The sequence below is a fragment of the Centrocercus urophasianus genome, unplaced genomic scaffold (assembly GCF_019232065.1).
Source record: "Centrocercus urophasianus isolate 14NV4802_14NV808 unplaced genomic scaffold, USGS_Curo_1.0 seq_26, whole genome shotgun sequence".
NCBI lineage: Eukaryota > Metazoa > Chordata > Aves > Galliformes > Phasianidae > Centrocercus > Centrocercus urophasianus.
The window spans coordinates 12324910-12396998 of record NW_024884822.1 but is presented as its reverse complement, the minus strand read 5'-3'; the positions used below and the strand labels follow the sequence as shown (position 1 = coordinate 12396998).

Sequence of the window (72089 nt, the reverse complement as noted above, 5' to 3'; positions counted from 1 at the left end):
CAGCTCTTCCCATACCCATCTCAGATGCATCTTTATTAGCAGCCTCTAAGACAGCCATTAATGACAGACCCACCCAAGGTCAGGCCAGCAGCTACGCAAGCATGGTTTAAAAAGCAAGAACAACAGAAAAAAAGCCCTTCCTGAGTGAACAAATTGCAGAGATAATGAAATGGGGCAGACAAGGCATCCCAAGGGAAAAAAAAGATGAAATTAAACTTGCCATCAGCTGATCAGCATGAAGTTTTCTTTGCAGCTAAAACCATCAAAAGAGATTTGATTGCAGAGCACCACTTGGACAACTGGGCTTCATTAAGAGCTTTAGCACTGCTTTCCTGCCTACTCCAGCACTCAGCCTCAGCACCACACTCTTACAGATGCAGGAGGAAGGGCTGCAGCCGACCCACCCTGCTGGGACAGCTTCGGTCTGGGAAAGAGCAATCAAACGGTTCTGCATTTAGGCTGCGTTGTCCTGCCATTAATTACAGAGATTTCCAAGAAGTGCTACACAGGAAGCTCTGCACACCTCACCTTCTTGTACGTACAATCCTTTTTTTTTTTTCCCCCCAAATTCCTCATGTCCTCCCTATAGGCAGCTTGTCTCAACTGCTACAAATCTCTCATATAATGCACATAACAGGTAGTGACACATTTACAGCACTTTTCATCTTTACAAGTCTGTGTGCTGGTCAGTTTCTATTACACTTGCCAGACAAAGTGCCTCCCTCATTGTCCACCAGGAAAGATTTTTTCCCAAGCAAGCTTTTAGCCCGGTAAGATGTAACTGCACGATAAAGACATAGACACACACTCCCATGTTACAACAACAGAGAGAAAAATTCAGATCTAAGCACAGTACATTTCCACCTCTGTTCCCAAACCTCTGCTCTTTTTCATGGCGCCTGAGGACACAGTGTCACCCAGTCCCAATGCTCTCCCTTGGGGGCTCACACCAAAGCTCCAAAGGATGATAGAACCAACTTAGAGGGGCTGAGCTGCTGCAGGTTTGGCCTCCGGGGGCACAGAAAGTAAATTTCTGGTTTGCAGCACTTGCTTATTCCTAAAGTTATTAAGCGCTCCGATAGAGTATTTATAGCTGGGCTGCCTGCCTTCCTTTCCCCCAAGCAAAACTGCCACTATTTTAATGCTATAATAAGAAGCTGATTTAGTAGTGTGCAACTTCAAAGAGAAACTTGCTTCTTCTGCTTGATGAAATATTAATGGGAAATAACACGTTGCACAGAAGCCCAGGACACAGCTCTTCTGGGGCCAGGAAGCAGCACACCCCCCAGCCAATGCCTTTGGATCCTGCCAGGCTGCCAAGGAAGCTGCAGCAGAAAGCTCTCCTGCTTGTTTCACAAGCCATGCTGCACCACGTTTCCTCTACAACCCAAGAAGGTCATGCTGGCAGAACCAGCTGGAGCACTATGGCATGTCATGCTCTGCTCATCTGCACCGAAACCAAAAGCCCCAAGAGGAGTGCAGTGCTTCGTGAAGACCATAAGGGACAAGTGCTGTCCATTTCCACTTCTTCTAGGTTATTCCACCAACAAATCAAGCACTCCAGGCAAGACTGAGACCCAAAGAGGTACCTCAGCTCTCTTTGGTCTTCTAACAGGCAACAAAGCATCTGAAAGAAAAACCTATTGCCCAAATACATACTACAATGAGTTTCCCTTGCCTGCATTATTGTGGTTATTCATCACAAATCATTCCATCAGTTTCATTTTTGTGCTGGTTTTTGTGCTGGTTTTTGGAGAGGCTGCCATAGACAGCCTCTGGGCTTCGCACACACAGCACCAAGTGGTCCAGGCACATACAGCCAAAACAGAGTCACATAGCAGTGGTGGTCTCCACTGGTTATGGGGATCCTTTCAGATCTTTCACAACACAGCTGGCGTTAACAGCAGTCACAGTCCCCAAATACCCAGGATCTCAGTTATTTGCCACTCAGATTTGCCGAAATCTCAAGGGTACCATAGGAAAAATAGATCTCACACCATCAGGGATATCCTGCAGGTTTAATTTATTTCTGGTTAACCTCAAGCATCACAGGGCCTCAAGTCATTGCTCACTGTGGGAACGTTGACTTCTGGCCTCTGTGAGAGCCCCAAAATGCCCATTGGCAGCTCCAGAATCCAACTTTCCTCTTTGGGATCCAGACACCAGCACCTCCGCAACAGCACACAGAGGAAGAGTCATTAGTGCTTACTGATATACAACGAACACACTACATTAGTCACAATCCTCTACATAAACACGTTTCTCATCCATGCTACATTAATCTCCATCCTATAAACAAACAGAGCAGAGTCGTAGTTTGTGCAGCTCCTCCCCTGCAGAAGGAGAACCATCACGTCAGAGAGCACCACGGCACGAGGCTGCAGCACCCACAGCTGATGAAGGGACAGTGCCCTTAGTTATTGCTTTACAATGGCAAGCTTAAAGAGAAATGCTACCACATGGGGGAAGGTTTACGTACCACAGCACTGATTCTTAGTACTGTTTTTAAGTATTTGTACTATTTCCCACCACCTCGGATAAGAGCTTGGCAATAAAATCCAGCATCCTATAAGCAGCATCCTCAATGCCTGGATCATGCCCTGAGACCTACCCTTCCAAGGCAAGCAGCACAAGGCATCACCAAACATTCACACACAGAGCATCACCTCTGTGAAGGAACTCAGTATGCTTAAAAGACACAAAAGGCACTTTTGTCACTGCTTAATGGGAAGGTGGCAGCTGCTCAGGTGCAGGCAGGCTTGGGGTGGGGAAGACACTGCTCCCAAATAAAAATGATAAAGAAGTGAAAGGAGGCCAAGCAGTCACCTAAAGTGAGACTTGAAGCAAGCATCAGTGGATATTAATGCCTATGTATGAGCCGTAAAATTGGTTTGTAACAATCCACTTTAGCCATCAATCAGGTAAGAAATGCCTGCAAAGGGAAAGAAAGAAAAGCAGCATTAAGATGACTGAAAGGTACAGGAAAAAAATATAGCAAGATCAAGCCCTTTTAACATCAAACAGGTGAGCCTGGAAACTTGGAGACAATTAGACACAGTGAAAAAGAAAGGAAGGAAAAAGGGTTAGTGTTTAATCTGAGGCAGTTTCATTAGCTGAGCGTTGCTCTGTAGTACAGCACTGGATTAGACCCCGGGCACTGTGGCCTTCACAACAAACAACGTTTGCACTGTAGCACGTGATGAACCTCAGCACATCCCAACCCCACATGTGCTGCGTCCCCACAGCCCCCATCCCAGCAGCACAGCCAGGAACGTGGGTCAGAGCACAGGGAGCACAGAGCACCACTCAGATGATTGGGAATATGATGCATTGGCCATTTTAATTAACTTCCCCACTGAGGGTTGACTGTTTATATTCAGTGCAATAAAACATGCCCAGCATTTTTAATTTCTCAGGCCTTGCAGACAACAAGACAAAATTAGAACAAGTTACCAAGGCTGTCCTCTCAGAGCAGGGCTGCGTGCTGCCATTTCCCAAGCAGCACCAGGAGCACAGCAAAGCAGAGGGAGCAGGAATGACACTGGATCCCTTCAGTACATGGAATAAGCAGGCAAACTCCTAACATTCCCATTCACATGGTTGTAGTGATTTTTTTTTTTTTAACTGAATCTTTCCCTAGTGAAAGCACTCCAGCAATCAGAAGTAAGGCTGACTATTAATAAGTGACTCTATTTCTCCTTTTTAGGAGGGTGCAATCAAGGGAAATTTAACTGTTCATGAAAGACAACATCTGCATCACGTACCCTACACACACCTACCTGGAAAGGTGCCCAGTGAGACTGCTCTGGTTGCTGTGCGTTACCTCTGTACTCATCATTAATGATGCTGATGCATTATTAGCAGCCTGGAAGCAGTGATGTGCACATCCAGAGCATCTGCACACCTTTATTATAGGAGATGCACTTCATCAGAAGTGGACACAGATGAATACACCAGTGGGGCAAGGTGCATCGACTTTTTATTTTATTTAGCAGCAATGAAATGTAACAAGTGCACCAGAAGGAAACAATTTCCCAAGTAGATGGGTGAAGAATTTTGACTTGCTATAAGAGCCTTGTAACTGCTGAGCAGGCTGAAAAGTACTGTGGTGCTGAGGACCCTTTTGACAAAGTGCATTCCCCTTGCAAATATATCACATAGCAGCCTCTTGTTGGCTTTTACATCCAACACAGGATTTGCCCCAAAGCCCAATGCGTGAAATCCCGCAGATCTCCTCCTGCGTGGGGTGGGTGAGCACAGGGAGAGCAGAGGCTCCCACTAAACCAGTCATCCCACTGAATACAGTGTTCTTACAGCAAGTTGTATTGAAGCATCTCACACTTGCTGCTTCAAATGCTCTAAAGTCGTGTACACAACCAAGGAGAGGTTGGAACCAGCCGTCACCCAGAGGCAGGAACCAACCCAAGTCCTTCCTGCTTGCACTGCACAGAAATGCAGATGTGCCCTTTCCATACCTTAAACTGCAGAAATGTTTCTTTTTATGGAACGTGAGACTTAGCTGTAAATTCACTCTGGGCCACATCTTGAACCAGCGCTGAGGTCTCCTAGAGCTGCTGAGGCTGTTCCACACCCAAGCTGCTAGAGCCTTAAGAGGAAAAAAGCTTCAGACCCCTGAATATATCCTAAGTACAATATCAAATGATACCTACAATGAAAGTATCAGTAACTGAGTACAAGGAGCAATAAAAAGAGTAAACCCAGCTTCCAACACGCAGTGCATACTAGTACCCTGCCATTAACCATAACCCTTAACAACACACTGTCCTCCTCACCTTCACAGCACACAAAACACAGGTTTGACTTGCTTGGATGTTCTCAATACACCAACCTGCTGCTTTACAGAGTCTGAGGCTTTTGCCTTCAGGATTTCATAATCAAGCCACTCCTCTTGGTTACTTGTGTTCCTTTATGAGACAATTCATCCAAGGCAGCTATAGATGAATACTGCACTGCACATGGTGGGCTTTTGGGGCTTTTTTTTTTTTTTTTTTTTTAATTCTGACAAAACCTAACAAGCCAACTTGTGAGCTGCATGCTTATAGCCAGTCAACCAGATGGGTGCAAAAAATCTGATTTGCTATAAAAAGCTTATAGCTGCTGAAAACCTTAAGGATTTACTGGAAGGACTCAGCTGTAACAAATCATGCCAGGGTTCTGAAAAGACTGATCCAGCTTTGTCCAACTGTTGTCTCAGCCTTTGCTTTCCTACAGCTGTATCAAGGCCGTACCTAACGCACCTCCCAGGGCAAACAAGTGCCTAACGAGCAGATTCACAATCAGCATAGAGCATCTATTAACCAACACCAGGCAGCACTCAGCCCTCTGCACCGCAATGTCCCCCAGCAAGGCTCCAGCTCTACTGCCCCTAAAGGAGGAGAGGCTCCTGCCAGAAGATCCTGGTGGCTTGCAGGGACTGGTTTGCTTTCTAATTATTGCTAGCATGCTCTGCAAAGCACAATTCCAAGTAATCTTTTCTCTAGGCTGTAGCATTACCCCTCCATAATGCATAAGCAGAGCATGCAGCACACAAGTCTTTTAGCCTCCATTTGCAGAAAAAAAATAAAAGCTATCCCCAGCCCTCTGCATCTGAAACAAGATTTACAGAGATTCAGAAGCTGCTGTGCAAAAGCTGCCCTGGGCTGCTCATCCAGCTGAACCAGGAGCTCAGCAAGGCCCACAGGCCTTGGGAAATGCTGTGCTTCTCCATCTGTGCCCTCCTGCTTTGGGCATTGCAAAATGCATCTCAACAGTGCAGAATTGTTATTAACTTTAGAATTTGTGTTTTCTTCAGAGGCAATTTTTGTGTTTTGGGCTTTTCCTGGCTCTGGTAGAAGTCTGGCTCACAAAAAGGTCAAGGGTCCCCTGCCACTTCAGGTTGCAGGGCAGATGCTGCGATAGGAATTAAGCAGTGAAAACAAGGCATACCCACAAAGAAACAGCGACATAATCAGCTATGCACAATCACAGTGGAATTTAACAGTCCAGCCTGATGGATTTCCTTAAAGCATTCCAGGAGCAGCTGCTCCATCCCCACTCCACACTGCAGAGGGAGCTCAGCCCCTTTGCCCATCACTCCCGCACCCATCCCTAAATCCTCCTAAGGCCAGGAAGAGGGCCTTACCAAAAACATACCCTGCTGCTTTAGAATCCAGCCGTGATGATTGCAATCTATAAATCAGGTTGATGGTGCTGGTTTTGTGTAGGGTTTTATTTTTTTTTCTTACACCTATGGGACTGCTCCAAGCATAATGAAGTTTTGGGTTTGCAAAAAAAAAAAAAAAAAAAAACAGCAGCATCTGTTGCCTTTTCTGTGCATGCTGGCTGTCTGAGGGGACTGCTCCAGGCTCAATACAGCTTTTGTTCTCACACACAGAGAAAAGTTTGCAGAGCAGGGCTGCTGGCCAAGGGATGCTCTGGTTGTCTGGAACTTGCAGAAGAGGAAGGAAGAAAGGAAGATATTGAACAGAGGGCTTCAGCCTACAGCTGAATTTAATTTGATGAGTCTGTTTGACTTGAGGGGAAAACTCCCAACAACTGTTACTGCCAACAGACCCATTATAAGATAAATTTGGCTTAAAGTAATCACCAACATATGCCCATCTCTCATTTTAAAGCCAGTTCCAGGAATTCAAGACTGATCAAGCCCCTTGCTGATCAGCAAGGAAACATTCTCAATTGATGGAAAAGCTTTCCTTACCATCCGCCAACGGAGAATGGCAGCAATGTCCCTGCAAATCCATGCACAGGCAGAGCAGGACCCCTTCATTCTCAATCCCTAAACTGGGCAGAGCTTCACTACCAAAAGCTCTGGGACATTACCTGCCATGAGAAAGCACCCAATGAACCCCCACAGCCAAAACCAGCCCCGGCAGAGCTTTGTGGGGACCCAGCTCCATTCATCACCTGTGCTATCCTCACATGTTGCTGTTGCTGGTAGGAAGCCTTACACAGCAGAGCCATGGGCTGGGAGCCTTAAAAGGACTGCAGTTTCTTTTCACAGCTAGCAGAGCTAAGAACTGGTTTCAAACTTGAATTTCTGCCCATTTGGGTTCCATACCCTCTTCCAAGCATCCAAGCCTCCTTTTCCCTCAAATTTCATATATGACCAGAAAATGTGAGGTGAGCACAGAACCCAGGCTTGATAATACTTTCTTCTCTAAGTTCAGAAATACCTCCAGGAAACCCTCCAGCTGCACTGGAAGCACCAACTCACTTCCCCAGTGCAGGAGATTCACTCACAGACCCCCTGCAAATCCTGCACAGAGGGATGAACCCATGGTGTTATGAGGCACTAAGTAGCATTGATTCTAACCCAGGGGACCACATTCAGCCAGCTCAAACCTGAATGCATTTTTAAGAATGCATTATGTACGAGGGTATAGCTGTACAAGTAGAGCTGAAGAAAAAAAGCCAAATTACTTTCTGCTCCACACCACACTCAATCCAAATACAGGAACATTATGAAGTTAATACAAACAACATATTTCATGGTACAGTGGATGGGCAGGTGGCAGTGTAGGCTCTATGCTGTCAGACAAGAGGCACATTTTGAGGCCATTCCATCGCCAGCTGCTTATCCAGCAAGGACATACAGCTGCACACAGGGTCAGGAGCACAAGCATCACCCTCTGCCTTTGCCAGAGCCACCGGTAGACTTGCATTAAAACCCAAGTGACATGGGACAAGGTTTGTGCAACTACTGCCCAAAAAGCAGAGCAGCTCTGCTGGGAAAAAAAAAAAAAAAAAAAAAGCAAACACTTCCCCCAAACTGCACATAAACAGGCACTGCATTGCCATGAATGCAAATGCACGAAGCTGCTGGAGGCGGTGCTGTCATACACCAGGCTCTGGAGTTCTGTAGGCTTTCTGTCAGAGACACCAAAGCTTTGATGCCAGAAGAAAAACCAAGCTTGCAATTACATTGTTTGTCTTTTTATTTCCTTATTGCCTGTTCTAAAAAAATAAAAAAAATAAAAAAATTCTTTAAATTGATAAGAAATGGCCTCAAACCAAGAAGGGCGAAAATCCATAAAGTGGGCGCAAATAGGGAAAATTATACAGAGACACTCTACCTCTACATGATTAAGTTCAGATGTGAACTTCAGGCTACGAAAGGAAAGTAGAACTGAAGGCAAAACAACAGGACTATTTCCAGCACGTTTCACACCGAAGGCAGGGAACACAAACTGCGAGCTGCCAACACGTTTCTGAGATCAGAAGAGAAAAGCAACCTCCTGGGGTACTTAAAAAATGAAAATAAATACCCCTGCCTGCTGGAAAGAGGGGAACAGGCACCAGAAGTGAACATTTCTCAAACAAGTTCCTGCACAGTGATACCCAGAACACAGAGTCCAATGCTGTCACAGGCAGTGATGGTGAGCCAGGCTCAGGAGCCCTCCAGCTCCAACACCAATTGACTTCAGCAGGTTTCCATGTGGGAAGTACATGCAAGATCAAGCACAATGGTCATTGCTATAACACTACTGACGGAGGAACTTCATGCTTCAGAACTGACCCCACAGCTGCAGGAGGAACAGAGTGCACACATTATGGCACTGCTGAAGGAGGCTCAGTGTGGCTTTACGCACTGCTCAGTTTGCTGGTGAGGTTAGGTGGGATTGCTGGGGTATTCACTCTCTCATGCTTCTATCTACAAGTAGCAAAGACAAAGCCCACTGCTTCTTCTAAGAAGAAAACAAAGCATCAATTCCAAATCCTATGAAACACAGGACACAGTTGAAAAAAATAATCCCTTGGCAGGTCCAAGTTGTAAAACACAGCAAAGGAGAACCTCTGAAAAGCACTTGATATATCTCAGAACAATTTGCCATTGTCTCATGATGCTGTGAGCTATGTTCACCAGCATGACATTTTGATAACCTGTGCTTTTAAAGCCAAACCAGCAAAAAAGGCAGAGAGAAATCATTGAGAGAACCAAGAACCAGGGTTTTCCCCTGCACTTCATATAGGAGTTTGGCCACGTTGTGATATTACATAGATCCTCTTCATCTCCTTGGGGAATATTCCCTAGATTTAGGGCACCAAACTGGATTTTACAGCTTTTGAACACCTCCTCCACCCCCAGAAATTCACACCTCTGACACCTCTAAGGGAGAAGACCAAGGAGTACCTACATACTGTGCCATCACTAGAAGTAATAAATACAGAAGGGTTTGAGTTAGCATGATGTGGGCAAGCCAGCGACGATGGACAGAGATCAGTGTGGCACCATGAGTATTTGAGTGGCTTTTGCACTTCAAATAAACTTCACAAGGCCACACAGAGATCAAAGGAAGCCCTGGAAAAGAGTGAAAATAGATTTTTATGCACGTGCAAAGCACAGAGCATCGAAATGAGGACTTGCACCCAACAAAGACTGCAGTGAAGACCTCAGGCAACACACCAGAAGAATGTCAGACAAGGGCAAATTGTTGTTGGCTCCCAGTTAACAACAAATAGCCTTTATGAGACCTATGGCTGAAGTGAAACCCACTCAGATCTCACATGCCCATACACCAGAAAAACATCTGCAAGCAAAACTGTGCTCACATCACCAGCTGCAGTGGCTCATCTGATGAGCAGCAATTCCATTTGACACATCAGAAATAAGCTCTTTGATAACATAATTCCATATCAGACATGCATGTGACAAACACTCGTTTCATACTCGTCTGCTATTAATTTGGAAGCACTGTTTTTATTTTTAGCCCACTCTGGTCCCTGGGCTGAGCTCCTTTTGCAGCCTCGCCTTCCTTCCCTGCATAATCAATGCCATCTCGTGGCAGAAAAACTCCACCTGCTGATGGCTCTGCAAAGAAGAATAATCCCTGAGCATCTCAGAGCTGCCAGCAGCTCAGCACCATGCACCTCCACCCGCCCTCCCTGCTCACCCAGAAGTGTGAAATCAGCTGAAGTGGGAGCTGTTAGAAACTGGAACCACTGCAGATTTCTCCTTCATTCAGAGCCAAGGCGCCGAACCCACACCCACAGTGCACACCTTCTCAGTTACTCCCAGCACCAACATCTTCTCTGCTAAATGATAACATTCATTCCCTGCTGCTGAGCGGCTCTCTTGTGAGCCACTGCTTCCAGGCATCCCCATTCCTGCTTTCCTTTTGGCTCCTTCCAGAAAAATCCAACGTGGCACACACTGCTCTATGGTGTCCTTTCTGTCACCTGGCAGTGTTCTGTGTGCCCCCAGCTGCTGTATTTTTCCAGCTTTGCTCTCAGTGTTCTGGCCTCACCCCATTGACACGAGCCATGAGTTACATGCAGATAAAATGGCTTCATTTCCACATCACTTCTTAATAAAGCTCTCAGACACGGGTTGAGAACAGGAGGGCATCACAGTCCTTCTCACCAGTGAGCTGGAGTTGAGACACCACCAGCAGATCCTTCCTGGCTTCACTAAACCCACCTTGGACAAAGACTGGGAGCCCAACCACTGCAGCACCAAAAGGGAGGATACAGCTCACCAAGATTTTGCATTGATCAGACCCTCTCTCTCCAGCAGCCTCCAGCAAGTTTTGTTTCTGGCTTTTTCCTGAGCTGATACAACTAAAAATCCACCTGCTTTGTTGAACGGATTCCTCCCTCCCCCTATATTTTCCTCTCTAACTTAATTTGCTGTCGCTTTATTAAGGATTGAATTTTGGTTTATATAAAGGTAAACAATGTTATCACACAAATCTTAATCTTATAATTGCAGCCTCACTTGAATTACTTGATGATTAGCCTCTAGGCATAACATTCATCTCATTCAGTTATACCTTCATTATCATCAGATTCATTAATTTCATCCTCTGTGTGCAAAACATCCCACAGTTAAAGACAACATTCAGCAATACCCAGAGCCCTGGAAGAGGTTTCCCAGTCCCTGAGGAAGCAGTGCTGCAACACGAGGACCGAGGAGCTCATTTTTCCTTTAAATCCTCAATGTGTGAAAGAAGGAAACTCCATTGGAAGGAGGCTGGGAGATGGCCCAGTCACAGCAGTGAGGGGTGGAAATCAGCCACTGAGGTTATGAGCTGGAGAGAAATCATCGCTGATTGACAAAGTCTGTGCCTACAGACACAGCAAAGCCATCAAACCACGCCTGGTGCAGCCCCTCCAAGACACAACACACACTGGTTGAGCTGTCATTCATTAGAGCTACAGCAGAGGAAAATGGGTGCACTGTGATTCTCGTCTTTAAAACATGTTTTAACACCTGCTTGCAGAGTGAGGTTCTGACAGCTTTAGCACGACTTCCCACAGCAAGGTGAAGCCTTCTGACACAAAGCATCCCTCCAGGGACTGTAAGGAATAGGCATGCAGAAATGAAGTCTGGTAGAGGCTTTCACACAGCTCCTATGTGATCATAACACCATCAAACAAGCTCGCATCACTACAGGACACGCTTGGCTACTAAGAAGCACACACACAAAATGTGGAGAAGCAGCTGGCTGTGATGCAGCACAAGGTTCAGTTACCAGTGCAGAGAAGGTAACAGCAACAGGATTGCTACATGAATAAACTTGAGGTTATAAGCAGTCTTTCAGCTTTTTCCTGAACCAACCTTTCTGGCAGCATCAATGCAGAATTGATGCAATGCCTGCTGCAGGTGAGAAGCAGTGCAGCCAACCTGCACACACCTAAACCATAGCAACACCCCCCTGACATACAGGATTTAATAGCTGGAAAGGAAGGAATTAAGTAAATACACATGCAAATATGTGGGCCAATTTAATACGGGCCTTCAGGCTCAAGTACTAACATTTGTAGAGCTTACATCCTGCACATCTTGTGTGTACTTTTAGGCTACAGACAGCTTCATTCAATAGCACAAACATGACCTGCATTAGAAGAGCATGGAAGAGTTTTTCTGCTTTGTCTTCCAGGGCTGGAGCCCAGACACAGGATGGAAAGTGAAACTTAAAATGCATTTAACGAAAAAAGTTTACGATCCCTATTTTAATCCCAAAGTATTTCCTTAGGGAAGACATTACTCAAATAGCATTTCCCTATGATACTGTAGGAGATGGATCCCCTCCATACAGGGAGAATTCAGCAGCTTGGCTCCTCTCTATCCCTTCAGAAAGCCAACATCACACATCTGCAGGACTGCAAACAAGCCCTTCTCAGGAGTTCCTCTTGGAGATCTCACAACTGGTTGGGGCCAACATTAAACTAAGCTGGGGAGGAGCAAGCTGCTGTGACATACCCAAGTCCCCAGCACCACCACAAGAACCACCCCATCCAGACATAAATCCCCCAGCAAATTTGTCTTAGAAGAGTGTTGGGTATTGATTTCACCTGTTATTATGTGATCAAACCTAGACAGTTCCTCATTAAAAGCAACAGGCCAGCCAAAGAATAGAGGTGCTTTCCAGGTAAGTAAAACTAGAGCAGACTGTCCCCAGTATATTTAAATGGCAATTATGAGTTATCTGCAAAAAAGATGCACGTTTCAGAACCGAGGACATCCTCCTTTGCAGCCACATGACACTGGCAGTGCATGCATGTCTCATCTCACACATCTTTTCAGAAAACTAATTAAAAACATGACATGGCATCAAGCTTTTGTGTAAGCCTAAATCTCATCTCCATAAACTAATAGAAGGTTTTCCAGCTCATCAGCACGCAGCACAGGCAATCAGTCCCTTCCTGGGCGACGTCTGCTTCTGCACTACGGCAGAGGTAAGATGCTAATAATGCACCCGGAGCCTTCTTTCTTCAGTTTGTATTTCAGAATTTTAAAAAGGAAAAAAAAAAAAAAAGATCAAACCAAATGAGGGGTCTAAGTTCAGCCAGGAGTAATTATGTGCCACACAACCACCTGTACACATTCTACAAAAACATTCTTTGACCTCCAGAAATTTCTGAGTGTTATTTACCAAGCTGAGCAGCTTCCAGGTAATGTCATTATGTTTCTATTAGATATAAATCCCAGAACCCAGCAGCTGGAGAGCATCTGTTTCACTCTGCCTGAAATGAGACTTCCAAACCCCTCACTTTGTCCATAAGACAGAGTCCTTCAGTGCAAGTCTTGAAACAGTCATACCACACACTGCACATCTTCTTGCTAATGTGACTTTCAGGCAGTGCTGTGGGGTCAGCTTCAGTTTCTATAGGAATATAAGAGAACTCCGGAAGGTCCTGCAGCAAGAAGCCCACACTCAAACAACCAAGAGACGCAGCACGAGGACCACATCAGTTAAACAGAGCTCTATGGGGCAGCAAAGAGCTAGAAAAGACAATCCATCTCCCTGGCCCAGCAGGCAGCCCTTGTGCTTGGTACCAGTCCATTACCATCAGTTCCTGTGCCTCGTGACCCCTGCCCACCATCACACCTCAGGGGCCTTTGAGACACCAGGACCAGCAGCAACTCTCCTTTTTGGGTGGCTGGGGAGATGTGAACAACACGAGATCAAAATCACCCCCACATGGTGCAGCAGCTCCTGCCAGCCTCACTGGGAGGGAAGAAGGCATGTGGCAATTGTTACAGATTTGGGCAACCCCACAGCAATGAAAGGCTCTGTGATTTTTAACACATCAGACCTTAGGCACATACTGGCCCAATCACTTAGTGAATCTGTAGCAGCTGTGTGTACAACACGAGGAGTCAGCTCACCCCAAATGGAGCTCAGCAACATAAATGGGAATCACAGCACTTGTACTAAGACCTATGAAATTTTTGGATATCTAATCCTAGGGACTTAAACCACAACATGGAGTAAACCACATGCCAAGTTCACAGGTAGCATTAGCTTTATTAAGGCTGCAATCCCCACCATGCTTAGGGAATGCCCCTTAGAAATCCCTGCTTCTCTTCTGCAAGCTATTTTTAATGCACAACAGCAAATGAGGGACTCGAGCACACACTGAAGATGGAAAACAGCTGAGGAATGATTTCTATCACAACATCTGATCCCAATCTATATGCAAAACAAAGTTCAGGCGCCCGCACCGTGCAGCTGCACTGCATAAGGAGCAAAATACATCTGTAAGCTTTCACAGACCGAGAAAGCACTATTTCGATGAGGACGCGCACAGTGCAAGCGCTGCTCGCTAGGTGGACTCATTCATTTGGCTGTGCTGACCCCCAGAGCCCGGCACAGGGCACGGCATCTCTCCTCCTGCGCGACAGAATCGCTGCATCCTGAGAACCTGACCCCAAAGCGTGCGTTTATTCAGCCGCGCCCCGCGTGCATCAGAGGCCACAGACTTAACCAAATTAGAGGGGTGCGGGGGATGCGCAGGCATCGCAAACAGCAGCACGCACACAACTCGCTGGGAAGCTGCCCGGCGGTATCCAGCATCTCCAGCCACACACCAGGCCAAAGCCAAATCGCCGGGGGATGAAAACCAGCTGTGACAAAAGGGATCCCCTGTTCCTGCGCCGTCGAGCAGGAAGAAGCCACGTGTTTCATATCATCCAATTTTGGGATTTTGTATCCCCATTTCCCTCACGAGGAGCTGTTATGGGGCCCTCCTGGGGGCCCCACCTGCACCTCACATGCACCTTTGCCCTCCAGAGCCCCTTCATCTTCCCGCTGTGGCTTTGCAGTCCGGTACAGCTCCACGCGGACCACGCGGCTCTGGGCCTGGGGCGGGCAGCTGCCCGTGCTTTGCCTCCGCGCTGGGCGCGTGCCTTGCAACTTGGGAACGACCCGAGACAAAGACGACCACCATTACCGCCTGTTTTACTTCTCTACAACGATATCACCACCATTAACAGCTCTGTCTCACCGCTTTGTCCGCTAAGGACTCTGCTGTTGCTCAGCGCTGTGCCCCGCCACAAGGGCAGCCCCCTCCTCGGCTCCCCTTCCCCACCTCCCCCATTCTCTAGGCTTTTAACACCGACGCTGATCTCCTCACCGCTGTAACATTAATAAATGAGGTAGCAGTAAGAAGCATTCCTGCACTGAAGCGAAGGAGCAGCACCGCACGGTGAGCGCACAGAACCGCAGAAAACGCAATCCCGCACCAAAACCTCGCACGAAGAAATCATCGCCACGCGCAGAACTCCACACTCGTTTGCTCAGCAGCCGCACCCGCCCTGCTAACCGAGGTGTACGGCCGTAGAACCCAATGCCGAGAGCTACAACCCCCATACAGACCCCAAACGCGTACCGCCACAACTTACCCCTTCTTCTCCCGCAGCTCAGCGCTCAGGAGCTGCTCTGCCTCTTTCAGCGCTCCTCTCCAAAGCCCCCAGCCGCCTCTCTGCCCTCATCTCGTGCCGAGGGGCTTCGCGAGGAGCAGCACCGAGCGCGAGGCGACCTCACAGAGAGAGGAAGAACTGCGAGGAAAGAGAGGCTATGAGTGAAACCCCCCGACCCCACAGCTGGAAGCAATCGAGCACGGTTAAGTCACCCACAGGTGTTCTTTTTTAGGGGTAATTCCTTTCCACCTGGTTCTCTCTTGTATTAAGGTGGCTCCCTACCAAAGTAAATGTAGTTAAAAAAGAAGTGGGAATGATCAGCAGGCTGTGGTGTCTTCACTTCATGATAGTGATACTCGTGGAATTGTGACTATCGTGACTTGTGTTAGAAGGGACAGCAAGGATCATCAAATTCCTCCTGCCATAAGTGTAAAGAGAGCTCACCAAATCCTGGAAGCCTCAGCCATTAAAACCCACAAATCTCACCTCAACCTGGAAAAGCAACATAGCCAAAATCTCCACTCTCATAACGGTTTAGTCGCATTCAACTTGCAATGTTACCACAAATTAGGTGTCCCAGGCTGTTCTCCATTGATCCACAAATGAGCTGCATTTATCGACAGCATTTTTCCATTGGTGAGCTGAGGTCTGTTATCACTTCAGGTCTGTGCAGCTTCCGGGGAGGTTTTGGGAGCTGGGTTGAAGCTTTAAAATTCCAACACTGTTGGGATGCAGTAGCAATGTGTTAAAGCACGCGTGGTTATGCGTGGCATTAGATGTTAGTGCTTGGATGAGAACACACCAACTGACTGTTCATTCGGCCCTCCTTCCAGCAGTATGAAATGTTCCCCAGTTGTGAACTGGAGCTGTATGGAACACCGTAGCTCAATGAATGCACGGTTTCCATCAGAACATTTTGACTCAGAGAAAAACAAACGAGTTTTGAAAAGAAGAAAGCAAGCAGGGTAACTTGGACAGGCTCATCTGTTCCTCCTTGACTTGGCAAGGAGGGGCTGTGTGGAGTGTTTCCCTGTTCATTAAGAGCTGAGCACTAATTAGGCCTGCAGCTGGTAGGATGCTCACAGTGCTGCCTTGGAGCAGACAAGGTGACTTTGCAAGCACAGGAGCCTGGCAGAGCTGGCAGCTCCACACGCCACAGCTGTGTGGTGTTCAGCATCACAAATCACAGGCAAAACGTTCTGGGAAGGCAGGGAGGGGTTTGGTGTGAAGCAAACACGAAGTAAAACAAAACCTTACAGCTGTGCCGCCCATCCACATGGATTCTGTTGCTCCTCCAGCAGAAAGCTGTGATTTCTGTGGGCAGGTTCAGGAAAGCCGAGCAGCGAGGAGCAGAGCGGAAGGAGAAGTTCGTTCCCAGGGAGAAATGGGTGTGCATTATTGCACGGCGTTGGGTTGCAATGCAGTACATTGTGTTTAATCAACAGGAGTAACTTTTCTGATGCTGCCTGCACAGCTCTGGCAGCTGCACAGGGCAAGCTGGCAGAAATGGCTTGAGTTTAAAAATCCTCAGCATGAAATGCAGTCTTAGGGCATGTCCCTGTCCCAGTGCAGCTCTGATGTCACACACACGATTTAAACTGCATTTTAAATGATGCTTCAGTGTTCATCCAGTGAGACAAATCACCACCGGGTGACACTGCATCACAGAAAGAGGAAAACGTAACAATATAAAGATTGAAAAATAACTGAAATCTCCTATGCTTCAGAGAACAGAACTTTGGGGACAGGCATTATGTGTTCCTTAAAGGGCCACTTCAGAAGTTTTCTGGCTGCAGATAGGACTTGTAATGACTGAGGAGGATGCTGAGCAGAGGCCGTGAGGGTTGCAATGAGAGAGAGGCATGGACTGCTCGTGATAATGCAGTTTGTAAATGGGGGCCAAATCAAATGCACTCAGCTCCAGCAGCTGCGCCAATTAAATCTCACTCAATTTGCTGAACAAGAACATTAGCATTAATCACTTTGGCACGTTTCTTAGAATATTCCATGTCACTAAGTAGTTAAGTGGCTCCGTGCTTGTTATCGTGCAGCAGAACGCTACCCAAAGCGATGCTGTTAATCACTGTGCACATCCAGGATGCTCTGGGAACCCCCATACAGCTTAGGGCAGCATTTCTCTGTGCCTGCCTCCAGTTGGAGCTGGGCTGTACCCATGTCCCACATCAGAGGGCACAAAATAGAACCAGGCCTTTGCATACAACTGAAGTGGAAAAAAAGCCACAAAGCACAGCAAGGAGTGCATTCCTCACTGCCTGAAGCTGGTGAAATCAAAGCAGATCCAGAGGAGTTGCATTAGTCCAGTTTTTATTCAAATAAAGAACAGGGAACAACATGATTTTGTCATAAATACACCAGAGAAGACCATTCCCTGCACCATTCATCACCCTGGACAAGGCAGCCATCAAAAGAACTGACTTGCAACGTCCTTCATCCTTCACATTCACACACACACAGTCTTTTAATTAAATAATGAGCTTGAATGGTGACACGACTCATTGTGATGCTGTCAGCTATGGAACCAACAGCAGCTGCTTTACACAAAGAACTTCACCTCCAAGTAAACTGCTTCACAATCTTCTGTAATCCTTAAAATTGTTTGATTGTTGTTGGTTTGGTTGTCGTTGTTGTTGTTGTTTCTTTAATACATAAAATACACAAATTCTCAACATGTCTTTATTGTCACCGTAAAGGAAAATAACTTATAAAACCAGAAAGAGAAAGACAGAAGGGAAAAAAGCACTCGTCTCCAGTCTATAGCATCTACCAGACTCCCAAACCCTGTGGTCTGAGCATCAGGCTGTAGGTGTGTGCATGGGATGTATGGGCACAAGGCAAAGCCGGGGGGGAACTGCTCCGATGCTACGGTTTATGAGCGATGAATCCCACAGGTTAGAAACAAGCTGCACTTATCTGCCGAAGCACCACCTTAGCTGGATGAATCAGGCATCACACATCACTGGATAGCAAGGATTGTGGTCTCCAAATGCTGCAAACGAGAGAACAGTATTAAGCTTTCGTGGTGTTGTCATGCAAATGCTGCCGAGTAAATTTATGGTAATTACAGTGCAGTACACATCTGTACCAAAAAAAATATTTGGATAAACTGAATGAACCGAAAATTGGTTTTAATCACCCCCAATTTATCTATTAGGCACAAATGGAAAAGATGGACTTGATTCAAACTTGTTTCAACAGCAGATTGTTTGAGGCAAATCCATCCTGCTTTACATATGTTGGGCTGCTTGCAGAGCCAGCAGTGTGTGAGCCTCTTCACCAGCCTGCACCCGGGGACACTGCAAGCTCTGTGCAAGGTCACCTTGTGGAAACCCAATGCCACAGTTCCCTAGGGGTCAGCACACAGAGATCCCCAAAGAGCTGAGAAAAGCCTTCATGTTCCCAACCAACCGCTGCGAGGAGGCCGCCTGAGTTCAGTGTGTAAAGCCTTCACAAATCCTCCTGTAACAACTCCATCACTTTCGGCAGCCTGTGGCACATCGCACCTCCTCCACAAGCAGCCACGGGGCAGACAGCTCATCCACCACGCTGACCAGAGAGCAAACAGAAAGTTAAATTAGAGTACTGAAACTGTTTTCAAATAGCTAGCAATCTAAGAGCGTGCTGGTGACGGAGGTAATGGGTTTTGTTTCGAAACGTTGAGCCCAGTGCTGTCCTTCCACCGTGTCAGAACCAACATAAGAGCTATCCCAGATGTTGGTTACATCATTACATTTCTTGTGCAGAATCCATACAAATTCACACATCACAGCCAGCAAAAACTGCACAGGAGTGTTAGGAATCAGATCCAGAATTTAACACAGGTGTCATCAGCGGCCATAAAAAGCAATCCAAACATTTTTTAAAATTCTTATAAAAAGATATTTACAGTAAAATCGTTAGCACTGATGCTATGCTTTCAGTCCTAGAAAAAGGCAGTCTTTAAAGGGGCTGGCTCAGGTGCTCCAAATGAATCATACAAACACAGAACAACACACCAAAGACAGACAAATTCCAAAAGCATTTCAAGGGGAGGGGATACAGCTGGTTCTTCATGTGTTACAGTTGTTCATATTGCATAGCTGGAAAACGAGGTCACTTGGCTTGCATAACACTGCAACATTTGAGAAGGAAAAGGGAATTGGTTGGGGTGGAGGAGCTGTGGCTGCAACCAGGAGCACTGGCAATGGCCAAGCCCTAGCCCTGTCCAGCAAGCCTTAGGTCTTGGCCACCAGCATCAATAAATGCCATTTTACAATAGCAGAGAATCATCAAAAGCTTTTGCCTTGTAAGCAAGGAAGGTTTATAAAGCAATGTAAGTTGGGGAAAAAATTACCCAGCTTTCAAGTATATTCACCATTCATGACATCTGATCAACACAGCAAGCTTCAGACTTGCATCTCTTCACCACTTTTTGTGGGTTAGATTTAAAAAAAAACTCTTCATCTCTTGGTAACATTTGCCTTCGCTCCAGCAACACTGGAATTGAGATCAGTTTGGCAGCTACAAACAAAGCTTTTTAGCTTTACGTTTCCTATGTTTATTTGAGACTTAACAAGAGACAGGCATGCTCAAACACACGTCCATCCTGTTGACTGATCTGCATCCAATAAGAGATGATAACAGACTAAAAAGCTTTGCCTACCCATTTATGCCATATTCCCACAGGCTGCGTGCAAGGCACACATTTGGCAACCAGCTTTAGAGGTAAAATCACTCCAAGCCAAGGCATCACCTTGCTTATGTCACTGTCAAGATGCATCTCAGGACTCTGATATGAAGCCAGCTTCAGCCTGGGATACATTGCCAGCAACCTCAACAGCTTTTACAATAAGACTAGCCATCAAAAAGGGCAGCACATTATGCTGGTTTTTTGGTATGTTTCATGGCAAATTGTAGAAGCCAACACGAGACTTAAAGGGGATTATAGAGAGGACTTATTATTATTATTGTTAGCCCTCCTCCATGGGAGGTGGAGCAGCAAGGGTAGGCACTATTTCCCCTAGAGGGAGCAGGCGCCCATGGCACAGGGACCATGTCAACTCACACACTGAAATGTGCTTATTTACAGAACTAATGTACACACCTGCTAAAGCTGCACAAGGTGATTTAGCCTTAGATCCCTCAGAAATCGATTTTTAGGTATTTTTCTTTTCTACTGCAGAAGTTTGCCTGGAGTGTTTTTGACAGATCTGTAGAGAAAGACACCAGGAAAGAGCAGCACTTTGTGCTGGTGCTCAGCAGTAACACAAGCAGATACGGTCCTGCAGGCCAGATGCCCCCAGCAGAAAGCCACTGCTGATCCACAGGGAAAAGGAGTGAGACAGGCCCTCACAAAAGGCCACATAAATCAAAGATAGTGAGATAGGAAAGAAGCAAGAAGAAAAAAGGGGAAGGGAGAGTGAGGAAGGGAAAAAAAAGAATACATCAGGAGAATATTTTGGAGTCTACATTCCTGCACGCTGTATGTCAGAGCTCACAAGGAGGCAAACAAAGGTATTTGCAAGTCAAGCATCTTCTTAAACAGAAAGCTCTGAGAATCTGTGATGTAAGCAAGATGACTGCATCACAGCTATATCTAGATTTGTCTGTTTTGAATAATCGTATCAATTCTTTCTACTAACAGCAGAACACTTTCAGTACAGGGAAGATTAAAATAACAGTTACAATGACAGTGATTAGAGAGAGCTCTGTGCTCTGGAAGCATTAAGACACTGCACGTTCATTACCATGCTAATTAACTGCTGCCTAACTGACAGAGGGTTCTCACTGTAGGTACCTTCTACATTAATGGCACCATAAGATCTTTCTTTTGACATCTGAATGGTCTATTATGAAATGGCATTGAAATGCTGGACAGAGTTAGAACTGGGGCTTTCAGCACAGCTGGCAACACTGGCGAGGTGCAGGGTAGGGAACAGTTTCTATTCAAGCAGTATTTGTTTCACAGGAGCAACGAACCCTGTCAGAGCAGCATGTCTTTTGCGGGGCTGAGAGGTTTGGTGTGGTAGAGTTGCTAAGATATCAGCCCCTGGGAAGGCATAGCCCAGCATGTACAGGAAACAGCATTCATGGCAAGTAGAAAAATCACATGGCATTTATTTCCACCATACGACACGCATTTCAGGGACACATACAGTAGTCCAGTGGCAGCTACAAACGTATGACTGAGACAGTGTCACACTCAAGCCAGAGCGCCCTGTTCCAGTCCGTTCCTGCTGACTGCTTTTCTCAGTTGGTGCTCAGAAGTTTCCACTGTCAGTAGTAAGGTCTGCCCTCTGGGTGCAGTGAGAAAATAGTTCAACCAACAGTGGGTACGGAGCATCAGTAGTGAAGAAATCCAGAAGCGTTCATTTTTACTCACATGCCCAAACGTAGCAGTTTTGTTTCATACAAGAAATTCCGTGCCTGCAGTTCAAGCACTATGTTTATCCCAGCACACTTGTCATTGAGAAAAACACTTGATTGCACCATAGATAACAAGCAACACTTCGTGTCTAGCGTGGAACATGTCTCCAGAAGGACTTTCCCTTTGCTTTGCAATCCACTGCAGAGCAGATGATGTTTGTAACATAGCACTTGTCACATGAAGATGGTAACAGCAATGAGATGGGTCAAGTCAGAGGTCAGTCATCTTCCCACCACCACCTAGCTGGATCCATTTCACTTCTGCTCCTTGCAACGACTTGATTGTGTGTCACAATGGTTTGTGAATCACAGCAACACCTGTTTTAAGAATGCACAGACAAGCTGTTATCTCAGGAGCAGCTCCTGGTTGCCCTGTAGCTAAGATCATGCTGCAAAAACTAACATCAGCAGCAAGCTAGCAGAACTGCTTACTGTTTCCATGAAGGAATCCTCTACTGAAGACCAAATAAAGCATATGCAGATTTAAGATTAAAGCATCAGGAGGCACAACCCTTACATTTATGAATGTTCCAAGCTGTTCCCAGCTCTCTCACTTAAGTGTTTCTATCTTTACCTGCATAACTCCTCCCTGTGCTCATACTGGTTGGCAGCAATGTCCACTTGTCTGTGATGGGGTTGTAGTATTCCACAGAGGCCAAGTTGCAGGAACCATCATCTCCTCCTACCACGTAGAGGAGACCATTCACCGCACACACACCTCAAAGCAGAGCACAGAGTTAAACAGGCTAACTTCTGTCCCACAACACATTGCCAGCCACATTTTGATTCATTCCCTTGAAGACACCTCATCTTCCAATTAATTACTTGTTTGTAATACTGTATACTTTTATACCTAGAACAACAGCCACATTAAAAACCACAGACAAATGCGACCAAGCACCAAAGACAGGCTTACTGTGCTTACCTGCATTTCTTCGGCACATATTCATGTCTGCTACTTGCTTCCAGGTGTTTGTTCCTGGATCGTAGACTTCCACACTCTTCCTGACCAGGGGACCATCATGCCCTCCTGTTGCATACAGCAGCCCACTGAGAACACCAACACCTGCCAAACAGAGCCCAGCATTGCCAAACGTACACAGCAAAGGCTGCACATGCCTGGGTCTGCAACTGGATCCTGCAGGGGCATCTCTCCAAGGCATTTCCAGAACATGGGCTACGTATGTTTCAGCATCACCCAGCACTCGGTCAGCTCTCCAACTACGCATATAGACTGCTGCAGCTCATTCCCTCTTTATCCCTGTCTGTCTGATATTTTCTGCCACAGGTCTCTCTGCATTTAGCCTGATTTTCATTTTCAGGAACTACATTTTTGTTTTTCCAGCTGCCTTTGTGCCTTCATCCCTTTGACACCATTTCTCTTTTCAGCAACCTATGGCTCACTCCAATTCTTCAGGCTGCCTCTGGGTTTGTTTCCCCGTTCTCCTCACCACTCTTTCCTCAAACTGGAGTGAAACAGAAACACCAAGCTGAATTGCATCATGTTAAGCATGGCATTAGCCAGCAGGACAGCCCCCAGGACCTAAAAATAGTCTTGTGTTGATAATTTTTAGAAAGGCACAGAGCTCTGACCCCAGAGCTGTTCAAGGAGCATCCCAATTGATGGAGAAGTGGCAACTCACCCAGCTGGCAAGGAAAGCCTGCCACTTCTGAGCCCATCCAACCTATTTGACCACATTCAGCTGTTATGACAGATTTATACCTCAAAATAAAAAAGTCAGTAAGCTAATTTAAGCAAGTAGAAGAGTTAAAAGGCTGGGAACACTATAGCTTCCACAGTTGAAACGCCTTTATCTGTGTTGAGATGGGGGGCACAGGAAGAACCGTCTCTGCCCAGGGGACTGCCATTCCTCCAGCAGCACGCTGCCAGCACAGCCCTGATGCCTGCTTTGGGGTCGTGGCAGGGATTTGAGGACACTCATCCTCACCTCCGCTAGATGTCAGTATGGGCACAGCAATGCTGGGAGCTCAGGTTCTCGTTTCCCAAGCTGTACCAGAGCAGCAGCACTACTCTCGATGTGGCAGCTGGTGCCTGCTGGAGGGATGCGTGCCAAGTGTTTGGGTCACGACCACTTGATGGGCTCGGCTCAATTTGGGAACTGCAAGCTGCAAGGTTACTTGGCATATTTTTGCTCTACTTTGACATACTGTCAAACAATATGAGATTTTCATTGTTTTCCTATAAGTTTGGGATACGTTTTATTATCAAGCCAATATTATAAACCTCTTCAACTGAATTAAAATCAACAGCACGTGACCATATTTGCCTCAGCAAGAGCTAAAGAAAGTGCATTAGGGTGAGGAAAGAAAGACTGTGCAACCACCCAGCTCAGAAGGAAATCTTCACCTGAAGATTATTTTAAATGCAATGGATAGGAGCTTCTACCCTTGCTGGAGATGAACAGCCACAGAGAAGACAAGTGCCAACCTGACCTAATATCACATGTAAGTTAGAAGCCATCAAGACTTCCTTTATCACGTCCTTTCCTCTGATCTTCCAGATCACCAACTCCAGGCAAAGGTACACTAAAACCTGGTTAGCAGTGGCCATGTGAGATTAATTATGTTGCCCTGACTTGGTCCATGTGTAACCAACCCAGTGCAGAGAATGTGCTGCTCTTGGAGACTCAGGAAGGATCCAAAGTGAAAATGCATCTGACACAGCCCTCTAAAACCAGGATAAAGAAGGCAGTGCAGCTTGAATTCCCAGTGTCCAGCTGAGCCTGCAGCTGGCAGTTTGGAAAGACAACTGTCAGCATACAAGTGAGATGCATCTGTTAGAAAAGCTATGTGGAAACAGTGCACATTATTTCATTAATACAGAAATTAATTTCAATTTGGAAGAATATAATGAAGTCAGGAAAGATGCTGAGAGCTTCCAAGCAGTTATGGCTTTTCCCCTCATGGTAGGGGGGCAGAAAATAACAGGCTGCACTTGCCAGCTCACTTGCCAAAACACATTTTCCCTTTCCTTTCACAAAGAGAGGAGAGCCCAGTGATTATCCCCTTTCAAGAACACACCAGAGCCACTACCTGCACCGCTGCGTCGAGTGCTCATGTCAGCCACGTAGGTCCATTCGTTGGTGGCCGGGTTGTACTGCTCCACAGTACTAAGGCACTGGCGAGATGCTCCATCATAACCCCCCACAGCATAGAGCTTACCTGCAAGAGACACATGTTGGCATCAGCATCACGGCTATGACTGATGTATGACGCCCCTACCATACCTGGCAGCCCTGCTGAGGTCAGATCCTAGCTTGGAAGGCCCTGGTAGAACTGCCTGAGCCTGTTGGCATGTCTGGGGCAAACCCTACTGAAAGGATCTGAAGCAGGATCACAGACAGTGGGCCTGTTTGCTTTTAAAGCTGTCAGGCAAGACAGGGAACCATAATTACACAACAGATTCATTAGAAGCCCAAAGCCCTGAGGGTTTTCTGAATGACTTGTTGGCCTAGGAGATGAGTTAATACCAGAGCATGTTCTTCTGATCAGCATTTCCTCCTGTTCAGGTGCCACATAGCAAGGTGAGCTGACAAAGGTAAATACTGTACATTAATTACACAAGCAATAAATCTGCAACAACCCCTTAATATATTTCCTCCGTGGAAACGTAAACCCAATTTTGAATGTCCTAGGACAAACCAGGACAAACCAAAGCTGCTAGTACAGCTGAGGCCACTCTGTTCACTCATGCCAAGTGACCATGACACAGAAATCCTGTGGGACATAGGACAGTATGTCTATGCTGTGCGCTTCTTGGTTACACAGGACTCCCAACAACAGCTATCATCGACAGTCTTATGCTTGATACTTTGATATTTCAGGGCTTCAAAAGGATGTGGTCCTGCCTCTGTGGTCACAGCTTCACTCACAGCCTCCTCGAGCTCTTGTTTGAAGCCACTTATTGTTAACTCAATCAACCAAGGCAAGAGTGCCAGACAAAGCAGGACAAGATAAAGTTCCCTGGTTGGCATCAATCCTTAGATATTTTCACTACCTACAGGCATTGGATCAATCTCCATCATATTCAGATGAGCACTGGGGGTAAACTGCATGCTGCAGCTGGTTCCCTACACTATTACAATCAGCTTTCCTTCTCCATCACACACTCATTTACTATTGCGAACTCCAACACACGCAACACTTTCTCACACGTTAAACAAAGCAAAGCAAAAGGATTTCATATGCATCCAGTAGAAAATAGTTCATAGAAACACATTTCTCAAGTATGTACTACATATTTGCTTGGAATTCAAACGACCAACCCACTGCAGCAAAACAAACCACTGTCAGTAGCCCAGCACTCCACAAATGGGCCAATTTTGAACGAGATGCTTATTTAAAGGAATATGCAGATTTAGCACAACCCCCACGCGTCATTTTGACTTCACCTCATCCTCTTCCTCTCCCAAACACACTTCACACATTTCCCATTCAAACCAAGTGAGTTCAAAGCAGAGTACACAACAAGCTTTGTGCCATTGGCTGCTCCACAGGGTACTGATTGGAAACTGTTACACCATGCTAAGAGAAGGTCAAACAAGAACTTTCCCTTGCTTCAGAACTGATTTTGCTGAAGGTTTCTACCTAAGTTGCTCTTTCTCCTGGATGCAAACCAGCCTGCTTGGTTCCAGCCCACCTGGGACTGCATGATCCCTTGCACCACCGGCTCTGTTCACTTCACCTGCCCCACTCCCGAGCTGCCTCAATATCAGCATTCATAATCATCAGCCCCTGCTCACTTATGAACCAGAGCAAATGGTGCTGCCTGTGCCCAAAAGCCTGGTTTTAGCATTCCTGCCAAACCACCAGCCTGGGGCTGTGGGATGAACTGTGCTCCTGTTCTACCACTGAGCAGATTTCTTGTGATAGGTGCTCCATCCACACACTGTCTGCTGATGGCAACAGTGCACTGCATAACACTGTTTGCTGTCATCAGAAGCAATCCAGGCAGAATAAGAATTCAGAGAAACCTGCACACACCTAACAGCATCCACAGAAGGCATGGGTTGGTCTGATACAGGTCTGAGGCTCTTGGAAAACAGCACACAGTTTTTCACTTATAAATAAAGGAGAACTAAAAAAGCTGCAGCAATTAGCTCTGATAAAATAAATCTTTACCAATCAAAGACAGTGTAGAGAACAGGTCCTTCAGTTACTTCCTATTGCACTTACTAGGCTTCTGTTTGACACTGAAACGTTTGCTTGATGGAAATGGCTGATGGTTTTCTTACCCTCCACAACTCCAACTCCAACACTGCTTCTTCTTGTGTTCATGGGAGCCACAAAAAACCACTCATTGGTTTTATAGCTATAGGCCTCAACTGATGCCAGACCTAGTTAAAAAGGGGATACACAGGTTTTCTAATTAAAAAAAAAGAGAAGAGAAAAAGATTGGTGTTGCACTTTCATCTGCCTTCCACCTCCACCCAAGCCCGTAATTCCCCCCGCACTCCTGAGACCCAATTTTCCAGTCCCTTTCGTTTCAAGCTGGATGCACCACATCAATGCCACTTCTCCAGCAGCTGGAAAAATCACATGGACCCTTGCCCCGGGGCACCAACGTGGAGCAGAGTCCAGATTCCAATCCCAAAGGTTCACACTCTTTCAAGCATTATAAAATGTCTATGCAAAGGATGAAAAACTACCCCAGAGCATTCTGCACTGTACTCATCACCAGCTGAAACAGCTACAGCAGAGGTGTGAAGCTAAACAAGCAGTTTTAGCAACGTAACTCCCAGACAAGCATACCCCATAAAATGCCCTATTCACATTTCATTCATGCTGCTATGCAAATTTCAACTAAAAATCAGAAAAAATCCCTTTTCAGTCAGAATCAGCATGTTCATATAGAGAATGAGACTGAAAGAACCATTTCTTTCAAGAAATGAAAAAGAAACTGGGTGAGACACTCAATTACTGAAGGGTCAGAACATGTGTTTGGTACTGCACACAGTGCATCCACCCAGACTCTGGCACATTCTCTACAAAATTATTGAAGAATTGCTCTGGAACCTCACTAAAGCTCTGCAAACTCTGCTGGGGTCTCTGAAAACACTGCTTTGGGTCAGGCTTTTGTTCAGTCACCTACCAGTGCTGCCATCAAAACCGCCCACTGCATACAGGAGATCATTGAGCACAGCTGCACCCAAAGTGCTTCTTCTTTCCTGCATGCTGGCTATGGATGTCCACTGGTCCTTCACGCCATCGTACACATCAACAGTGCGTACCCTTAAGGATCCATTAAAGCCTCCGACAGCATAAACATTGCCAGCCATAAACACTACACCTGATAAAGGAGGAGAGACATCTTACGGAGGTTTTACAAACAGCTGAAGAACCAAGTATTATCAGATGGCTGCCAGGGTGCTTAAGGCAGCAGGGAAGTGCAGAACGTGGGCAAGTCTTGAGGGCTTTCTGCAGGTTAAGAGCAGTGGAGCCAAGTATGATAAAATATACGTGTTGTAAGGATGGTAAAATGCACATAAACGCACAGCAACATAAGGCACAGATGGATTCAAATCTGAATGAAGCGTTTTTTGGAGTCACAGAGGACACCAAATGGTGATCCACATTCACATCTATATCATGTTGTCAGGACAACGCTCCCAGCTTTCAGATCCACTCTCCACTGACCCTTAACAGACCAAGAGGGCTTTACTGAGCTCCTCTGATTTTTCACTAGGAAACCACAGAGAACTGGATGTTTATGGGGATAGTAACTATGAGGGGCAGATAGGCAGAAAGCAAGCCCTGCACAGTGCAGGGCACCCACCTGAACACAAAGGGCATACGTATAGGGAAAGAGGAAAAGGAACGGCAAAAAGAAAGCTGTTTGAGGATGAAAGCACAGAGGAAAGCTGAAGTGATGACTGAGGACACATTCATCTGGCTCTGAAGAGCTGGACACAACGAAAGCTGCGGCAAGCTTTCCCATTACCTGCTCTACACCTCCGGGAGGGAAGCTCAGCAACCTGGTCCCACCGCTCCTCCTCGAAGTCATAGCACTCCACACTGCGGATGGCTTTGGGCGCTTGCCCGCCAACCACAATCATCACCTGGAAAGGGAAAATGAGAGCTGGGCCACCTCAGACATCAGCCTGGGCAACTGCTCTCTGAACAGAATACAGCAGCCCACCCCAGCCTATAGCAGCTGCCAGGCAAAAGCTGCAAGCCCACCAGAAGCCTCTGCAGACAGTTACTTCAGTCAATCCTTCAAAAGAAAAACCTCATCTCCATTTTAACACACACTGCATGGGACAACCCCCATTAACCCTTCCTCATTGTTTCCCAAGCAGGCAACTTGCCCTATTTCCCTATGAAACACAGAATTAGTTTGCAGCAGGGTGCGTGCAAAGCTTGTGGCCAAAGTATTTTTAAGCAAAGAAGATCCCAGAGTAATTTCCACAGCCAGCCCAGTGTTCAGTCATTATCTCCATGATGGTGCTAAAAATAATCAATGCCACTTAACAAATTAAACCTGCCAGCTGTATTGTCACCTGCAGGGAAGATGTCACTTGGGGAAAGCAGGACTTAAGACCCAGTGCTGCTGGGCTGCTGAAGGAAGTAGGTTGTCAGCTTCATTAAAGCCTCTGGCTGCTACATGTGTTGATGCAAATCTAGTAATTAAACCTTAAACTCCACGCAGATAGGGAAGAGCTATGTGAAGCTAATCAACAGTGAATCTCAGGAACCTGAGAAATGCTCTGCTGCGACCACATGCAGTGCAGTCCTTCACAAACCTGCCCTGCCTGCTGCCAGCCCTCAGCTCTGGAGGGCAGCCCATAGCCATGTGCACAGGCAGCATCTGAATCTCTGGCATTTATAAACAGCACTACCTGCACTTTGACCTGAACACATTTCCTTCTGTCCCCTCCACCGCTACCAAGAGGGAAGATTTGTTATCTTACCACAGGAGCAAACACTACGACAATCTGATTTTTACAAGGCCACCGAGCAGTGAGTGAGGTAAGGGGGCTCCAAATGTAGTTAAAGGGAAGATGATTCTGGCATCAGCCTCTACAAGGCACCTGTGGGCGGCTGAGGGATGAGACTCCACTTGAGGTCATAAGGTAATGAGCTCAACTCCTGTCACAGTTGCCACAGAAGTCCAGGGCTAGACAATGCTCTAAATTATTTCAAGAGTATGAAAACAGTGAACAGCTCTAGAAAGACAATGTGACCTTAGGAGGTAAATCAGCCTAAATTAGCAGTCTGACCACTAAGTGTGCAGCAGGCTCTCATGGAAAGCTGCAGAGCCTCACATGATTATAGACTTAAGAGATTTCACAGCAGGACCAGCGGATAAGATGAAAGTTTCCCAGTAACCAGATTGCTAGGAGATCATCACCTTCTCCCATTTCTTTATAGTTAAAAAAAAGAACAACAAAAAAAGAGTTATCAGCCCCACAGAAGATCTGGGTTGGTACTCGTAGGTCATGCTATTAGTAGATGCTGAGAATCTCTTTAGTCACTGACTCACTAACTTCTTTAATCCTTGCACAAGGGTCACATGGCCCTTCGTGACCCCAGAGCTTCTACACAAACCCCCTCAGTGCCTGCAGGAGGAGCAGACAACGTACTGAGCTGCTCTGCAGATCAGCAATTTATTGAGACCTTCCAGAATGTGAACATGTGGATAGTAGAGATCTCATATCCACCCACAAACCAGACTCCGTATGCTTTGTACTTAGAAAAATAATACACGGTGCTTTTGGCATCTTACAATCGCTGAAAAGCTCACTACCAACTTCAGAGGCACAATGACCAACTGCATTTATCTCTGGAGCATGGGTCAAACAGTTTCTGTTGTCATTTTCTCTTCACTAACAAAGTGGAGCTGAAAGCATCTCATGCCTCCGAGATAAACACAGGGAGTAATGAGGATTATTTATTCAGTAGCTGCTCTGAGTTTATTGGAATTTGCTTCAGACTTCCTACTCACACGTCTGGGTGCCGCTGTTTCCTGCTTTCCTGCCTTCTGATTGCAGAGACACAAAAACAACAGGCAGCAGAGACAACGCTCCTCAGGAAGGCTGCAGTGCTGTTGCCACATCCTGGCAGCTGCCTGCAGCCCATGGTCAGTGACACTGAGGCCATAGCTCTGGGGACACAGCCACTGCCCCCAGACCACACATGGCTGAGGAAATGTTTTAAGAGCAGAGCATTGTCCCTTGAACAGAGATACTGAGAATTTGTCTTGGTTTACTGAACTTCATTACATACCCACAGTGGGCATATGCAGTGCCAGAAGAGGCAGTGAAGCAGCTCTGAAGTATTGTGAACTGTTTGCAGCCTATATCCATTTCCACACAGGTGACAGACACTCTCCTTCTGCAGCAGTGACTTCTGCTCTTCTTTCACAGGCCTGATGTAAACTCCTGATGTCTTTGCTGACTGCAGTAACAACTGACCCCAGCTGATTTCAGCTTGTGTCTGCAGTTCTGCTCAGAATCAGATGGTAACATTTTGCCTGAACTAACCCCTGGTCTCCAGCAGCACCAGTTATATGATGACATGGCACATTCCCCAACAGCTCCCTTCCCTGCTCTGCTCACCCAACACAAGCATTGAGCATTGGCCACAACACAGAGGAAATGCAGCTGGCATCCTGATCAGGGACTTCCTCTAATGGGCTCAGAGCGATTGAAATGCAAACAATTCAGAGTTAGAAAGCATTGTAAAAGCACATAAGCTCCTTTCAAAAGACAGAAAATGCCACCAGTAGCATTGTGTGAGGTGACACAGTGACACCTTGGCTTACCTTTGGCAGGCTGACGGGAGTCCTTGGCTTTGTTCTGGGATTCTTGATCAATTGCCTTTGATCCAGAGGAAGCAAATGATACTTCATGGCCTCGATAAGAAAGTCTTTACATGTGTTGTTATTCTTGATTAAAGCTTCTTCTTCAACTGTCTGAGAGCATGCACACACATGAAAGGTCATTTAAAGTGAAGCACTTGGTGGCACAGGTCACAAGGAGCACACAGAAACCAGAATTTCTCTTCCTAAGTACCAACACAAAAAGTGCAGAAGACAGACAGAGAATTCCAGCCCTTTCCAAAGAAACAAATGCATTCACATCCAAGCTCCCTTTCTTCCAGAATCATTAAAGAGCAGCAGCTCTCCCTCTATTTTATCACTCTCTGTCAGACACCTAATATCTCAACAGAGGAGAATTCAGCAGGAGTCTGCACATAAAATGAGTAATTCCTCATTTTGAGTCATAATTTTTAAGAAAAGGCCATATCTGTTCCTGCATCAGAGGATACAGTTAAAAAGAAAGAAAAAAGACATTATGCATTCATCTTCTGTATATCAATTTTATTTCTGTTGCGTTGACTTTTTAGACAGAAGATGAAAGCAGAGCAGTCTAAAAGCCCACATACCACCCTTCTCATCTCATTACTGAGGCCCAGATCCCAGGAATTATGCTGTCAAGAACAATCACTAAGTCAGACTAAGAGCACATCTCACCTACCATCACACAATCCCATCTCCACAGAGCCTGCTCCTGCACAGGACTCTTCTTAAGCCAAAATTATCACACATACACTATAGAGAAAACCATGCAGCCTTGTACAAGCACTACCTGAGTGTTTTTAAGGCAAAAAATCCCAAGATATTTACTTCTAAATGCTTCCACCAAGACTGGCAGGAGCTCAGCTCCTAGCACTGCTGGGCAGAGCACAGGTCACATTTTACAGGGTTTCTGCATGCATGAAAACAAACACACACAGATTTCAGAGTCCATCCACTTTTCCCTTTTATTCCTCTGTTTACAGACTCTGCTTCATGCCAAATTAGCCATCTCAGAAGCAAACAGCCAAGCCACTGATTAAGAAGCTTAAGTGCAATATTAATTACTTATTTGCAGACTGACCTGTACAAGATAATCTCTGGGCAAAAGAGGGAGGCGAACATGCTCCATCAGTTTAGCCATGTGCTCTAAGCGAGACTCCTTCTCGTAATTTATCCAAGAAATAACTGCTTCAAAGACCTACGCAGATAAAACACAACGAATGTAGAGAAGAGAACAAACAAGCCTGCAGTCGCCTCACCCACACCAGAAGCGCTGCATTTTGCAATGTCGAAGGAGATACAAGGTCTCTACCAGACAGATGAAGAAGTGGGGGCAGCTTGTAGCTAGAGCTATCACCTCGGTAGCCAAGAGGTGAACTAAGCATGCAGGTTAATGAGCACCTCCCATCTGGCTGTGCTGTATCACTCACTGAGCTGAGCGTGTGTCCAGGACAATCATACACCTCTTCTTGCACAGAGCTCCTGGAAGGCAGCCAGGAAACTTAATTGGCCTTTTGACATTTGCACTGGGCATTATTCATGAAATCAGCCACAACCATTACCACCGATAACAAATACCCCTCCTGGAGGAGCCAGCTCAAACAGCAAGTCACTGCGCTCACCTCTCTGCTCAATCAACACACCATGTCCCCCAGAATGAGAAACCCACAGGACAGATCTCAAAATACCCACAGAAGGCAGGCACAGGGAAATAAGGGCACGCCGGGCAGGCAGGACAGCAAGGAGCGCAGTCTCAGCTGTAACACAGCAGGATACTGGTCTCTGCAGTGGAGAATCCCAGCATCTAAATGACAGCCTGACACTCAGCTTGCACCTAATGAAAAATTACAGCTGTGATCCCTCTCTGCTTACTGGTGAGGTTCTGGGAGCATCCCCCTGCACAGCTGCCCTCGCCCAGTGCCTGCCTGCCAGGGTCTCCCCATGGTCAGGGCAATCTGCAACGAGACTTTTCTCTTTCTTCCATCCCTCCCCAAGGAACCATTCGGTTTGGGCCCGAGGTCAGTAACTTGACGACAGGAATGGAGGGCACCAGCTCGCTCCTCAGCTGTTGCAACAAGTGTATCTGCAGGAGGCCCTAACAGACACTCATACAGAGGAGAGGCAGAGCAGAGGGGCTTCCTCTTCCCTGCTAAACTATGCACTTGAAAAAACCAAAGCGAGCAGTAAAGCAAGAGCCTCATTTCCTATGCCAACAAACACTCCTTCTGAACTACTTGGAATTCAGGAAGCTGCAATAGGATTTCAGCAAGCAACAGGGAGCCCGGTAATCAAACCCCAGTGAACAGCAGAGGAAAATACTGCAGAAGCTTCAAGCGTTTTCAAATGCAAATAAACAAACAAACAAACAATTTCACTTTGGCTACAAGGCATTTAAAATGGAAACTAGGTTGTTAGCAGATTTTTAATTGCAAATGAGCATGGAAGAAGCAGAAAGCAATGTTTAGCCCACAAACATGCTGGCATTAACCTATTCTGCACCAGCCCAATAGGGCAGTGGAGCAATTAATCCAGGTACAGAGGAATACGACAGCAAAACATTCTGAAAGGAAGGTAAAGCAGCAGGAGTGTATGAGGCATTAACCACCTCAGTGCTGGTGAAAAACACAGAGGTAGGCACATACCAACACTACCCTGCTGCATATAATTTTTTGTAGTCGTGATAGCCAAGGGCTGCAAGTGTGCCAAGAGTAAACGAATACAGTCTATCAAGCCAATTAGTATCAGTTGAGGGGTGGCAGAGGAAGGAGAGAACACATACACGGACCTGAGGCACTGTAACAACTATGCTCTCCCTCCCCCTTGCTGTATTCTGGCTCTGCCAGGGCTCAGCTGTGACACGGAGAGGTGGGGATGCTTTGGCAAATGTGGGGGACACAGCAAATACAGGAACATGAAGATGTCTCAGGAATTCTGGTTGAGACAACGTAGCTCTCAAACAATTGAGGTACTTACTGTATTTTGCTGCTGAAAAATAATTACCTAACTACACACGGATGTATATGCATGTACAGCTACAGATACATCACAATTACACCAGCAGATAGGAAAACTGCTTGTCCACGTGCTCATCCATCATACTGAGGCTAATCCAAAGCAGCAGCGTGCTCATCTGCACTCAATTTTCAGCACTTCTCTGGACTCCAGCACATATTTCACAGTTATGTTCAAATCCTGTTCCCTGCTTATCTCCTGTTATTAGCATGCTGTTTTGAACACGCAGCTTACGCTTCTATTTCCTTCCACCCATTTCCACATTCAACGTTTAGAACCAGCTAAATACTGCTTATGATTGTATAAAGTGGAGATGAGGGAGTGGGCACTTTGATTTCTCTGGGCTCAAGGCCAATCAAAAGTTTTTAACAATGCTGCAGAAAACTGGAATAAAACTGTTACTAAACGTGCACTTCTCTTTGCAGGCAGCTTGGCTCATGCAAAGCAATTCTGCCAGGAGTTCACGTGGTTTGTTTTCCCCTTCCAGCCCTGCCTGAGCAGCAGCAGCACGCTGCTGAAATGCCTCCGTGCTCCTGGTGTGCAGGCTGGGATCTGAATGAGGTCTACGTGCATCTACACCTTCTGTGCTGCAGGTTTTCTGGCAAGCTTCGTGGCCCATATGAGCCCAAGTACATGCACATCTGCATGGGCTGGGGTGGATGGGTGTGCAACTCTGGAGGACAGAATGGCTGCCCAACCCCACCAAAACACAGGCATTCACCAGAGTGCCCGAAGGTCCAAGGCAGGTAACTCCCAAGCTCTCCTGTAGCCTCTACTGGCATTCCTCTTCCTGTCCCTGGGGCACACAGCCAGGAGGACTCACCAAGTGCCATAACCCACTGCTCCCACTCCTATCCAGCACTGCAGACTGCACGAGATGAGTTCAACATTTCGACCACAAAACATCAACCACTTGTGGTTTATTTCTCTCTTCCACTAAAACAACTGACGATGCCAGGAAAATGTTTTGTCCTTTTTGGTTGTGGGCTTCTTTTCCTTGTTCTGTTCAAAGTGCAACAGAAGGCAACGTTCCTCCCTGGCCTACTGCAATTCACCTGTTTTTGAGGTTTTACAACAGGTAATATGAGCTTTACACCAACAGCAGATGAGAGGTTGGAATTCAGTTCTGTTCCCCAGGGCTTTTGGAAGAGATACGGATCAGAGAATCATTACCTCCTATAAAGAACAACCAAGTGAAGGTCATTTTAATGTGGTTTAAGGATTCGCTCTATTTTTAATTTTCCTTTCATGAGCTCTGGTGGAAAATGGCCCCTAAAGAGCATAATGTGAGAACAGTTTCCAATGTAAAATCTAGAAACATTCCAACACTCTTAAACGTTGCTATACAATTTACTGTACCTTTTCTTCAGAGGAGACTGTGAGCTTGTCACTTGATATTAAACTGCAAACCTGGTCCAGACTAAGGCTAAGAAATTCTTCTCCTAGCATCACTTCAGGAAAGTGCTGCTCTGTTCAACAGATGAAAAAGGGGAACAGAAAATTATAATGATTTCAGTCAATGGAAGGACTGCAGCATTCAGAGAACCCCTATTATTACAGCTCTGAGCAACCAAGACAAACAACACACTGCATCTGAATAGTGGCACAAGGAAAAGAAAAAGAAAAAGAAAAAGAAAAAGAAAAAGAAAAAGAAAAAGAAAACAGTTGCAGAGGAGGTTGAGAAATGTGATGCTGTTTAAAGTAACACAAGCCTCATGAGACTCTTTCATAAATAACAATAAATCATAAAGTACAACTTAATGTTCTGCAAAGCCACAAAGTTCATTCCAGGAGCAAATATGAGTACTGGTAACAACTGAGATAAGTGTCAATATCTTCCTTAAGAAAAGTAAACAACCCAGCTATCCTGAGAGTCAGCTCCTAACCCATTTCAACAACGTAGACAGAATCAAACCTGCCCAACACTTGGATGAGAGACTCCAGCAAGAGTCCCTGACATATGTAGGTATTCAAAGCGAAGCCCACTTTTAACACACATCAGCCAAATACTGCCAGTTTGGAAGATACAGGTCAGCAGCAAACAGCCAGGGGACCCAGAGCATCCAGATCCATCTGTGTGTGCAAAGAGGCACGCAGACAGATGGGCAGGAGTGGAACCTCGCCTTCTAAACACAAATGGGATCAGATCTCTTTCTCTGCTTCTACCTTCTAATTTTTTCTGGACATGCATAAACTTCACCTTCTTCCTCCAAACTCTCATCACCCACCTTCCCAGGCAGTTTTGCCTCCTTCCACTTAGACTGCAACTGCACAAGTTTCTTCTTCCTTTATGCCTTCAAATCCCTCCGTGCTGTAACTCTGGGAGCCACTTAAAACACAGCAATTCACATCTCTGCCTGTAATGCTAAACTGGAAGAATTCAGTTTGCAGTACAGATCCAAAAGGGATCATCAAATCTGTCATGCTTTACATCTAACCAGAAAGTATTTTCTAGGAAAGTATTTCTAGGTCAAAATGGCCATCAGCCAGTTGCAGGCAATTTTAGTTTTCCCATAATTTCTTACAATTTACACCAATTTAATCCTGCCATTTGCCACATCCCATTTACCTCTGATTGAAACACAAATCTTGAGCTTGGAGTAGCTCACACTCATATATCCAAAGAGCTCCCTTTGCAGGGGATCTGCCTCTTCTTTTCACCTCTGTGAATAGCTTTGCCTGCCAAAAAGCAGCTAGCTCTACAGGGACATGAGCTGGCACAACTTCCAGAGGGGATCTCCTTGCAGAACTCACCCAAACAATGCCTTCCCCAATGCCGCTGCTGCAGCAGACACTTGGTTTCTCCAGCCACAGACTCCAGTTAACCCAATGGGCACTAAAACCCAACAGCTAAGCCAAAGGTTCTGACTAAAAATATCAGTATCTGGATAAAGCTTAATATTCTGTGTTATGCTGGAAATCACACACAAGATCTACAGATCTCTCCTGGTCTTAAATACTTGAAAAACAGGAAATGCTCCTGACACAGTGATCTGTGTGCACCCTGACTTCTGGGCACAATCTCCTATTCATTCTGGACTGGCATCTGGAAGAAGAAAGATATTTGATCTCTGTTATTTGTTGGAAGCAAGTAAAAATATTTACTGATTTTAATAAAGTAATTTGTGCCTGCTTCCACCAAGGCAGCTCCTCTGCTTACTGAAGTTCTCCTTTGGCCAGAACCAAGCACTGCCCAAGCGACTGAGTTCACATACACACGGACTCTTGAGCCTGGAGACTTCTGTCTTGGATTAAGGCCGTTGCATAAACAACACAGCAAAAAGAATTTTAATGACATTTTTATTAATGGAGTTCCATTAACATTACATGGGCTACTGTACTAACTGGAACTTACAAAGGCCAATAAAACAACAAAGGAGACTTTCTAATTGCCAAACAACCAAATAAATATACAGTGAATGCACTGCTTGTTGAATTAAAGATTAAACAGGGCCTGGAAGCAAGGATAATGAGATACTACAAGCAAGCCTTTACACAATTAACCATTCCTTCCAGGGTACCTTTTCCTCTAGGGGATAATACAGCCAGAGCAGCTGAAAAGATTTTACTCTTATTTGCAAGAGAAGAGGAGGACTCAGTGGGCATATTTTTATTCCACTGAGCCTACTTATGTCCCAATTAAGGATAAAAACCACACCAAGGAAAATGTTGCAGGACAGAGCAGGTGCTCTAGGAGAAAGCAGGTGTATTTTTGCCTATATAAATAGACAGAAAAGCAGAAAAACAAACTGAGCAGAGAAATCCCAAGCAGAATTCAAGGGCAACTCTCCCAGAGGAAACTGGAAAGTGCAGGGGAGCTAAAAGCACGTGCCTGCTTGAAACAAATTCACATTTACAATGTAGAGGAGGAACACTGAAAGCCACTGCCTGCACCTACCTACTGCAACCAAACACCCACTAACAAGGAATTAAAGAAACAAGAGTTCATATACCCACGGCGTAAGCTGCCATTGCTCAGCAGCCCAGAGGCTCAAGTTGCACAAGAGTTTGTTTCAGATGAGTGTTCCCATTCCCACCCACAAGATTTAGTCTTGCCTGCTGACAAATTTTCACAGAATGCACAAATCCCCCAAACACAGCTTGCTGCACTCAGCAGGCAGCATGCCTTTGAGAGGGTAACAGGACATCAACTCTGCTGCTCAGCAGGAAGCCAGAGAGCTAAATAAGAACATACTAAGGAACTACTCTGTGGGCTGGGATACGGAGTTTGGGGTTTCGTTTGTTGGGTTTTTGGCTTGTTTTTATTTTGCCTCCTGGTTTCCTTGCCACCAAACTACGTTTCATGATTTGCAGTATCACAACAAGTCCACAAATCAATAACACAATAAACAATTTCCTTTGCTGGTCTAGAAGCATGATGAGACCAATATGAACATATTGCTACAAGTTGCTGTGCCTGCAAGCAGGTTTAACTCGACAAAGGGATGGATGACCTTTTGCTCACCTGCGTAGGCATTTGCCTGCTGCAGCAGTTCAGAACATGCGTGCACATCTGCAAAGGCTCGAATTCCAAGGCAGTTCGTGGGATGCAGCTGGGACTGAAGAAAGTCACAGCAGTTTTTTCTAACATCCATCAGCTGCAATAAACTAGCAGCTGGCAGCAATACCTGGAACAAGAAGAAAGAAAAACTGGAGTTAGCAACAGAGAAAAATTGATACCCAACTTGCAAAAGTTACATGCAATTCCTTCTCCAGGTAGAGAGGCATCACTGTGGATGTTGCAGGGTGCCCAAACTGCCCCACATTAGAAAGAGGGATTGCAGCAAGCTTGAGCAGGTTTTGATGACAGCAGAGCTCTCAGGAAAAACGTGGTCAGCCATTCAAATCAACAGCCCAGCCCCTATCTCACCCCCCACAGAATGCTGTGGACGCTTAAGCACTGCTCATCTGTAAATGAGGTGCTGCTTTGTACCTACAAAAACAAAGGCAGAAATCGAAGACAAAACTGGATCAAGAATGCAACATCCGCTGGAAAGACCATCTTGGAGGTCAGTGAGCAAGGATAGGAAGCAGAGAACAACGTGGGTCAGGATCTTCCAGCCTGTGACATCAGCTACTTCCTTTCCTACGTCTTACAGCAACTGTGGACACTTCTTATCCCAGCTCTTCCGCAGCTCTGCTTCGCACATGGCCTTCAAATTGGGCATCTGTGCACAACATCTGAGCACAGATTTCCGGAAAACTATTTCCAACCCCCCCAAAAAACAACAACAAAAAAAAACACCATGAAAACCCCCTGCATCAAGTAGCTGCTAAACAAAAAAAAAAAGTAGGTCAGCAACATTCACCTCCCTGGATATCAGTGCCAGAGAAGGGGAGAAGCCCTTCCCTCCCCACTCACCTCCCCCCATATTCCCATTTCCCATCATGGCAGGACACTCATAGCTTGCCCCAGGTGTTTTTTAAGCCCCTGGTGCATTCCAGCCCAGCTCTGTGTTATCTGAGTGCTGCCACCAGCCACCCCAACAGGCAACAGTAAACAGAAAAAGAAAACAATTAACCTGGGAACCCATTTTGGCCCAAGCCTCTTGATGCCAGGAGGAGATTAGTTTGTGGTTTTGATTAAATCAAGATAGCAAAACTCTTGTGGTTTTGGAACCTAGCTGTGAGCAACTTTCTATCTGGCTGAACCATCTCCTATCAGCAGACATGTGAGTGCCTGACCTGCCTACAAACCACCCATGACCAAAGCTTCCTCCACACACACCCTGTCCATTTAGTATGCAACTGCAGGTGGGGCTGCAGAGCTCAAGCGTTTGGGGTTGCTGCCTTCAGGAGAGAAGAAGCTCATCATTGATCCTCATGTCTAGAGCTCTTTGGACATCCCAGTTCTCCTACTGCAGCGTCAGGCTGGCTGGGGGGGCAGCAGGGAAGGAACCTCACACCGCTGCAGTTATTTCAAAATGAGCATTATCATATAACCCTTTAAAAGTAGGATAAAAATAGCTTATCAACAGATGAGAGGATTTTCTCTTTCTTATTTCCCAGCTAACATCTTACCACTCTACTTGTTTTTTTTACCAGGGAAGGCAAAAAGCAAGCAAAGGATATCCGCCAGCACAATGTCTGTTTCCTTTAGAAATAACAGGAGGAAATGCCCTGCCTAATCATACAGCAGGACCCAACTCCAGCCTCATTAACACCCAGGCAAGTTACTCACTTGGGTCTGAATTCGGCTCCTAGTATTTGAACACCAACCACTGCAAACAATTTAGAGCAAATATTATTCAACCTCCTTACCAAATCCAATTGTCTTTTGTAATTGTACCTAAATTATGTGTTATACTACTGAGACTGATTTCTTTGCTAAATAAATTATGTCCAGAACCTCATCTATGGCACTGAACAGTAATAACAATCTATTTCTCCAGCTGTGCTCTCTGCAGACTCTGTACCAGCCTCACATTTTACAGAACACTGTCTGTGCCATTAAATACTTTCATAAACCTTTGATGTCTCCAAACTAGAAACATCTTTCAGCCAAAAGTGATCTGTGTTGCTGTAAGGTTCTTTCAACATTCAGGGCGTTAATGCTGGACTTCAGAGCCTGAAGCTAGCTTGCAGGTAACCTCAGCAAAGAGGCAACCCACAACATTCCACCTCTGCAGATGGGGAGAGGAGCACTTCCCCAAGGCAGGAGAGATATTAAAGCTTTTAAGCTGCTTTGACAATTTAGTCTAATTGGAAGCCAGGAAAGGTACTGGCTGTAATCCTCAGCAGCACATCCAGAGCCACAGCTGGGATCACACATCTGTCCAAACAGGGAGACAGCTCAAAGAGGAAGTCATGAGCAAGAGAAACAAGCAGATTTTGCATCTGCAGGGCAGGTTCAACACTCAGTTTTCATCACATAATTCTACACTGCACATGGAACATGGAGATAAAATGACATTACTATCATGTGGCTATTCACTGTAAGGAAGGCAATGAGCCTTTACCACTCCCCGGTTGCTACCACACAGGGTAGCATGAGCAACAGTGGTTCTGTTGAAATGCTTCACATGGGTGAAACAGCCAAAGCAGCACACGTGTGGGATCAGGAAGCCACAAAACTCCAGGAACAGGCATAAGAAGGGATATAAAAGAGAGAAAACAGGGAGAAGCTTGCAGCTTCCCTCCTGATCTACATTCTCCAACTTCACACAGAACAGCTGAGCTGTTTCTCAGTAAGAAGTGAGATTAGGAAGCAGAGGAACACCTGCCAGGCTCCCAGCACAGCCCCCAGTGCCACACATACAATCCAACCTAGAAGACCTCCCGAAGGCATAGGAAGGACAGCAGGCCAGCAGAGCTCAGCCTGCAGCTGAAGGACTGCAACACTCCAGGAGAGCAGTGCCATGCACGGAGCATTTGCAGCAGAGAGAAAACAGTCCCAGATCACTGCATTTCCCAAAGCTGAGCTGAAAGGCTCTCTGCCTTACCCTCAGCTTGAACCTACTGTCGCTTTTGAAGCGCTCTGTAGGAAGGGAGATGAAATGACCCACTTTGCACCCCTGTACTGTGGCTGTATTGAAACTGCATCTGCCTCAGACACTCTCCTTCCTTTCTTTTGAAGTCTTTAAGTCCTTTGGGAAACCTGAGGTGCAGAAGCACGCTTCTGAATAGGAAGTGCTATCGATTCCAGCAAAGCTTTATTCTCTTTTCTCAAGTCATTTTTTATTATGATAGCTGTGTCTGCAAAGCTGACAGTTTCAACACCTATTTCCCCCAGTAAACCGATTTCCAGACATCTCTTCATTTTCCTTTCCATCTGAGCCATGCCTCAGACTGTGGTAGCAGACAAGGACACACCATACATACAGTACTGTGTTTCATCAGTAAAGATTTAATTGTGAAACCAGGTTAATCTGGACTTTTCGCAGGGAATCGTTACAAACCTAATGGTAACGACTTTCTTAATTGGGCGGGTAATTCTCAGGCTGCCTGCAAGTAATTAAGTGTCACTGGTAAGAACGGGTATGACATGCTAAAGCAGGACAGTATTCACCACCTATATCTCTCTTGGACGTCTGCAGCCCAACCAGGCCTTCAGTGAACATCAGTGAACTTCCCTAATTCACTCCTATCAGTTTTCCTCACTTCTGCAGAAACTGCACAGCACAGATTTTTTTTTCCCTAAACAAATTCATCATGCTCCACATTCAAATGAACAATATGTGTCATACATATGATACAGGTGTATTTCCATCTAACCTCGACGTGGGGTACAACAGAAAGGAAAGAGGAATTCCTGGATGGATTTCCCTCAGACTACAGCACGATTGCAGTGAAGACAAATTCCTCCTCTGCTCCACACCTTCCAAACAAGTGAGAGTTTAAATCCCAGATGTGTTCTGAGACAAAACACTCCGTACAGAAACCCTTCTATTGTCTGTGATCCCTGAGCCATCCCACTGCTGACTGTAATCACCTCGTGATCTCTCTGAAAATGAGTTCTAATATATATGAAGAACTGAGCTGGGCAGGCTGGCTCTCATCTGTGTTTTAAAATAAAAGAGAGGAGGTTTAGGTTAGATGTTAGGAAGAAATGAGGTGAGCCACTAGCACAAGCTGCCCACAGAGGTTATGGATGGATGCCCCATCCCTGGAGGCATCCAAGGCCAGGCCTGATGGGCTCCTGAGCAGTCTGGTATAGTGGTTGGCAGCCCAGCTTGCAACAAGGGGGTTGGAATTAGATGACCTTTGAGGTTCTTTCCAACCCAAGCCATTCTTTGATTCTATGATACTCCAAAAAGAGCACTTGCTACAACATGGCCGCTTTACCTGCACACTTGGACAGACCTTTGAGGGGCAACTTGCTACAGAGATGACTGGAACTGATTGTGCTGGCCCCTTGGAAAACAAGGAAGGATGTGTGTACAAGAACAAAACAAAAGCCACAAAAAAAAAAAAAAAAAAAAAAAAAACCAACCCAAAAATTTGTGAAACAAAACGTCAAACAGCTACACAAATACACGCTCGGGCAAACAGCCTCACTTCCTGGAGACCCTCTTAGGGCTACAACAGCAAAAGGAAAGACAGGATTCTATTAGAAAAGAAACAACAAAGCACTGATAAGAAGGCTTGCTGCTGCGACAGCTGGGCACTGCTTCACATCAGAGCAGCACACACGGGAGCTCCTGCCATTGCTCCCACCACACTTTCACTACTTGGCTTTTCTCCTTTCGACTCCGCTCTTGTTTTCTTTTGCTCACTGACAAGGCCTTTCTATTCATTCATGTGTTGGATACATTGGCTGTATCTGCTCATTTCATGCCATTTAGCAATCTTTTCTCTTGTCATTTCTATAGTGAAGTTAACTGGCACATTTATCCAGGGCTCGCTTCTTCCACTTTCTTCTCGTTGGTTTGCCTTCATTGCTGTGAACCTTTCAAGGAATAACAGAAAATTCTTTTCTGCTGACCCTTCTATGGCCATAGGTGGACATTAACCCACTTACAGCATTCTGTTCAGCAATCAAATACCCACAGGCAGGAGGGAAATTTCTCTTTAAAATTTTGATGGGCTTCTTCACACAATGATATTAAATCCCATAAAACATTTTAAGCACAGACATTTTTAACACACAATAAAACTTAGACTAGTCCATTAATCTTGCCCTAGATCAGCTTCATTTCTTAGCCTTCATGAATTAATTTACCTCCAGCCTACAGAGTTGCTCACAAGGTGGTTATTTAAATAAATCATGGAGAAAAAAAACCTGCTTTATTACAGAAAAAAAAAACTCTACGCCTAAAGATTAGTATTCACCAAACATATTTTTGATCTTACTGTCCAAGAGAGGTGAGCCAGAACATGAAGATATGCATAGCTCTTACTTCAACTCCTTGTAATCCCCAGACCACTGCAAGGCAGGATATCATCTGGCTTTACTGAAAAAAGATTTTGAGCTTTCTGTTTGATCAGAAAACGCAACATCTGGGCTTCCGAGGCAGGTCTCTCCTGTCAGCACACAGCAGGACAGAGCTGGCACCACAGCCTGCCCCAGCAGCCACACTGCTTGTGCCAGGTGCAGCTGCATAAAGCACTGTGATGCTCTCCTGGAGAAAAGCTGGAGCATACGTGGTAACTTCCAGCGAGCTCCATTCAGCCTGAATGGCTCCAGCACACCAGACAGCATCCCGAGCTCAGCCCATTCCATGTGCTCAGTGGGTGCTCCTTGGGCAGCCTGCTCTAGTATTGAATGTGGAGGTTGGCGGCCCCGCATGTGGCAGGGGGGTTGGAGATTCATGATCCTTGAGGTCCCTTCCAACCCTGGCCATTCTGTGATTCTGTGACCACCTACCAACCAGCAGTATGAAAGGAAAGCAGATGCTTCAGAAAGCACATGGATGTAAGGCTTCACGTTTCCCCCAGGAAGATGCCAGCTTGATGGTGCATAAATACCATCTTTTCCCCAGCAATGGAGGACACCAGAGGTCCAAGGAGCTTCACCTTGCTTTCCCACTATAATTACTGAAGTTATATGGTATCTCAGATCCCTATGAGCTCGACTGCAATGAAGGAGGGGATCTGCAATGGGTTTGAGCATCTTCTTTGCTCTAACAGCACCTGGAAGATTCATGCAGGAAGAGCCATGTGCTACAGCACAAGGGCCTTGCGCCAATCCGCAAGGGATTGGAGCAGACGAGCGTGTCCCAGCCACAGCAATAACTTGAGTTCAAGCAGTAATGGGTTTCTAAATAGTCTAGCTTTGCTATCTTCATTAGGTCAACAGAAGCATGGCATTTCTCCTCTCTCTCTCCAGTGACACTGACTGCTGTACCCCATCCAATGCCCAAATCACAGGCAGGAAGACACCAGGCTCCAACTGTCACTTACAAACAAAAATGAGGAACAAGCAACAATCTCCCAGCATCCCTTCCAGACATCAGCAGCTAAGTGCACAGCCCTTTTCTTCTCATAAATACTAGCACAAAGAAAAAGCTTTACCAGTAGCCTTAGCCATGTGACACAGACAACAAAACACTATTCCTCAGCATCCTGCTTTGTCTGTAGTCTGCCTTTCAATTACTCCTTCCACTTCCAGACTAATATTTGCCTCAAAGAGCTGCAAGACAGAATGCACACAAAGAAGGGAAGAATGCCCTCATTTTAACAATATATTCCACTCAAAGCTCTGCCAAACTATTCAAATTCCCCAGAACTTAAAAACGAGCAGCCAGATTCCTCTGCCATGACCTTAAGCCACATTTGACTCTCTGCTTGTTTGAGTGTATTTTGACCTTCGACAGACTGACCCACAAGTCAGCACAGCTTCTTGGAAGGCAAATGCCTAAGCTCATTACAAGAGCTCGATACAAAGGCTAAATGCAATAAGACTTAAGCACAGGGAAAGCAGCAAACTGCCTCAAGACTAAACAAGGCTGGAAAGAGCTCTTTTTTCAAGTTCAACCATTTACTTTCCTGAAGAGATCACTCATCCCCAAGGGCCTTTGAGGAGCCAGCTTCTGACTTGGGTTTCCAGGGGAGTGACTGGAGCAGACTCACCTGCACGTTCTCTTCCGTGACCTCTATCTCAGCTGTGTAGATGTAATCAATCAGCTTCCTCAGTGTCTGCCCATCCACATCTTTTATCTCGATCTTCTTGGCTTTGCTTTCAGACATGTCTCCTGAAATGTATTTTAAAAGGACAGTCAGTTTGCTGTGCAGGAGCTCTTTTCAGGCCATTGTTCCCCTCACCTCCAGCACATCCTGCTGGTACCTAATGACTGCCCTGACACTATTCCTGACCATCTGAAGAGGAACACCGAGATTTTCAGAAGCCTCTTAATGCCACCTAAAGAGCATCTCAGTGTTAGCAGACATTATATAAGATAAAATTCACCAATAAGAACAATGAGGTTGATTTGTTGCAGGAAGACAACCTGCCAAATTCAGCTGCATTTAAACATGTACGGGGACTGAAAAAGCAACACGGCCCTCCGCTGTGTCTCATCACAGAGAGGATCAAAGAGACTTTGGACAAGCTTTAGCAGAGCTCACTTTATTCAAGAATTTATTATAAATACATATATAAGGGTGGGTGAGTAAGCTTCAACAGCTATGTTCAGGTGCTTTGTGGCATGCTGCACAAAATAAAGGCAAGGTGGTGTTACCCTCCTTCTTGATAAATAACCTGAAACCTGTTGAAAGAAACAAGTGTACATCCAGTATGCACAAAGTGTGCTGTAGGAAGGAGAGGGGACCCCCTGAAGTCCTTCCAGCCTTCATGCACAGGGTGACATCACCCAGCCCAGACTTAACCAGCAGGATCTCCAAGAAACACAGAACAGAAAGAGCAAGCTCCAAAGCAGAAAGGAAACGATAAATGAAAACCTAAATCTAAGCAAAACAGAGCTTAAAAAAATGTTAATTCTTAAACCAGAGCATGAATAATCACTACTCTAAGAAATCTGGTGACTCAGTACTGCTGTGGGATTAAAAGGAAAAATAGTTTTTGCAGCCTAAGTGAGAAGTAATTACAGCCTACAGCTCCATGCAGAGCACAAGACGTGTCCAGGCACACTGAGTGCACAGCACACAGCTTGGAGCAGGGTGCCAACAGGAGTCTGAGCCTGAGCAAAGCCCAGGTCCTGGACATTAAGCCTTTGGTGCTTCACTTACACCAATAAGGAGGCAGATAACAGGAGTTGAGTCAGACCACAAGAATGAGAAGGGACAACAACATCCCAAGGGAGACACAGGCTGAAATAACATTTGCTCCAACTTCAATTTTTAAAATTCATTAGTAACTCTTTCATTAAGAGAAGCACATGAATACAAATATACACAAAGGGATACAAGTTGGGTTTTTTAATTGGTGAAATAAATTGCTCAGCCCTAAAACTTCTCCCTACCCTACAAAAAAAATATATCTCTATATAATGTACATATATACATATACATATATCTGCCTGCAGAGGAGAGATGGCTCAGCTCAGCCTACCTGGAGCCAGAGCTGCCTGGAAGGACCCAGACAAAATCCCACAGGTGAGGGGCAGGAGCTGCAATGACAGTGCCTACTGGGAGCAGGGGAAGGGCTGGGACACTTTTCAGGATCAATGCAGAAACAGCCCAGAGGGATTGATCTGATAACATCGGCTGTCTTTGTGAGCTCACGTGACACAGACAACAGAAATAAAGGCTGTGTGGGCTTCTACACCCACCAGCAAGCTGCCAGTCCTGCATGCTAACGTCTCCCACTGGCTCTGCTGATAACATCGCACAGCCACAAGGGAGTCACACTGTGCCCCAGGGCAGGGGCAGTGGGACTGGGACCTCAGCCCTTCAGCCACATGCCCTAGTGAAAAAAATAAGAAAAGCCCAAAACCTCACCCTCTAAATTCTTGGAACTACAGGAATTTGGAGATCCCTCCCAACCCAAGCCATTCAGTGATTGCTGAGTTGATGCCTCCTCCCACATCAATGCTGAAATCTCCCCATCCTTCTCATAGTAACAGCCCTAGCAGCACCTCCACAGTACCTGCTGTCCTATTTGAGATGATTACTGTTTGTGCTTTTTTTTCCCCATACCGATGGAAATTATAGTCATCAGTCATCCCCAATCATGGTGCCAACAAGGACCATGCATCTGAAACACTATAGAAAACCAATAAAGAATAGGAAGTGTGGGGTCCTGCCTCTCCTTCAAGCAGTGGAGGATGCAAGTGGAACAAGTGCCTGTTTATTGCAGGACTTCTCAAGGCTTTCGTCAAGAGACGTGCCTAACCAGAAGTCACTAGATGGCAAAGGAATGATCTCAAGGTCATCAGAAGGCCATCCACGAGTCCAAGATCAGGTCAACTTACAGGGAGGGACACACCTGCAGCCAGCATCAGACAGTGGGGTTGAGCTGTGGATCCTGGTTCGGTTCCAATTGCTCAACGCTTTATCCTGACCAGAGGATTCACCCCATTCCCCAAGAAATGTTTCCTCCAGCAGGGACTCTGTGAGCCCAAGCTGCTCTCAGCACCGCATCCATCCTGCAAGCATGCACACACAGTGGTGCAGCTGCCAAGTCACATTGCTGACGTGCAATACAAAGCAGAAAAATCCTAACAAATAGCCAGGCTGAGATTTTAAATACTTCCCTTCGGAAACTGAACCAACACAGCTTTGCAAGAAGATCCAGTCCATAAAGATTTGGGACCAGAACTGAATGGACAACTGGTCGTTGCCCAGTGCACTGCCTGCAGGGACGTGTTGGGGCCCCACGGCTGCCATCCAGCCCAGGGCACACTGAGCAGCCGCGTGACTGCAGGGCCTGATTACTGGTTAACTTGCTGCATGAGGGATTACACTTCTGGAGAATTCCTGTGTGGAAACATGAGCAGCCTCAACCCTGCCCTCCACCACTGCATTCCTGCTCAGGTGACCTCTAAGGATCAGAGGGTTCTCCAGGGATTTTTATATATATATATTTTTTAATACCTTTTTGTCAGGAACCAGCATCACAAACACTCCCTCCCCGAAGTGCCCAGTGCCAAGGCTCCCTACAGAACAGCAGTGCTGTTTACCTTCACTCCCACACAGATAATGCCACATGGCAAACCTCACATCTTGTCAAACATTCAGACATTGGTTCACACTTCAGCTTCTTCCCCCTCCCTCCATTACAGAAGGGAAGACACACAAATGAGAGGCTTTTTCCCGAGAGACGCTGCATTTTGCTTCTAGTACAGCAAATAAAACCTATCCCCAAGGTCTGTAAAAGCCAGAAGCACCCACTAAACTGATCCTCTTGGACCTCTTTGAAAAAGGCTCTCTCCTCTTCAAGGCCACAGACCAAGGAACACAAAAGCACAGACAAACCCCCCGAAGTGCTGAAGCTCTGGGACCATGGCAACCATTCTCTGTAGCACATTTTCCTTGTATTTGGTTAAGTCAGTTCCTATCCTAGAAGGGAGGACAAGAGAAAGGAAAGGAAGCTAAGGTGCTCCTGACCATACTAATGTTATCAAAAAGACCTAAATAAGTCAGCCAATGCCTGCCTTGGGACCAACACAGCTCTTCTTGCTATCCCACCCACTGACAGCCATGTGCTATAGGGATCAGGGCCAGAATTCTGTCCCCTCTTTCCCTTCACATTGAGGTTGCATCTGCCACTACCAAAGTATACTGGACTGTGACAATGCACCCTGCAAAAAAACACAAAACAAAAAAAAAACCACAAAACAACAGAGCTACTAATGCACAGTGAGATCCAGGGAACCACAGTGTTATTTTGGGCAGCAGCAACAAGTGCCATGTGAGATTAAACATCCGTGACCACGAATAAGCATCTGAAGTCTGGGCCTCAAAACTACAACTTCAACGCCAGCAGCTTCTTTGATGTGAACAACAGGGCACAGCACGCGTGCCTGATGTTAACAACGTGTGGTTTCATGACCCAAGTATTTGCTGAGGAATAAAAAACCACCCACGGCAAGCCAAGCCTCAAAGTAACCTTCCTGTGAGCGATATCCTGCATGCTCCCCACAGCCTTATGCCACCCCCAAGCCCATTTACCGTGCCCCAGAGCAGGGTCTGCTGCAGAGTACCTGTAAACATGGCACAAAAATAAGGGCTGCAGGCTGCCAGGACCACGCGGTGGGCTTCCATCTCCACAGTTTCTGCCACAATCACTACATCACAGAGGAGTCGCTTGCTGGAAAAACACCAGAAAAGATAAAGGTTGTTTCAGAACTGGTAAGAAAACAAAACAACAACACAACAACACAACAACTATGTTTTAGGCCTGAAGAAGCAAGCAGAAGTCCGACTGCTATGGACAAGGCACCTGAGCCCTTGGGGAGCAGCAGTCAGGCCTGCAGCTTACCCCTGGCCTGAGAACTTCCTTACCCTATGACTTAGCTGGGATTAAGAGTCACAGGAATAAAACAAGGGTTCCAAACAAAACCAAATAACTTCTATGCTCCATACTGAATCACTGTATGGCTTTAGAAAAGCCACTTCATTAATCAGTGACCTTTCCTAGCAGCTCCACGTATGTCCTTTGAGGATTCATTAGTTAATGTTTGCACAAGGCTTCCAGATGCAGACAGTGAGAAGTGCTCAGCCTCCCAATAAGTTGGTTTAAGATGTTTGAGCATACAAATGCAAAATAAGGGCGATCTTTTGAAATGTTAAGCCTGAAAGAAGTTTAGTGTCTACAAATCTAGATGTAGCCTTCTCATCAGAAATGCTTATCAAAATGCTGTGCTCTCTCCTGGGAAACTACATATCAAATAAATACACACAAAACTCCTAATGGTCTTGGCATGTCTCCTCTTCCTCCTCCATATCTTGGAATAAATAAACAAAATGATTTGCAAAATAGAGAGTTACTGATGGAAAACAGAAGGAAAGTAGGAACTGACAATCTTTGTTCTACATTCACCCTCCTTTGGAAGGAATGAGGGCAGTAATGGGAGTTCTTCAATCGGCTCTTAATGGAAGCTTCCCCCTTTTCTTCAGCTTATGTAAAAGATGCCCCATTCAGTTCCTCTTTGGACTATAGTTAAAGTACCACTCATTAAAGTTAATTCAATTTACATTTGATAGCTAAAAATTCTAAGTGAGCAACATATTGCAAATAGGTTAAAGGCTTAGCAAGGTTATTCCAGACCCTCTGTTTGGGATTTCTCTGTGCCTTTAACATAAGGCACAATTATTCAAGGTAGCTTTTAACACTGATTATTGACTGCTTAATGGATTACAAGATCAGCGTAACAGACATGAGAACTGTATATTCCGGAACAGCAGCAGGACTGAGGAGGAGGAGTACCCAGCAAAAGAAAACATCAAACAAGTTCGTAAGGGCAGCTTTCAATTTTCTGTTTTATCCCTTCACCATTGCACAAGACCTAACTGACTGCAGGCACTGAGAAATGCTGTCAGTCTCCAGCTATTCCCACTGTGCTTCAATTAACAAAGGAATAATAGGAGCACAATAGATTTCTGAATATAGCTGCACAAACCTCTATTTTCAGATCTTTTGCTTTCAGTACAAAGAGAAGACTAGAGGGATGCCAATATAAAAAACCATACTTTGCTTCATTTAATTGTTACAAGGGAAGGACATTTCCATTTTCTGTTCCTTATGCAACTGTGAATCCCTGCGAGACATGCGTGGAAGGAGACATTTCTAACTCTTCTCTGCACTGGAGAAAACAGATATTGGGAAACTACTAAATCCGCAGGAGGGAGGTGCTACAGCAGCCTCTTTGGAGTACTCTGAGCACACAGAAAGAGTAAAAGGTGTTATCTGCTTTCCTTGTGCCATCTGGAGAGAGGGAGCACACGTTTGTGTGTATGACACATTTGTGCGCACGACTTCTTTCAAAACTCGTGACTGTAAGTCTTTGCTGAAGTGGCAAACAGCTCGGATGAACTTGCTGGAGAAACACTCCCCAAACTTCTGCCTGGTTCATGGGGGAACAGCTGAAAAACAGCACAGGTTTAACTACTGCCATCACATCAGCAACGTGGTGGCACAGCTTCTTAAGGGCCGTGTTCGCTGACATTTTCTCGGCCTCCATTCTCCCTATGCCCACACAATTTTTTAAAGATGCCAAGGTGGTCCCTCTTAACTAGCAATGGGATATTTTAATTTCCAAATAGAGAACCTGAGTTGTCAGTGTGGCTTTTTTCCTACTTTGAAGTGCTCAGCCCAGATTGAGCAACAGCACTTGTTCAACGGAATAAGAACAGTACATTCATAATCTCTGGTCTGTAATTACGTGTAGGTGTCTTTCTGTCTGTAATGTTCTTTTACTGGTTTTCAGAACATTAACTCAGCTAAGAACATAGTTTACAGCTATATTTGCTGTAAGTATTGGAAAATGTTACATGAATTATCTATACAATGAAGGATATGCTCAAATAACTTCTTGAGCTGCTGCTGGCTTCCTTCTGACTAGAAAATAGGCAACGTGAGAACAGGCACAGCACCCCACCACACTGTAGCTGCCTCTTTCCACTTGCTTATCAATACCCTCCATGCAACCATTAGAGATTTCTATTTATTTTAAAGCCTCCCAGAAGCCTTTCTGTTTCAATCAGCACCTTTCTGCCATTAAGTCAGAAATGTACCTCCGCAATTCATTCATGACCTTGAATGCCTTTCTCATGTGCGAGGGGTTGACTGTCACTGTGCGCTGGTCCTTTTCATCTTCACCTGCCTCAGAGGATCGGGAGCTCTGCTTAATGCTGAAAAGAACAAAACAAAGAGTACCAAGTTTGATTCTGTGACACTTCAAAAATAACAGGTATCATAGAACTGCAGCACAGAGCATAATCCGTGGAGTTGCTCGCACATTTGTTATCCAACCAGGCTTGTCATATGAACAGCATCACAAAATGCAGCTACCTCTGCACTGATGTGGAAAGCCAAACAACCCACATTTCAATCAGCAGGGAAGAAAAAGAAGTGCCAAACACTCGAGGACAAAGCCCAGTCTCACAGGCTGCAGTCCAGGAAAGCAGTGTAAGCTGAAATTCAAGCCAGAACACAATTGCCTGACTGAACAGGAATAGACTTCAGCACTGGGACTTGCAGGAGTTCCATGGATATACTTTAACACATAGAGAAATTTACCTTTTCACATCTCATCTGAAAAACCAAAGCATACAATACATGACTTATATCTCCTTCCACAGAGGCCAATAGAAAAGGGCTATTAAAACTACCTGCAGATTTTCCAAGCATTAGCTTTGCAGCAGCCATGTTCCATTGCCATTCCAGAAATGGGTCTATTTAGTGCCACTGAAATGTATAGAAAGAATTACTAAACTCGGCTTTCCCAGCAGAACTACGGGCTGTATAGGTAATGTAAAACCAGATGCACCCAGTTCTGTGCTGTGTTTAACCAGGCCAACAGGTGCCTAAGGCACATACGTGTCCTCATTACTTTGTTCTGAGCGTTGGCTCTTTGCACAGAATTGACATAAGGTCAATATCACCACCTCTATGATTCCAAAACGCACAAAATCACTTTGAGCTAAAACTTCCCACCTGCAAAACAAAGCAGCATTTTAGAGTGAGATAACTGTTCCACTTAAATCTACAGCTCATACCTCAAACCTTCCAGCAAGCAAAAGCAAATAAAACAAGCTGAGCAAGGTCATCCTCATTGAAAATCAGCTCCAAGTGAATGACTGTCCCTGGGAGGTAACCCCATCACCACCACTCACCAGCCTGGAGACCTGATCAGAGTTTTCCTTCCAAAAGACAGTCCCCATGAGCTGCAGGTTTCACACCCTTCTCCTTGTTGCTTTTCTTATTGCACTTGTTTCAGGAAAAAACAGGCTGAAGCAGGTTAAACCAATAGCTGCACATCCAGGCTGCACCACAGATGGCTTCTGAAGAAGGGTACAAAGCCAGTGAAGAACGTAGGGATGTTCTCCACAACAGTCTACTGACCTCTGCTAATGCACGTATACTATACGTATCTTCATACACAGTGACTTTTTCCCTGACAAAACACAACTGTTAACTATTTACAACCCGCTATGTGTTCCCCTTACCAAACATGACATTCTCATGGTTTTCATCCCACTAGCCCAGTATGGCCAGATAAAAAGCCAGAAGGGAGGGCACCCCCTGGTAAACATTCAGCACTCACAGAGTTGGCAGTAGGGAATGACACAGCCAGCTTTTGTGTCCCTGAGGAAAGCAGTGTGCCTACAGCACACACAGCATTCAGCTCCCACCCAGCTCCACTGCAGCAAGGAGCCTCCGAGCACCACTGGCACATGGCCACATTCAGCTGCACCTCCGTGCTGCACTGATCAAAATCCTCTGCTGAAACCTTCGGCTGAGTGAAGTTTGACCACAGCTTTAAAATCTCAGCCTTGCTTTTCAAACAGCCAAGCTTTCCCCTGTGGCATGCAGCACCAAGCAGGGATGTGAAAGCGGCTTCTTCAAGCTTTCGGTCCCCAGAGCAGAAGCACATACAAGAAGCAAACAAATAAAGGGAAAACGAAACTGAAAGAGGTGAGCAGACACCTGTGCCCACTGGATGCTGCTTACAGTCACAGTCAGAGATTGACCCTGCAGGATCCCAAACCAAGCGATGCACACAAAAACCACACAGCTTCTTTAATCCAGAAGCGTACCACTGAGATTTATTTGTTAGCACTCCGGTGCCAGCATCCAAAGATTCATTATTTTCCAACTCCCCAGCAGGCAAGAGATGCAGATCAGAGGACACAGCAAGTTCCATCGAACATGAAAGTAAAGGTCAGAACAACACGCCTCCATAGAGCCTCCACTCCACCGCATTGGTCTGTGTATTTTAAAAGCAAAAACCTTGTTCGTTGTGAAAAAGACCGATCAGATCTTCCTAAGAAACATGAAAAGCAGCTGTTTCTAAAGCATCCTGATGAACGTTCTCAGATTTACTAGAAGGGGTGAATTTCATATTTTATTAAGGAGCTCGCCATAAGAAAATACCGCATTCTGTCTGGCTAGCAGCTCGTTTAAATAAATAAGTAAAATCAATACATGCTATTTAAAGTTCTTTCCAAATGACTAATGTAAAAAGAAGTTTAAAAAAATTAATGGCCAATTGCCTTTAACTCATCTTTGAAACTGAGTCAGCTTCCACAGAACTTTGCTCCATTAATACAGAGGAGAAAGATTTCACACCCCCACGCACAAACTCACAGATAACACCAACGCCTTCCTAACATAAAAATGCAAGGATCCTCACGCTGCCTGCCACACAAAACTGAGCTGCAGAGACCAAGAGCCCATTTACGTAACCCTGCTTCTCCCACTACACAGAGAGCTGTTACGCTTCAGAATTACTCTGTTATTTCAGTAAGGGAGCAAAGCCAAGGAGAGAACGAAGTCCTCAGAGCAGAGTGGACCATGCAGGTCCTTCCCATCCCCGTGCTGCCCGAGGAGCTGACATCCAGCATACAGCAGGCCGGGTGCCAGGAGCAATTTGTCCCACCCTGGGCCACCCGAGGCCATGCAGCGAGTGAATGGACAAATGATTTAATTTCCCTGGGCCAGATGAATGCCCTCGTTAGGGACACAGCAGGACGGAGACCAGCGATGCAGCCCTTCCTTTCAGAGCGTGCCAACCGTGCCGCCGTTCCTCTGCACAGGTTCCGGTGTCATCCCCAAATGGAACAAACGTACCCCAATTTCAGAGCCCCACACCGTGCCAGTGAAGCTCAGAGTGCTCTTTATGGCCACTTCCCCTCTCCAAGCTTAGCAGGCCTCGCTCAGGCTCAGCAGCTTCTCCGACCGAGCTGGGCCACGTCCCAGCCTGCGGAGAGCACTTACATCCCATAACCCACAGCTCCACCGCACGCAGGCATCACTCATAAAGTTGGGTTGCCTTAGTTACCAGCAGTAATTACAGATGTCTTTGTAGATTGTGCAAAAGAATAAAAGCCTTCCTTAGATCTAAACTGTCCCCTTGCAAGGTTATTGCCATGTAGAAAGCTAGTAAACCACAGGAACAAAAATCATGCCTCTGCCAAAATCAATCCCAACGCCGGCTTTAGCCAGAAGTTCACCCTAAAGGAGGATGGGAGAATGAGCTTTCCTTTGGAATAGGAAAGGACAGCTCCAGCACCCAGCCTTCTCAGGGTCACCAAGCTTTGGAGACCTGCTGGGTCCTCACTGTGAGTGCTGGGGGGCTCTGGGTGCTGCCACATCCCACAGCCCCAAGTTGGCACCATGGCTTTCCCAGGGCTCAGTGAGTTGCCCTCCTCCTACACTTCAGTCTTAAAAGATGAGTGACAAGCTAGCTACACATTTTCCAAAGTGAAATTCCTTCCCTCCAGGATGCACCTCAAACATCACTGTGCAATGTCAGTTTCAAGTTTCTGACAGGTGTGACATAGCTCTGATCTAAAAATCTGAAGGATACCCAACAGCAGTTACTGGTCTTCAAAGCTAAAATGCCTCCATAAAGATAAAGGAAGACCGGAAAATTAATATGTTTTTAAGAAAAGTAGCTCAACTGGAGCAAGCCTTTAGAATCACAAAATCACAGAGCAAATGCATGATGGCCAACAGTGTCATTCCCTGAGGCAGACAAGCAGTAAGAAAAGGTTGTGCTGTAGTTACATATTTATAAGACCTCAATTCCTCGTTTTTTTCTTTAGGTGTACAGAAAGATAGTAAAAAATGTGACTGAACGAATCCAAATACCTGGATGGCTTTTGAGGGAATTTCAGAGAAACACATTGTCGTTACAGCACATCATGGAAAAGTTCTTTAGCATCCTATTACGTTATCCTACTAACTGAATTTCTTCAGCACCTCCATCAAACTTGGAGACATTCTCTTAGACAAATACATGATAGGCATGCAAGAGACCCCCCCCCAAAAAAAAATTATATAAAATGAGACCTTGGGGGAAAAGCAGACTTCAGGAGCTGCTGAGAATAAAACTCTTCACTGACAATAATGGAAGCAACACACAATGGCTCAACTACGACAAGAATATTATTTGCTTCCTTGGAATTTTTCAGACAAATCCTATGAAGAGCCTCCAGCTCGATGAAAAGGTTACCACATCTAGAGAGATTTAAAATTACAGGTTGTAAGACTTCTCTAACAAAAAGCCATCCAGTCTTTGTTACCTTTCCAAACTCAGACACATCTTACACATCTAGATTCAGACTTCCTTGCCAGATCAGACACCATTATGCAATTCCTCCATCAGATTAAAGCTCTTATCAGTGCAGTAAAAGAGAATCAGGATTCTGAGATAACTTGTTGCCAGATGTGAACGTTTCAGGTTAAATCCCCCTTGCCCATGGCTGCTTCTGCCCATGTGCACTGATGTGGGCACACGATACTGCTGCACAACCAGACGTAGGAATTAGCAGGATATTTGAGTCCAGGCAGGCTTGGGACCAGAGTCGGAGGCGATACAAACACCAATAACACGTTCCTCGTGAGCTCCAAAAATGGAAAATTAAAAACCAGGGGGAATTCTGCTGTCATGAAGGCCACACTGTGTAAAATTTAAGTCCTAATCTGTGTGACATATATTTGAGTTGAAATGCAAAAAGTACAAAAATGGGAGCAGAACCAGCCCGCTCACTGGGCTGCAAGGTCAGCTTTTTAAACCTCCCAGGACTCATTCTGTACAGGCAGGACAGCTTTGGAGCAGTCCTACAGAGCATCCCCAGCACTCCCTGTCAGAAGGCAAAGCCCACATTGCTACTGCCCACGTGCTCCTCAGGGCTTCCGTCCCCTTCCCAAAAGCCAGAAATAAAAGCAGCAATCTGGGCAATCATTCTTTACTTCCAAAAGCATGTCAATAGGGCTAATCAGTGCTTCATGCCCTAAAACTGGACAGTCTGGAAAAGAGGGTAAGACACAGCTCCCAGCTGCTTTCCAGGTGACTTCTTCCCTGCTCAACCAGCAAGAGGCCATCATGCACAGCAGAACCATTGCTGTCTCATGGGAAGAGGTAAAACGCGGTAGCACCAAGGAGGAGCACAGCCTGGGGCACCCAGATGACCGTTCCGCAGTCCCTCAAACACTAAGCTAATAGTTAATATGACAATCTAAGATTTCAAGGCACTGGAAATCAATTAACACCTGCATACCGATATCTGGATTTATATCCATAGCTGACCATTCACACCCTTACATGGAATGGGAGCTCCATTTTAGAGCAATTTAGAGACAAGGTTGGGTGAGAGCTGTGTGCTGCCCACTGAACGCACCAAGCACTGCAGCTATGGAGCTGGGTAAGGGTACCAAGCCACCCTTCAGAGCAATTTGAACAGGCTGCAGAGCTGCTCCTTAACAGAGGGAAATCCCCACAACGCGGGGCTGACCACACTTCAGTCTCTCAATGTACCACATTTAAACACAACTGCTGCCAAGCCCTGGAGATGAGCACTGACAGCCAGCCAAGCCCCCTCCCCATCCCACGCTCCCTGCACGGCCACCAGCAGGGCTGGAGAAGGGACACCCGGCATATCCTGTTTGAAAGAGAAATAATAATAAAAATAATTTAAAAAAGAAACGCCTTCACGTGTAGTTTGCAGCGATTCTGGTGTGAGAAATGCGCCCAGCCTTGGGAGGAGCGGAGCACCGCACGGCTCTGCAGCACCTCGGAGCCCGGAGCTGAGCCCCTCGTGCGGCCAGCGGGCACCGGGATGGCTCCGAGGGCACTTCTGTGCGCAGCTCTTGGAGCTACGCCGTCACCCGGCAGAGATAAAATAGATTAAATACACACGGCCCAGCAACGGCGCGAGGACGGCTCAGCATCGCTCCTGCCCGACACCCGTGCCGGCTCCCACGTACACACAGGTACGCCGAGTCCAAAGGCTTCCCAAAAGCCACCCAGCCCTCCAGCGGCACAGCCAGCAGCGAGGACGGCTCAGACGTGACCCCAGCCGGCCGCCGGGCTCCCGCGGCGCACCGCGCAGCTCCGACCCCGCGCTGCCTCCCGTCAGCGGGATCCGCCCGACCCCCGGCCCGCCTCTCCGTGCCCGGGCATCCGCGAACCCCGACTCGGCCGGCCCGGGGCCGCCGCCGGAGCCCGCCGCCCGGACGGCCACAAAGGCTCGGCGGCGGCACCCACCTCTCCTCCTCCATTGTGCGGCAGCGGGGCGGGCTCAGCGCCCCGGGCTCGGCATGGTTGCGAGCGGCCGCCCCCGCCCCGGGGCCGCTTCCTCTGGGCGGCTGCGGAGCGTTGCGTCCCCGCCGCGCCCCGCCGCAGCGACTGCCGCCGCCGCCGCCGCCGCCGCAACCCGCGCCGCCCTCCGCCTCCTCTCAGCCTCCTCCTCCTCCTCGCTGCCTCCTCCCACTGCGAGCTCGCCGCTCGTCTCCGGGCAACGGCGGCAGCGGGGGCGGCCTGCTGCTCCGCCGGGCTCGGGGCTGCGAGCAGGTGGAGGGGCTGCCCCGTGCGGCCGGCGGCCTCGCGAGTCGTCGGGCACGAGTCGGAGCAGATCGGCATCAGGAAGGGCCTCCCGGCGCGCTGCACACAGCGCTTCAGAAACCAGCTGCTCATAGCTGGGATCTCCTCCTGTAACTGAAAGCAGCGGCGTTGCAGCCCTGTAGCAGCGCTCCCCTGCCGCCCGCCAGCAGAAGCCAAACAACAACAGAACTCCCCTCAGAACTGCTCCTTCCTGCCGGCCTTCCTACAACAAGAGCAGCTCCGCAGCTCTGGAGTGGCACAGTCCAGTTTCAGCTGTGCTGCCGATAATCCAGATGACGGCTTATTCTCAGGAGAAGTCGGTCCTCTCACAAACCCACGGCCCACCAGGTGAAATCACACAGCTTATTCTGCTGCCTCGACGTTATGGATATAAAGACAAGGAAATGCTTGCTTGCTTCACTACTTTATGGTACACCGAATGATTTGTGCAACACAAAGAGGTACGGAGAAGTGTCAGTGATTCCTATTGCAAGAAGCCATCCTCTCTTTCATAAATATCACCTCACCTTTTCACATTTCTCCTCAAATCACGTCCTTCTTACAACTTAAGTTCCATATATCTTAAATTGCATCAGCAATAACAATTTCATAGATTCTACTGCACCGTCCACAGGAGAAGTTAAAAAGCTTGTTAGAAATCCTCATTCCCATTCTTCAGATAAGAGAACTTGGAACATCCGGAGGCCAAAGGACTTTATCAGTGCCACATGGGGATGGAGAATTGGAGTCCTGCTGTTTAAACACCATTTGGCAGTGCTCCCATAAGTACAAAGCCATGAAGCCACACCTCCTCAGGTAAAAGGAATGATTCCTGCATTTTCCCTTTGAGAATCCCATTCAATCCATTGAACACACCTAGATCCTCAAACATTTCCCAACTGTCCCTTCACATTTTGGACGTACAACAAGATGTGATTTCAAGTCAGGGATAAAGTAGACTAAAAGTAGTAGCAATTATTCAACAAGTTCTAGACTTCATTTTCTACGTAAGTCCCTCGATAAACATAAAACGTTCCAATGCATGAGCGTATCCTGAAACTTCTGCCAAGTACCTGTGTATCTTTATTAACACAGTTATTCAGCATCAAGCTTTCACCATAAAATCTACACTTCAGGCATGCTAGCTCTGGGCCCTAGGCACACAGATTGCACCAAAGCAGCAATGTCTTCTCACGTGTGCTACCCAGCTGTGCACTCTGTACTGCACAAATGCAACCAGAGGAAGGTAAACCCCAGCACCTGGAAAGAGCAATCATGACTGGGATGGGACAAATGTGTGTTCCACTAAGCAGACATTAGAGCAGCCTTGGAAAATAATTACGATGGATAACCCCACTGCTTTCTTGTTTTAAAGTGCAAAGAGTGGTATCTTTAAAAAAAAAACAACAAACTTTAAAAAGGGATTAGCTACATGTGATGTGTGGAATTTTTTCAGGTGCTTTCAAGGATTCCTCCCTTGAGCTGCAATCACCAGCTTTCTGAAAGCTTCAGAGGGAAGAGTCACTGCAAAGCAGCGTTTCCAGAAGGATGCTGTTTGCAAGAAGCAGAGCACGCACACCAGCCCCAGGTCCTGCTCCCAGCACAGGTGTCCCCACTCCCAGCCTCCCGCTGCAGCCCTCTGCTGGCAGCTGTGCCATTTCCACACTCCTGTCTGCCGCACGCCAGCAAAATAACAGTTTATGAAATATGTTTTTCTTTAGTCTTCAATCATAATTCCTATAAGATTACTCCAAGAGCTTCATTATAACGTTGCCAACAATAGTAACAACTGGCTACCTTCACCCCAGGCTGTCATTTCTGGAGTTGTTGAATTGCTCACCCTGCCCAGCAGTAACAGTTAGCAAAAGCAGCCTCCCTGCTCCTCCTCCCGTTCTTTCCTGTAGCGTAAAACACTGATGTCACCCGCAGCCAGCTATGCCAGCAGCACAAGCTTCCTGCCTCATATCAACTCATGTCTGTATCAGAGACTTGCTGGAAGATTTTCAGACAGATTCTATGGTTTAGAATAGAGCACACAAAATGAAAAAATAAGATTCAGGAAGAAAGCTGTAAAAACAACTGCTGTGGACACTTGAACAAAGGTAAAGCCCTGTATTCAGGTGGCCAAAATGCTGCTGGGTCCTTCTGCTTAATGCTTCCCAGGTTGTGCCTCCCATTTCTGATCCAGCTGAAGTGTCCTGTTTTCACTACAGGGCAGCCATGTGAACTTGAGCAAAAATTTAAGCTATGGTCCAAGCAAACAGATCATTTTAATGTGATTCTTTTTAATATATCCCTTTCTTCTTTCATGACTACCTTCAGTAATAAGAGGAAACTACGTGTTTAGTATCATAAAGATACTACACAGCTTGATTAATATTTGTATACTGTAACACGGAGACTGGCACAAACAAGCCCATGCTAATTCAGGACCTCCCTGTGCTAATCAAGATCAGTTCATTATCACGCCTTCTACACTCATTACCTCACTCTCTTCTTGAATTTTGTTCAAAAGTTTCCCTTTCTTTGCAAAGCCAAGAAACACAGCCCATCACACCTGCCTTTTAACACAATATGCTGCAACATTACTAAGAATGAGTGAACTACATAGATGCCACAGATGAGAAATTTGGCAAGATTGCTTCCCATAGGTGCACTGTTTCACCTGAACAGAAAAAGCAGTTCATGCAGCATGGCTTCCTGGCAGATAATGGATTGTGCATAACCCTCCTGCTTCAAATTTTACCTTTTTTTCTGTTCAATCTCCATAACATATCTAGATGGGAACTGTACATCAAAGGATAAGCTGGGATTTCTGTTCACTTACCAAACATTCATGGTGTGCTTTTCACGGTTTCATCTTCTCATCCTCTCTCCAAACAGACACAGACCCTGTGGGGAAGAAAAAGCACACACTTAGAGAAGGTAGACAGCACGGAACACCAGCTTCTTGCCACTTGGATGATGGTTCCCAGCTCTCTCAGTCAGCTCCCAAGTGCACAGCAAACTAGAGGTCTCATTGCCATCAGCTGCACACAAACCCAACCCAACACTTCCAAAACATCTGTGGTGCTGATTCATGCCTCAAAAGGTTTGAAAACTAATGTGTATCCTTTGAGCAGAAGCCCAGATTCTAGCTGGTGCTGGGCAAGTGGAAGAAACAACTTCCCACTGACAACTCCCCAAATTTACAGAAAAATTATTTTTTTTCTTAAATTCGAGAAAATAACAGATGAGTGAGCCCAGAAGAAAAGACACGTGGTGATTCGCTGCAGGTCACTCACTATGAATACTTGAGCCCTCCCTTGTGCTCAAGGGGAGCTCTCTTTTTCAGGAGGACACATACCTAAGAAAATACTCTAACACTGAAAATTTAGCATTACTTTTCTTGCAGGATGCACTTTACAAAATATCCTGTGCCAGAGGCATTAGCAACTGTAACTACAACCAGCCTACAGGGAGGAGCCCTGAACTTGCCATTAGGACTCAAAGGAGCTCTCTTAGGTAAAACAAGCTTTGTTATTCCAGCAACAGTGGACAGAATTAAGTCCAAATGAAATCACACAGCAAAATCACCCAGTAAACTTAAAGGACTGCTAAAAGGATATTGGATGATCACACAGGGCAATCAGAAATCTCTTGTGTCTGCAACCCAGCCAGGGAGCAGCCAGCTCCTGACACCAGAGAGCATCCTCTTTGAGGAGGGGGGGACCTGGAAGATGAAATAGGAGTAAACCCTTTCCAAACACAGCTGGGAATGCTGTGCTTTCATTCAACAGCCAGGTAAGCACAGCCTCCTCGCAGGGCCATGCACAGCCCTTGTCATCATCTGTTCATCGGGGTGCATGGCTGGGGGAGGGAGGCTTGCCACTGAGCCTGGGCAAGCTTGCCAGAAAGAAAACCAGGTGACTGAGCCACAGGTGAAGAAAAAGCAAAAAAGAGCCCAAATCTTCAGCCCCGAACTCTACTTGTGCTTTTTATCTGGCTTTGCTCTAAGTCCATGCTGCAAATTGTTTTTCCTGGTTTTTCTCCTTCCAAACCTGCTTCTTCCCCCCCCCAGGGTTTTGTGGGAAGCAAAATTTCGTACACAGCAGAAGGAACCAGTTCTAAAAGAGCAGAAACCACACAAAGTTACAGAAGTGACTAAAATGTTATCTCTTCTGTGTTGACTGGCTTACAGAGCAACTGGCTACTTTCACGTCTTTGCACACCATCCCTTTCAAGAGTGCATTTCCAGCACATACAAGGACTTTGAGAGACATAAGCTAGTTAACATATACCATCCAACTGCCAACATTTTTACTATAGAAATGTGTTCAAATGCATCAGCTTACTCTGCTGCTAAGAAACTTTTCCTGCAGTATTAATCAGTGATACACTGATGGTAGTAAGCAAGCACACATCTTGCCACGGCTAGCTTTCCAAATTGGTGTTGACTCCTTACTGCACTGCACACGAGATATCTGAAGTTTAATTAATGCAGTACGCATCAAAGTTACCTATGGTGAACACACCATAGTTTGGATTTTAAAGAGCTCTTCTTACCAGAAGTGTGTTTTCCATTGTGAAAGCACTCAGGAATGAAACTGTATGTCTCAGACTAAGAGGGTTAACATCCAGATGCTGCAGACAGATGGCATTGTTAGTCTGACAGGGCTTGGCATCTCGTTTTCAAAGTTAAGGAGCTTTGGTTAGTTGGATAGCTGATAATCTGAGACTAGCCAGTGCTCGAAGCTCGACGTGCTCTGTAACAGCAGTAGCCAACAGCACCTAACAGGCTTTCAGCACAACTTTTCTCTTGGTTGCTAAGATCAGCTGTGCTGAGGAACACTCAGGAAAATGCTGTTGCGACATTTAGCTTAGTTTAGGCAAAACTTAGGAAAATAAAAGAATCTGAAGAAATGTCTCTCCTGTATCAAACTACTGCTTCATTACAGCATTCCTGCTGCACTTCTTCCACATCATCCCACGAGATGGATGAGATGTTTCTAAGGGAATATAGATATAATTACAGCACTCTTAGAACCACACAGAGGTCTCAGTTAAAAATGAAAATGTATTTCCTCCCCTTTCCATACTGCAGAAATCAAACAGTTCTGGGAGCAGAGAAGATGGGGATTTGTCAAGGGGACATCAAGGAGAAAGCACCCGATGCCACCAGCTCCTTTAAAAGCATGTGTGTGACCAAATCATAGAAAATGCCTCAGTAAAGGCACACAGCAAAAAGCCTATTCATTTTGCTGCAAGACATAACCTTACACCAGTCAGTAGTAGCACTTATACTGCACTAGAAATAAATACTCACTAAAGATAAGCAGCTGAGGTCTGTACATCACTGTATACACATACGTACCAGAAATAATAAAAGTAGTAATATTCCACCAGGAGACCTAAAAAAGCCCATCAGGAGCAGCAAGCAGCGCTGGCCCAGAGCTCCTGTTGATGCTTTTGAGTTGTGAAGTGGAAATAGAGGCGCAATTGTTTTATTCATGTAATGAAATATAATAACAACAAGCAGAAAGTCATCCTCAGGAGATGCATGCATCAGGTGTCAGAAGCTGTTAAGCGCTAAAAGATAAAAAACACTGTTTGTTCTGGAAACTGCTCTCTAGCTGAGGTCGTTCACTTTCCATCCGCCAACCCTCACCCAGGCTGTATGTGTGTACACCACAGACACACACAGCCAGACTCCAAAAGACAGACATACAAGAAGTGCCTTGTTGTGACAGCTTAGGAAGCAGAGGTCCACAATAAAAAGTGCATCCCACAGATGTGCTACAAACTGCTGATTATGTGATAAACTCTAATCCATAACGGCTACCTCATGATAAGCAATCCTTCCTAACACACTCAGAAATTTGCTTTCTATTAGGTAACCAATTATCTCACAGACTTCAGAAGCAAAATGCTGTTCTCACAAAGCTGTACCACGTTTCTGTTTGCCCCACACACAGCACAACTCCATCCTTAAGGGATTGGATTTCCTTTGGTTTAGGGTTTGTTGTTGAGATTAGCAATTCAAACCAAACTTCTGCATTTTAGAAAGGATATTCTGAGATACACAAGAAAAAGAATCCGCTCTATTTTCAGACTTGAATGAGAGGTTGGGGTCCTGGACACTGCTCAGACCCTTTTCAGTAGCAACAGGAATGCCATTATATTGTGACAGTAGTATCAGCTAGCAAGGCAGGAGAGCAAACCTGTGCTCCAACCTATATAATGCACTTTTAATGTTAAATGACAGTAAAGTTTGTTTTACAGAGGGGATCCAACTTTCTGAGGAAAAGAAAAACACCACCATAAAGCATTTAAGAACTTTAAATCACATTTTTAACCAGGCAGAACTTCCAGCTCCATCCATTTTTAAGGCGACACATGCACAAAGCATCCGATACAGTTCAGTTCCATCTCCTAACTCCTCCTGGTCCCAGACAGCCCACTACACAGAACTGGGAGCCCAATGCCTACAGCACTGCAGCTACTTAAGGACACCACACAGACCTGAGAGCTTCAGCTCTGGAGAGTAAACATTGTCCACTGAGGTCTTCTATGCAAACCTGCAGGGCAGAGTTTTTTCAAACAATCACAGCTGTACCACAGTTAGTGACCAACGGAGATCTATGGAGATCAAAGCAGCCTCAATTGCTTCAATTCCAAACCACCCTTCCATCAGCAAGTGTTAAGAACAGAGATGTACCTCTACTGATCTGTGCAGGTAGCAGTTCATTACCTACACAGGCGTTCAGCATGCTCCTTTTTCAAGCAGTGGCCATTCATTTTAACAAAGCATATGCTAGGCTGATTTTATTAGTCATATAAAATTCACAGGTCATCCCAGATGCAGGATCAAGAACAGATGGTACTTTGGAGCAGAGTGACTACAGTACTGAAAACTGCATGCACATCACAGCACAGCCATAGCGTGGTACTGCAGCCCCTGCAGAGCTTTGTTTTGGACAATTCCTTTTTTGCTCATCCAGATTTTAAAAAGAACATCCAAGTTTTCTTAAAAATACTGCACTTTATTCAGCTTCAACAGTAAACACACTGCTCTCATGCCGTTTGTCACAGGTGGAACCAGCAATCCTCTGTGGCCTTTTAGTTTAGGAAGGAATGAATTTAATTTCAGACACCTGCACTCCTGAACTAAACTGCAAACTAAGGAACAGCAAACAAGGGAACTTGATCTCTTCTTCCCTAAAAGCACTCCAGAGTGACTTAAGTAGTCTAAAGGTTTTTTGCATGCCAGCTACACACCTTCATTTTGTCTTAGTTTTCTATGCAGTTATCTCAGTTATCTCTGTGCAGAGGAGCCCACCTAGAGGGCACGTATTTACTAAATATTAAATACATAATCAAAAATCTACCAACAGATGTCTTCCGTTTACTATGGAAAGCACACAAAATCTTTCTGAATATATACCTTTTGTTTCTTTAATGCCATCCAACACAGATCTGTACATCTACCTACATTTCATGGTGCACCCCAGTACTACTGCTGCCTATTAAACCATTGCTTACATGAGCCCCTCCAATGTTCCAGCACTGTCACAACGAAGTTCTCACTGCCTTGAGACGAGGTAAGAGCAGGGCAAGGCCCAGCTCCTCAATGTGCTCACAACATTCTATGGGATGCCTGTGGAAGGTAACACAGGTGACACACTGCAGAGATACACGTTAGGTAGCAATACTCCCCAGCATAGGTTCTATTTCTGGGATCTGCTTTTTATGCTAAGACATCAGTCGTCCAAGAGGAGAGCTACACACAGATAATCAAGCAGCATGCTTCAGCACAATTCTCAACGTCAAGCTATTGCTTATCAAAGCTGCCAGATTTCACAACTAAAGCAATAACTTTACAAATATATATTCTTCCTATTACCAACAGCTTCTTTCATGACACAGAACACAAAAAATACCAGAGTTACACCTGATGAGCAAATCTTCATCCCTCCAACCACATAACAAAGCACATCACAGAAGTGAATTTAACTGCTTCTTTCAAAACCAGCTGGTCCCTAAATAAGGCTACTAAGGCAGTCCATCCTCAGAGCCCAGCTCACACACCCAGACAGAAGACACAAAACACAGCACTTCAATTTGTTTGCTAAAAGGAAAGCTGTGCTCCCAGGGAAGCTCAAGGATGACAGTCCAACGTGGTCTTAGACTGCAAATAAGGAAACAAGAACCATCCAGCTCTGTGAACTGAACTACAACCAACCACCTGAAGCTGTCCTGATGAGCTGGTACTTCACCAACTGCAGCCTTTCACAAGTACTTCTCTCAAGTGTCACACACACTTTCAATAGCAACAGCCTAATGAACTTCTAAGATTAAAAAAACCCACAGTATAAATGCAAATAGCAAATCACTTGGAACCTAAGCCACGGAGAACCAGTTCCACTGTTGAAGAACCACAAGTATCACAACCAAGAGGAAACTCTGCTCTTCATTTAAATCCCAACGATATCAAAAAGTTGCCCTATTCACTCATGCTTAAGCAGGTAATGAATTTAGCTGACACCTATTATTTCTGATAGCAATGAGAAAGATGCTGCAACTAAAATCAGAGTCAGGTTAGGCTGACATTCAAGACTGACAATACCTTGAATTTTCATGCACAATCTTCCAGCCCAGTGGCACAATTACACGCCTATCTTGCACACCTGGAGCAAATCAAGGCCAGCTTTTAAGATACAGACCCACACAGCATCAGCATTAAAGACTAAGTGCTCAGAAACCTGAAGTCAAAATAACTTTGTACTTACAAATCCATGTCCCGTATCATACATACTCTCACTCAAGCATATAAGGAATTCAATTCTTTATTTGATATCCATAAACCCATAAACGTTGCTATTCTATATTTCTATGCAGGAAGGCAGTTTTCCCCTAAAACATTATGCTTTTTAATAAACAACAAACTTTAATTCTATTGCGTGAAAGGGCTACAAATATACATTTGTTAATCAAGCAGACTACACAAATATTTTTGCTTTACAACTGGCACCTGGGTTACCGGTACACTTAGCTGGCTCATTTTTCATAGCACTTTGCCCAAACAGATTATCACTCTTTCAAATATTATGGGCAATTGCAATTATGAGGGAAAAAAAAAGTGTGCTGAGACAAGTATTGCAATCTTTTTGTTATTTTTGTTGCCCAGTCAATACTCACAGAGCCCACCTTTATTCACATGCAGGTTGCATTTTGCTCTACACCAGTCATCTAACGGCATCAATTAACTTTCAGGTCTGGTACAAGCATTAGCAAAGCATTCCTTGTGCTGCAGGCTGCCATCCTCCGGTAGGTGGAGCTGCCAGGGATCTCGGGGAACTTTAACGTAGGACAATTGTTCAGTGAAGTCCGTTAACTATGAGAACAGGGTGCATTTAATAAGGGGATAAATGCTGACCCTTTCCTGAAAGGAACTGTACAGAGACAAACCAATAAGAAGACTTGAAACTAAGCAATCGGAAATTTGGAACATTTTATATGAATGAAGCACATGCTTAACACAAACTGTTTCTTCAAAACACGGTACATACGCTGATGGAAAAGTCCTATAGGAAAAAAACCAACTATGTCAGCACGTCAAAGCGCCCGGTACAAGATGGTGGATGCACACAAACTGCAAAGTGAAAACGAGTATTTAAAGACAGACCATATCCACGGGCTGAGACTTCAACAATTTCTCCGCCGAATGTTTGGGAACCGATAAATCCAGCGGGGGGAGCAAAAAAGTCAGTCAGAACCTTTACTGACAACAAAATACTGACTCTAAGTACACAGAGATTTAAAAGCAGAGCAACACTTAAAACCGAGAAAAGCCATAAACCGTACGGAATGGATCCTAGGAAAAAAAATTAGACATGTAAAGATCAATGAACACAATGATTTATTTAAAAAATAAAAAAAAAACGTAAAAACGACTTTTTTTTTTTTCCTCCTTTACAGAAACGTTAACTTCAGTCATGGGATCCGAGTAGGCTTTGTAGAAAAAAACGTAGTAGCCAGGTATCGAGTCCTTACAACAAAGGAATTCCCCACAGCCCTCCCCGGTTGTTACTCCAGATCGGCAAGACGCTTCCCACCCCGTACCCCCCAAAAAAAGCAAATTAAAACAAGACATTTTTCGTTGCTAGTATAAAAACGACCGAGGTCCAAGTAATAATAAAAAAATAGAGTCCATCAATGACTGTAACACAAAGTATGTGTGTGTGTGGGGCCCGGTCCGTCTTCAGAGAGAAAGAAGCGGCACGGGCGGCAGAGGCGGCCCCCAGGGGGCATTTAGGAGCTGCTCCCCCAGCGGGGAGGCATTTAAAAGGAGCCGCCCTCCGGCGGGCGAGGAAGAAACCGTCGAGAAGCCGCCCCGGCCCAACGGGTTCGGGCGTTCCGGCTCAGAACGAGCCGCCCCCGTACCCTCCCCCGCCGTAGCCTCCTCTGTACGGTCCACTGTTACTGCGGCCCCCCCAGCCGCCGCCCCCTCCGCCCCCTCCTCCGCCGCTCTTCATGGGGCCGTACGAGGACTGGTGCTGGCTGTAGCTGCCGAACCCGCCGTACCCGTTGCCGTAGTCGCCGCCTCCCCCGCCGCCGCCGTACGAGCCGCCGCCGTAGCCGCCGTAGCCGCCGCCGCCCCCTCCACCGTAGCCGCCGTAGCTGTTGTAGCCGCCGCCGCCCTTGGACAGCCCGTTGTGGTCCCGGTTACCGGAGCCGCCGCCGCCCCGACCCCGTCCTCCTCCCCGGCCGCCCCGCGAGGGCCGCGCGGAGCCGCCGCCGCCCGCCTGGATGTCCTCCTTGGGCACGGCCTTTTTCACCTCCACGCGGTGGCCCTGGATCGGGTGGAACTTCACCACGGCAGCTTTGTCGGCCGCGTCGTGGTTCTGGAAGTAGACGAAGCCGAAGCCGCGCTTCTTGCCGCTCTGCTTGTCGGCGATGATCTCGGCCTTCTCCACCGGGCCGAACTGGCTGAAGTGCTGCACCAGGTCCCCTTCGCCCACGTCCCCTTTCAGGCCGCCCACGAACAGCTTCTTCACCTTCGCGTGGGCGCCGGGTTTGGCCGAGTCCTCGCGGGACACGGCGCGCTTCAGCTCCACCGAGTTCCCGTCCACGGCGTGAGGAGAGGCGGCCATGGCGGCGTCCGCCTCCTCCACCGCCGAGTACGTGACGAAGCCGAAGCAGCGGGAGCGCTTGGTCTGCGGGTTGAGCACCACCACGCAGTCGGTCAGCGTGCCGTAGGCCGCGAAGTGCTCCCGCAGCCCGGCCTCCGTGGTCTGCACGTTGAGGCCGCCGATGAACAGCTTGCAGAGCTGCGAGTTCTCCATGCCGGTGCCGCGCCCGGGCCTGGCGCCGAGACTCCTCCTCCCGTCGGGGGGCAGCGCCGAAGCCTCGTTCCCCCCCTTTTCTGTTCTGCCGCTTCTCTCCCTCCTCTCTCGCTGTGAGCGGCGCGGCTTCACGGCCCCCGGTGGCTCCCGAGGCCCAGTCCGAGGCCTTGGCTTCGCCTCGCCTGCCCGCCACCAGGCGCGGGGCGTCCCGGCCGCCGCGGAGAGGGGAGCGGGGGTGGGGGAAAACACGGACGCGCACAAAATGGCGGCCGCTGCTGCTCGGGAGCTCGGCCGGCTACTGGTGCCCACACAAAGGGGGCGCCGGGAGCCCCGCCCCCCGCGCACGCCCCCCGCGCCCGCGCGGCCAATAGGAACGCACGGTTGGAACCGCCCGCGACTGATCTGCGGGGGCGGAGACTCGGGCGCGATCGACGGGCGCGGCGACCAATCAGAAAGAGCGACCTCCGCCGCGCGGCGGCGAAGAGACCGGTGCTCGGCGGTGACGGACGCGGCCGGCAGCCAACGGAGCGGCTCGGTGACGGCCTCCGGTGCCGAGCATCCTCTTCGCGCGCCGAGAGCGGGGAGGAGGAGGGGCCGGCCCGCGCTGTGCCGCTGCGCCAACCCCGCGGACGGGAGCCAATGGGCTCCTCTCGCCCGGCGCGCGCTTTCTCCTCGGCGGCCCCGCCCCCCGCGGGCGGGAGCAGCGGGCGGAGGGGTCGGCTCGCGCGGGAGCGTTTGAAACGCCGTGACCGTTGAGAGGCTGCGGGGCGCCCCCGCCTCAGCGCTCCGACGGGCTGCAGGCTGAGCGGGCACCGAGGGAGCAGCTTGTGGCGTCCGGCTCCCATCCGCGCGCCTCTAGTCGCTCCCTGTCTGTCTCCCCTCGTTTGTGCCCGTTCTTAACAGCGTGCTCGCAGCCGCTCCATTTCTAAAGCAGCTTCTTCCTTTCTCCTCTTGTTTCCGTCCTCACTCCCTCTCTCCAGCCCTATCAGTGCCTCCTCGCTCCTACATCTTCACTTAGAAAGGTGTTAGGAGCTGCTCAGTGGCATGCAAACCCTGTGTACCACTGTTACTCCAATCCCTGTTTTCTATTCTTCAGCTTTTTCAGCCCTATGTCCTGAGGAGCAGATCTATATAGCCTCATCTCTGATGAGAATTCCGTAAGCTTTTTCCAAGATCATTCTCTAGGGTGTTGTTCTCTGTGCAATTCCCTCCACTAAATACCACAGCAACTTAAGAATATTTCTGACCAACCAATGCAGTGTGTCAAACGCTAAGGATCGGAACCTCAAAATAAACAGTTCAACTTGCAAAAGCCTCCTCTTGAAGTTCCTCATACAGTGCCTGCTTTATATCCCAGTTCTTGGCTTCCCAAAGCCGGTGGTGCCGTTTCATCCTCCGCACCATCCAAGCACATCCTCTCTTATCACTTATTGTAAAAACCATGTAGCCCTTCC

The 72089-nt window shown here is 46.5% G+C and overlaps 2 protein-coding genes across 2 annotated transcripts; both read right to left on the bottom strand.

Annotated features, from left to right (window-relative positions):
• Positions 1-17474: 17474 nt before the first annotated feature.
• On the bottom strand, positions 17475-59058 carry KLHL3 (kelch like family member 3). Its single transcript, XM_042826079.1, has 15 exons — positions 58976-59058; positions 52497-52613; positions 49964-50070; positions 45933-46054; positions 38887-39049; positions 35781-35890; positions 32491-32607; positions 31374-31523; positions 28551-28668; positions 27702-27899; positions 26845-26946; positions 24644-24772; positions 22515-22655; positions 22164-22307; positions 17475-21907 (listed from the first exon to the last, which is right to left on the bottom strand). The coding sequence occupies exons 1-15, from the start codon at positions 58987-58989 to the stop codon at positions 21879-21881; spliced, it is 1761 nt and encodes a 586-aa protein (XP_042682013.1). The 5' UTR covers positions 58990-59058; the 3' UTR covers positions 17475-21878.
• Positions 59059-68784: 9726 nt separating this feature from the next.
• HNRNPA0 (heterogeneous nuclear ribonucleoprotein A0) lies at positions 68785-70837 on the bottom strand. Its single transcript, XM_042826083.1, has one exon. The coding sequence runs from the start codon at positions 70633-70635 to the stop codon at positions 69712-69714; it is 924 nt and encodes a 307-aa protein (XP_042682017.1). The 5' UTR covers positions 70636-70837; the 3' UTR covers positions 68785-69711.
• Between the last annotated feature and the right edge of the window lie 1252 nt (positions 70838-72089).

What these genes read in the sequence shown, in the direction of transcription:
- KLHL3 (XM_042826079.1), bottom strand. An exon ending in CTCCCGGAGGTGTAGAGCAG is followed by an intron (nt 27,900 to 28,550) that starts GTAATGGGAAAG and finishes CTCCTTTATCAG; the next exon opens with GTGTAGTGTTTATGGCTGGC. An exon ending in CGGTTTTGATGGCAGCACTG is followed by an intron (nt 26,947 to 27,701) that starts GTAGGTGACTGA and finishes CTTTTTAACTAG; the next exon opens with GTCTGGCATCAGTTGAGGCC.
- HNRNPA0 (XM_042826083.1), bottom strand. Translation starts at nt 70,635, where the DNA reads ATGGAGAACTCGCAGCTCTGCAAGCTGTTCATCGGCGGCCTCAACGTG.